The following is a 71,271-nucleotide window of genomic DNA, read 5'->3' as shown; positions in this document are numbered from 1 at the left end:
AGCTACATCAGTGACCTGAAAGTCTCTCAGGAGAGTGGGCCTTGGTTCAGGTAGTGAATTTGCCTCCTCTGTGTGTGCCCTCTCAGCTCAGATCCTTGCAGGTAGAGCTCCATGAAGAAACTTGGGGCCGGGCGTGGTGGCTCATGCCTGTAATCCCAGCACTTTGGGAGGCTGAGGCGGGCGGATCATGAGATCAGGAGATCGAGACCATCCTGGCTAACATGGTGAAACCCCGTCTCTACTAAAAATACAAAATATTAGCTGGGCCTGGTAGTGGGTGCCTGTAGTCCCAGCTACTCTGGAGGCTGAGGCAGGAGAATCGCTTGAACTCAGGAGGTGGAGTTTGCAGTGAGCAGAAATTGTGCCACTGCACTCCAGCCTGGGTGACAGAGCAAGACTCCATCTCAAAAAAAAAAAAAAAAAAAAAAAAAGAAAAAAGAAAAAAAAAAGAAACTCATTATTGTGAACATTTAAAACCTTGATTAGCTTTGAAGATTTTTGCAACTTTTCTTACCCAAGGCAGACACCGGGTTTTCCCCTCTTGCTTAACATGAGACTTCAGAGAGAAAACAAAAAAGCTCGGTTTTGGTAAAGATCCTTTGAAAAGTTCAATGCCAAGTACTTCTGAGAAGTCTGATTTGGTTTGTTCCTCTTTAGTCGTTTGTGGAATTTTTTTTGTTTTGTTTTGTTTTGTTACTATAGGGTCTCGCTCCATTGCCCAGGCTAGAGTGCAGTGGCACGATCTTGGCTCACTGCAACCTCTGCCTCCCACCTCGGCCTCCTGAATAGCTGGGACCACAGGCACACACCACCACGCCAGGCTAATTTCTGTGTTTTTGTCGAGACAGGGTTTCACCATGTCGCCCAGGCTGGTCTTGGAGTTGTAAATTTTTTTTCTTTTTTGAGACAGAGTCTCGCTCTTTGTCGCCCAGGCTGGAGTGCAGTGGGGCCATCTTGGCTCACTGCAACCTCTGCCTCCCGGGTTCAAGCGACTTTCCTGTCTCAGCCTCCCGAGTAGCTGGGATTACAGGTGTGCACCACCACGACCAGCTAATTTTTGTATTTTTTCATTTGGGCAGGGCTGAAGGAGGAAGTAAGGATGGGAATTGGTGCAGGAACTATTAGGATTTCTTTCTTTTTTTTTTTTTTGAGACGGAGTCTCGCTCTGTCGCCCAGGCTGGAGTGCAGTGGTGCCATCTCGGCTCACTGCAAGCTCCGCCTCCCGGGTTCCCGCCATTCTGCCTCAGTCTCCCGAGTAGCTGGGACCACAGGAGCCCGCCACCGCGCCTGGCTAACTTTTTGTATTTTTAGTAGAGACGGGGTTTCACCACGTTAGCCAGGATGGTCTCGATCTCCTGACCTTGTGATCCGCCCGCCTCGGCCTCCCAAAGTGCTGGGATTACAGGCGTGAGCCACCGCGCCCGGCCACGATTAGGATTTCTGTATTTTCTCCCAGTCTCTAACTTCGATCAGTTTCTAGAAATTACCAGGTCTAGATGCATCCCCAAGAAGACAGTGTCCTGTCAGGGGAACTAGGAGGGTACATGCCATTGTGGAGAGAAATACATTAGACTGTCAGAAACAGGGCCATTTAATAACCTCCCCTTACAACTGACAGAAGTTGGGTGTCTGGGAAGCAGACCAAGAGGGAGATTTGTGATCAGGAAGTTTATTAAAGATGCCCTCAGGAGGCCGGGCACCATGGCTCATGCCTGTAATCCCAGCACTTTGGGAGGCCAAGGTGGGTGAATCACCTGAGGTCAGCAGTTCAAGACCAGCCTGACCAACATGGTGAAACCCCATCTCTACTAAAAATACAAAATTAGCCAGGCGTGGTGGCACACGCCTGTAATCCCAGCTACTCGGGAGACCGAGGCAGGAGAATCGCTTGAACCCGGGAGTTGGAAGTTGCAGTGAGAGAAGATTGTGCCCTTGCACTCTAGCCTGGGCAGTAAGAGCAAAACCTCGTGCCCTCCACCGCCCAAAAAGAAAGAAAGAAAGAAAGAAAGAAAATGCCCTCAGGATTAATACCTGTGAGGAGGCAGGGGTGCAGGATTAGGGGACGTTGGCCTGGAGCTCAGGAAACAAAGGCCTCAGCAAATCTCTCAATAGGAGTGACTCTCTGGAGCTGGGATGGCCCTTGTCAGGAATGCAGCTGCCCCTGGGGAGAGCATGACCTTGGGTGACGCAGCTCTCTTTAGCCTCAGGTGATCCCGGAGAGGGACTTCCTTTATCCGGATATGGTGGCTCATGCTCATAATCCCAGCACTTTGGGAGGCCGAGACGGGAGGACTGCTTGAGCCCAGGAATTTAAGACCAGCCTGGGCAACACAGCCAGACTGCATCTCAAACAAACAAACAAACAAACAAGAAACCCATAATTGTTATACCAGCTACCATTTACTGAGCACTGCTATAAGCTGTGTATTGGTTAATTATTTTACATAGATCGTCTTAATCCTCAGAACAACCCCGTGAAGTAGGTGTTGTTTTATGGATAAGAAAATAGGCTCTACGTGGCTGGGTGCGGTGGCTCACGCCTGTGATTCCAGTACTCGGGGAGGCGAGGCGGGTGGATCACGAGGTCAGGAGATCGAGGCCATCCTGGCTAACACGGTGAAACCCCGTCTCTACTAAAAAATACAAAAAAGTAGCCGGGCGTGGTGGCGGGCGCCTGTAGTCCCAGCTACCCGGGAGGCTGAGGCAGGAGAATGGTGTGAACCCAGGAGGTGGAGCTTGCAGTGAGCCAAGATCACGCCACTGCACTCCAGCCTGGGCAACACAGCGAGATTCTGTCTCAAAAAAAAAAAAAAAGTTATTACAAATTGTGTCAAAAATAAGATGACCATTAATCAGGAGACGCCAGTCTTTTCTTTTTTTTTTTTTTTTCTTTTTTTGAGACAGAGTCTTGCTCTGTCGCCCAGGCTGGAGTGCAGTGGCGCGATCTTGGCTCACTGCAAACTCCGCCTCCTGGGTTCACGCCATTCTCCTGCCTCAGCCTCCCGAGTAGCTGGGACTACAAGCGACCGCCACCATGCCCAGCTATTTTTTATTTTTATTTTTATTTTTAGTAGAGACGGGGTTTCATCGTGTTAGCCAGGATGGTCTTGATCTCCTGACCTCATGATCCACCTGCCTCGGCCTCCCAGAGTGCTAGGATTACAGGCGAGAGCCACTGCACCCAGCTGAAGCCAGCCTTTTCTTGTACTGAAACTCTAGGCAAGTTCTCAGGATCACTAGCTTCCAATAATAGCTCCTACAATAAGTGCAATATTGAGTTTCATGTGGGTTTTCGTGATAACATTTCTCAATTAAGGCAGATTGCATGATGCTAAAGAAGAATTTAGGCCAGGCACAGTGGCTCACACTTGTAATCCCAGCACTTTGGGAGGCCAAGGTCGGCGGATCACTTGAGGCCAGGAGTTTGAGACCAGCCTGGCCAACATGGAGAAAACCCATCTCTACTAAAAATACAAAAATTAGGCCGGGCACGGTGGCTCATGCCTGTAATCCCAGCATTTTGGGAGGCCGAGGCAGGCGGATCACGAGGTCAGGAGTTTGAGACCAGCTTGGCCAACATAGTGAAACCCCGTCTCTACTAAAAATACAAAAAATTAGCCGGGCGTGGTGGCGGGTGCCTGTAGTCCCAGCTAGTTGGGAGGCTGAGGCAGGAGAATCGCTTGAAGCTGGGAGGCAGAGGTTGCAGTGAGCCAAGATCGCACAACTGCTCTCCAGCCTGGGTGATGGTGCGAGACTCTGTCTCAAAAAATAAAGAAGAAAAAACTCCCCAAAATTAGCTGGGTGTGGTGACACATGCCTGTAGTCCCTGCTACTTGGGAGGCTGAGGCATGAGAATTGTTTGAGCCTGGGAAGCAAAGGTTGCAGTAAGCCAAGATCACGCCACTGCACTCCAGCCTGGGTGACAGAGCAAGACTGTGTCTCAAAGAAAAAATAAAAAGAAGAATTTCATGAAGCCTTGAGAAGCCAACTGTGTGGTCCCAGGGTAAGGGTCTGTGTTCTTGTTCTCACTATTGCTCAGTTGGCACTCAGCAGTACTGATGAGGGCTCCCGAGTGGGACTGCTGTCGGTTCTCATGGCAGTTCTGTGTCTGGGCTGTCCAGGATCTTGGGCTTAGACACATTGCCACATGGAAGCTGTAGGGGGTGTGTGTGTGTGCACGTGCGTCCACACGCAGGAGCTCATGTGCGTGGTGGGGCAAAGGGTGATTCAGTGTTTGGGAAACCTGGGTTCACCTGTCCTGCCCAAGCCTCAGGCTGCAGCTCCCTCTGCTCCCAGCCTTGGGAGGGGCCTTCTCTTATCTCCAGCATGCAGCTCCAGGGCACTGCTCACAAATGCAAATGCCGTGCCCTCACTCTCCGCTATCTCCCTTCCCCTAGCTCTCCCTCCTGGGAAGAAGGGGGCTTCCTACTGAGGAGGGTAGGAGTCCTAGCCTCATGACTCAGACCTGGTTTGACCCTGGGGGAACCAAGAGCACCGGGGGGCTGTGGCCCAGTGAGGCTGCCAAACAGAGTTGCTGAGGACCTGCCAACTGACTCTCCTGTCCTCAGTCTGAAACCCGAGACTTACCCAACACCTGCCAGCCCTCTAGGCTGCGCCTTTCACCCAGCACAGGTGTGTCGCATTGTGTGTGTTCGGTAGGAGTGAGCTGTCCATGGGAATCTCGTCTCCCTGCGTTCCTTGGCTCATGGCAAATAAGAATTCCTTAAAAAATGTTAAAAAGAGGCCGGGCGCGGTGGCTCACGCCTGTAATCCCAGCACTTTGGGAGGCTGAGGTGGGCGGATCAAGAGGTCGGGAGATCCAGACCATCCTGGCTAACACAGCGAAACCCCATCTCTACTAAAAATACAAAAAATTAGCCGGGCGTGGCGGTGGGCACCTGTAGTCCCAGCTACTCTGGAGGCCGAGGCAGGAGAATGGCGTGAACCTGGGAGGCGGAGCTTGCAGTGAGCCGAGATCGCGCCACTGCACTCCAGCCTGGGCGACAGAGTGAGACTCCGTCTTAAAAAAAAAAAAGTTAGAAAGAACCCAGTATCTGTATCATTCATGTTCAACATAGGAGAAAGATGAGACTCTTATTATAGAAGAGTAGGCCAGATGCGGTGTCTCACACCTGTAATCCTAGCACTTTGGGAGGCCGAAGGAGGAGGATTGCTTGAGCCCAGGAGTTCAAGACCAGCTTGAGGAACACAGGGAGACCACATATCTTTTGTTATTCCGATTTTTAAATATTTTCTTTTTACTTAAAGACCAGTGAGATACTAAGGGAGACTGCGTTAGGAAGAGAGACTGCATCTGTAAACAACAACTAAAAATTGGCTGGGCATGGTAGGACATGCCTGTGATCCCAGCTACTCAGAAGGCTGAGGTGGGAGGATCACTCGAGCGCAAAAGGTTGAGGCTGCAGTAAGCAACCTCATGCCACTGCACTCCAGCAACAGAGGGAGACCCTGTCTCAAAATAAAATAAAATAAAATAGGCTGGCTGGGTGTGGTGGCTCACCCCTGTAATCCCAGCACTTTGGGAGGCAGAGGTGGGTGGATCACGAGGTCAGGAGTTCAAGACCAGCCTGACCAATATGGTGAAACCCCGTCTCTACTAAACATACACACACACACGCGCGTGCACTCACACACACACACACTAGCTGGGCGTGGTGGCGGGCGCCTGTAATCCCAGCTACTCTGGAGGCTGAGGCAGGAGAATTGCTTGAACCCAGGAGGCAGAGGTTGCAGTGAGCCAAGATCTCACCATTGCACTCCAGCCTGGGTGACAGAGCTAGACTCTGACTCAAATAAATAAATAAATAAATATAAAAAAGGCTGAGCGTAGTGGCTCGCACCTGTAATCCCAACACTTTGGGAGACTCAGGTGAGAGGACCACTTGAGCCCAGGAGTTGAAGACCAGCCTGGGCAGTATGGTAAGACCCTGTGTACAAAACTTAAGAAATGAACCAAATGTGGTGGCACGCACCTATAGTCCTAGCTAATCAGGAGGCTGAGTTGGAAGGATCAGTTGAGCCCAGGAGTTCAAGACCAGCCTGGGCAATATGGTAAGACCCTGTCTACAAAAACCAAAAAATTATCCAGGTGTGGTGTCACTCACCTATAGCCCCAGCTGCTCAGGAGGCTGAGGTGGGAGGATCACTTGACCCTGGGGAGGTCGAGGCTGCAGTGAGCTGTGATCATACCACTGCACTCAGCCTGGGTGACAGAGTGAGATCCTGTCTCAAAAATAATAATAATACAATAAAATACAAAATATAGAATAGTAATGGGTAGAATACAGTAGAAAGAGAAAGCCAGGGTTACATTTCAAACAAATAAGCATTTTCTATTCTCATAGTTTAAAGACAAGCATTTTTTATGTTCAAAGTAATACATATTTATTAAAGAATATTTAATGGAAAAACAAAAAGATTTTTTAAACTATTTTTTCTTCTATTCCCTTTTCTGCAACTATGTGTATGTGTGTACATATGATATGTATGTGTATATTTTTCTCAATAAATTTTTGCTTTAGAATATTTTTGATTTACAAAAAATTTGCAAGGATAGTATAGAGATGGCTGGGCCCGGAGGCCCAGGCCTATAATCCCAGCACACTGGGAGGGCAAGTTGGGAAAATCACCTGAGCCCAGGAGTTCAAGACCAACCTGGACAAGATGTTGAAACCCCATCTCGGCCAGGCCCGGTGGCTCACGCCTGTAATCCCAGCACCTTGAGAGGCCGAGGTGGGTGGATCACCTGAGGTCAGGAGTTTGAAACCAGCCTGGCCAACATGGCAAAACTCCATCTCTACTAAAAATATAAAAATTAGCTGAGTGTGGTGGCGGGCGCCTGTAATCCCAGTTACTCAGGAGGCTGAGGCAGAAGAATTGCTCGAACCCGGGAGGCGGAGGCTGCAGTGAGCTGAGATTGCGCCACTGCACTCCAGCCTGGGTGACAGAGTGAGACTCTGTCTCAAAAAAAAAAAAAAAAAAAGAGAGAAAGAAAACAAGGAAACCCCATCTCTCCACAAATTGTAAAAACTGGCAAGGCATGCTTCTGTATTCCCAGCTACTTGGGCAGCTTCGTGAAGATGTTTTGAGCCCGGAATGTTGAGGCTGCAGTGAGTCATGTTCACACCACTGCACTCCAACCTGGGCAACAAAGTGAGACCCTATCTCAATCAATCAATCAATCAAATATAGAGTTTCCACATACCCATACACTGTTTCTCCTATTGTTATCACATTACTATGGTACATTTATCAAAACCTATGAGCCAATATTGATACAGTCTTCTGAAGACCATACATAATTTGGGTTACCTTAGTTCCTACCCAGTGTTCTATTTCTAGCATTTCATCTAGGATGCCATATCACATTCAGTCATTATGTCTCCTTACGCTCTTCTGAAATGTAAGTTTCAGCCAGGCGTGGTGGCTCATGCCTGTAATCCCAAAACCAAATACATAAATAAAATAAAATGTAAGTTTCTCACACAGGGTCTCACTCTGTCCACCCAGGTTGGAACACAGTGGTACGATGTCAGCTCACTGCAACCTCTGCCTCCTGGGCTCAAGCAATCCTCCCGCCTCAACCCCCCAAGTAGCTGAGACTACAGGTTCGAGCCACCACACCCGGCTAATTTTTGTATTTTTAGTAGAGACGGGGTTTCACCATGTTGGCCAGGCTGGTCTCGAACTCCTGACCTCAGGTGATCCGCCCACCTCGGCCTCCTAAAGTGTTGGGATTACAGGCGTGAGCCACCGCGCCCAGCCCTTCTTTTTTTTAAATGAACTTGATGGTCTTAAGGATTACTGGTCATACATGTTGTAGAATGTCCTTCAACTGGGATTTGTCTGATGTTTTTCTCATGATTAGACTGGGGTTTGGGGTTTTGGGGAGGAAAACCACAGAGATAAAGTGCCATTTTCTTTTTAGTTAGTTAGTTTGTTTGTTTGAGACGGAGTCTCGCGCTATTGCCCGGGCTGGAGTGCAATGGTGCAATCTCGGCTCACTGCAACCTCTGCCTCCTGGGTTCAAGCGATTCTCCTGCCTCAGCCTCCTGAGTAGCTGGGATTACAGGCACCTGCCACCATGCCTGGCTAATTTTCTGTATTTTTAGTAGAGATGGGGTTTCACCATGTTGGCCAGGCTTGTCTCGAACTCCTAACCTCGTGATCCGCCCGCCTTGGCCTCCCAAAGTGCTGGGATGATAGGCGTAAGCCACCGTGCCCAGCCTTTCCTCCGCTTTCTGTACTATACTCTTTAGTAGGAAGTCACTCTATGCAACTCCTGCCTCAGCGGTAGGGAGTTATGCCCCACCTCCTCCGTGATAAATGTCAGTATATCATCTAGAGTTCCGCTGTACAAAAGAGTTGCCTATTCGTCCTCATTTATTTGTTTAGTCAATCACTTATTTGTGGCAGTGGGGTCTCATGGATGTTTGTTTTTTATACTTTGGGTTATAATCTGTATTAGGCTCTTCATTCTGTAGTTCAAATTGCTCCAGATTTGGCCATTGGGAGCTTTTGTAGTTGACTTCTGTGTCCATAGACATGTCCCCACCATTTTGTTCTTTGAGCTCTTTCTTATTTTCTGGCACTAGAAGATGCTCCTGGTTCATGTTGGATATTTCCTGACCCGGCCTTAGAATCAGCCATTTCTTCTGGTACAAGTTTATTTACTAAAAAAAAAACAAAAAAACCATCAGGGCCGGGCACCATTGCACACGCCTGTAATCCCAGCACTTTGGGAGGCTGAAGCGGGCAGATCATGAGGTCAAGACATTGAACCAGCCTGGCCAACATGGTTAAACCCCGTCTCTACCAAAAATACAAAAATTAGCTGGGTGTGGTGGCACATGCCTGTAATCCCAGCTACTTGGGAGGCTGAGGCAGAAAAATCGCCGGAACCCAGGAGGCAGAGGTTGCGGTGAGCCGAGATGGCATCACTGCACTGCAGCTTGGCGACGAGCGAGACTCCACCTCAAAAAACAAAAAAAGAAATCAGGCATTTCTCCAAGGAGGCTGCTTCCTTTGCACTGGGGAATGGTATGAGAAACCAGGCTCCTCTGCATTGGGGAATGGTATGAGAAACCAGGCTCCTCTGCATTGGGGAATGGTATGAGAAACCAGGCTCCTCTGCATTGGGGAATGGTATGAGAAACCAGGCTCCTCTGCATTGGGGAATGGTATGAGAAACCAGGCTCCTCTGTATTGGAGAACGGTATGAGAAACCAGGCTCCTCTGTAGTGGGGAATGGTATTAGAAAGCAGGCTCCTCTGTATTGGGGAATGGTATGAGAAACCAGGCTCCTCTGTACTGGGGAATGGTATTAGAAAGCAGGCTCCTCTGTATTGGGGAACGGTATGAGAAACCAGGCTTCTCTGTACTGGGGAATGGTATTAGAAAGCAGGCTCCTCTGTACTGGGGAACGGTATTGGAAACCAGGCTCCTCTGTACTGGGGAATGGTATTAGAAAGCAGGCTCCTCTGTACTGGGGAATGGTATCAGAAAGCAGGCTCCTCTGTATTGGGGAACGGTATTAGAAAGCAGGCTCCTCTGTACTGGGGAATGGTATTAGAAAGCAGGCTCCTCTGTACTGGGGAATGGTATTAGAAAGCAGGCTCCTCTGTACTGGGGAACGGTATTGGAAAGCAGGCTCCTCTGTACTGCGGAATGGTATTAGAAAGCAGGCTCCTCTGTACTGGGGAACGGTATTAGAAAGCAGGCTCCTCTGTACTGCGGAATGGTATTAGAAAGCAGGCTCCTCTGTACTGGGGAATGGTATGAGAAACCAGGCTCCTCTGTACTGGGGAATGGTATTAGAAAGCAGGCTCCTCTGTACTGCGGAATGGTATTAGAAAGCAGGCTCCTCTGTACTGGGGAATGGTATTAGAAAGCAGGCTCCTCTGTACTGGGGAATGGTATTAGAAAGCAGGCTCCTCTGTACTGGGGAATGGTATTAGAAAGCAGGCTCCTCTGTACTGGGGAATGGTATTAGAAAGCAGGCTCCTCTGTATTGGGGAATGGTATTAGAAAGCAGGCTCCTCTGTACTGGGGAACGGTATTGGAAAGCAGGCTCCTCTGTATTGGGGAATGGTATTAGAAAGCAGGCTCCTCTGTACTGGGGAATGGTATTAGAAAGCAGGCTCCTCTGTATTGGGGAATGGTATTAGAAACCAGGCTCCTCTGTACTGGGGAATGGTATTGGAAAGCAGGCTCCTCTGTATTGCGGAATGGTATTGGAAAGCAGGCTCCTCTGTACTGGGGAATGGTATTAGAAAGCAGGCTCCTCTGTACTGGGGAATGGTATTAGAAAGCAGGCTCCTCTGTATTGGGGAATGGTATTAGAAAGCAGGCTCCTCTGTATTGCGGAATGGTATTAGAAAGCAGGCTCCTCTGTACTGGGGAATGGTATTAGAAAGCAGGCTCCTCTGTACTGGGGAATGGTATTAGAAAGCAGGCTCCTCTGTACTGGGGAATGGTATTAGAAAGCAGGCTCCTCTGTACTGGGGAACGGTATTGGAAAGCAGGCTCCTCTGTATTGGGGAATGGTATTAGAAACCAGGCTTCTCTGTACTGGGGAATGGTATTAGAAAGCAGGCTCCTCTGTACTGGGGAATGGTATTGGAAAGCAGGCTCCTCTGTATTGCGGAATGGTATTGGAAAGCAGGCTCCTCTGTACTGGGGAACGGTATTGGAAAGCAGGCTCCTCTGTATTGCGGAATGGTATTAGAAAGCAGGCTCCTCTGTACTGGGGAATGGTATTAGAAAGCAGGCTCCTCTGTATTGGGGAATGGTATTAGAAAGCAGGCTCCTCTGTACTGGGGAATGGTATTAGAAACCAGGCTTCTCTGTACTGCGGAATGGTATTAGAAAGCAGGCTCCTCTGTACTGGGGAATGGTATTAGAAAGCAGGCTCCTCTGTACTGGGGAATGGTATTAGAAAGCAGGCTCCTCTGTATTGGGGAATGGTATTAGAAAGCAGGCTCCTCTGTACTGGGGAACGGTATTGGAAAGCAGGCTCCTCTGTATTGGGGAATGGTATTAGAAAGCAGGCTCCTCTGTACTGGGGAATGGTATTAGAAAGCAGGCTCCTCTGTATTGGGGAATGGTATTAGAAACCAGGCTCCTCTGTACTGGGGAATGGTATTGGAAAGCAGGCTCCTCTGTATTGCGGAATGGTATTGGAAAGCAGGCTCCTCTGTACTGGGGAATGGTATTAGAAAGCAGGCTCCTCTGTACTGGGGAATGGTATTGGAAAGCAGGCTCCTCTGTACTGGGGAACGGTATTGGAAAGCAGGCTCCTCTGTACTGGGGAATGGTATTAGAAAGCAGGCTCCTCTGTACTGGGGAATGGTATTGGAAAGCAGGCTCCTCTGTATTGCGGAATGGTATTGGAAAGCAGGCTCCTCTGTACTGGGGAACGGTATTAGAAAGCAGGCTCCTCTGTACTGGGGAACGGTATTGGAAAGCAGGCTCCTCTGTATTGGGGAATGGTATTAGAAAGCAGGCTCCTCTGTACTGGGGAATGGTATTAGAAAGCAGGCTCCTCTGTATTGGGGAATGGTATTAGAAACCAGGCTTCTCTGTACTGGGGAATGGTATTAGAAAGCAGGCTCCTCTGTATTGGGGAATGGTATGAGAAACCAGGCTCCTCTGTACTGGGGAATGGTATTAGAAAGCAGGTTCCTCTGTACTGGGGAACGGTATGAGAAACCAGGCTCCTCTGTACTGGGGAATGGTATTAGAAAGCAGGCTCCTCTGTACTGGGGAATGGTATTAGAAAGCAGGCTCCTCTGTATTGGGGAATGGTATTAGAAAGCAGGCTCCTCTGTATTGGGGAATGGTATTAGAAAGCAGGCTCCTCTGTACTGGGGAATGGTATTAGAAAGCAGGCTCCTCTGTATTGGGGAATGGTATTAGAAAGCAGGCTCCTCTGTACTGGGGAACGGTATTGGAAAGCAGGCTCCTCTGTATTGGGGAATGGTATTAGAAAGCAGGCTCCTCTGTACTGGGGAATGGTATTAGAAAGCAGGCTCCTCTGTATTGGGGAATGGTATTAGAAACCAGGCTCCTCTGTACTGGGGAATGGTATTGGAAAGCAGGCTCCTCTGTATTGCGGAATGGTATTGGAAAGCAGGCTCCTCTGTACTGGGGAATGGTATTAGAAAGCAGGCTCCTCTGTACTGGGGAATGGTATTAGAAAGCAGGCTCCTCTGTATTGGGGAATGGTATTAGAAAGCAGGCTCCTCTGTATTGCGGAATGGTATTAGAAAGCAGGCTCCTCTGTACTGGGGAATGGTATTAGAAAGCAGGCTCCTCTGTACTGGGGAATGGTATTAGAAAGCAGGCTCCTCTGTACTGGGGAATGGTATTAGAAAGCAGGCTCCTCTGTACTGGGGAACGGTATTGGAAAGCAGGCTCCTCTGTATTGGGGAATGGTATTAGAAACCAGGCTTCTCTGTACTGGGGAATGGTATTAGAAAGCAGGCTCCTCTGTACTGGGGAATGGTATTGGAAAGCAGGCTCCTCTGTACTGGGGAACGGTATTGGAAAGCAGGCTCCTCTGTATTGCGGAATGGTATTAGAAAGCAGGCTCCTCTGTACTGGGGAATGGTATTAGAAAGCAGGCTCCTCTGTACTGGGGAATGGTATTAGAAAGCAGGCTTCTCTGTACTGGGGAATGGTATTAGAAAGCAGGCTCCTCTGTATTGGGGAATGGTATTAGAAAGCAGGCTCCTCTGTACTGGGGAATGGTATTAGAAAGCAGGCTCCTCTGTACTGGGGAATGGTATTAGAAAGCAGGCTCCTCTGTATTGGGGAATGGTATTAGAAAGCAGGCTCCTCTGTATTGGGGAATGGTATTAGAAAGCAGGCTCCTCTGTACTGGGGAACGGTATTGGAAAGCAGGCTCCTCTGTATTGGGGAATGGTATTAGAAAGCAGGCTCCTCTGTACTGGGGAATGGTATTAGAAAGCAGGCTCCTCTGTATTGGGGAATGGTATTAGAAACCAGGCTCCTCTGTACTGGGGAATGGTATTGGAAAGCAGGCTCCTCTGTATTGCGGAATGGTATTGGAAAGCAGGCTCCTCTGTACTGGGGAATGGTATTAGAAAGCAGGCTCCTCTGTACTGGGGAATGGTATTGGAAAGCAGGCTCCTCTGTACTGGGGAACGGTATTAGAAAGCAGGCTCCTCTGTACTGGGGAATGGTATTAGAAAGCAGGCTCCTCTGTACTGGGGAATGGTATTGGAAAGCAGGCTCCTCTGTATTGCGGAATGGTATTGGAAAGCAGGCTCCTCTGTACTGGGGAACGGTATTAGAAAGCAGGCTCCTCTGTACTGGGGAACGGTATTGGAAAGCAGGCTCCTCTGTATTGGGGAATGGTATTAGAAAGCAGGCTCCTCTGTACTGGGGAATGGTATTAGAAAGCAGGCTCCTCTGTATTGGGGAATGGTATTAGAAACCAGGCTTCTCTGTACTGGGGAATGGTATTAGAAAGCAGGCTCCTCTGTATTGGGGAATGGTATGAGAAACCAGGCTCCTCTGTACTGGGGAATGGTATTAGAAAGCAGGTTCCTCTGTACTGGGGAACGGTATGAGAAACCAGGCTCCTCTGTACTGGGGAATGGTATTAGAAAGCAGGCTCCTCTGTACTGGGGAATGGTATTAGAAAGCAGGCTCCTCTGTACTGGGGAACGGTATTGGAAAGCAGGCTCCTCTGTATTGGGGAATGGTATTAGAAACCAGGCTCCTCTGTACTGGGGAATGGTATTAGAAAGCAGGTTCCTCTGTACTGGGGAATGGTATGAGAAACCAGGCTCCTCTGTACTGGGGAATGGTATTAGAAAGCAGGCTCCTCTGTACTGGGGAATGGTATTAGAAAGCAGGCTCCTCTGTACTGGGGAATGGTATGAGAAACCAAGATCTGGGCACTGGGTGTGTTCTCATTGCTACCTGGATATTGTTTCTGTGGCCTCTAAGTGGACAGAGCTGGGAAATATACATGTAAATACTAGTAGCTTTTTGGTGGATTCATTAGGATTCTCTCTATATAAAATCATATCATTTATAAGCAGAGATAGTTTCAATTCTTCCTTTCCAATCTGAATACCTTTTGTTTCTTTTTCTTTTATTTTTTTCTGAGATGGAGTTTCACTCCATCCAGCCTAGGCTGGAGTGCAATGGCACGATCTCGGCTCACTGCAGCCTCTGCCTCCTGGGTTCAAGAGATTCTCCTGCCTTAGCTTCCCTGGTAGCTGGAATTAGAGGCACCCACCACCACGACAAGCTAATTTTTTGTATTTTTAGTAGAGACACGGTATCACTATGTTGGCCAGGCTGGTCTCGAACTCCTGACCTGTTGATCCACCCACCTCAGCCTCCCAAAGTGCCGGGATTACAGGCGTGAGCCATCATGCCCAGCCTGTTTGTTTCTTTTTCTTGTCTAATTGCTTTGGCTAGAACCTCCTTCACAGTGTTGAATAGAACAGGTGAGAGTGGACATCTTTGTTTTGTTAGGGAGAAAGTCTTTCACTACTAAATATGTTAGCTGTAGGTTTTTTTGTATGTGCCCTTTATTGGATTGAGGTAGCTCCTTTTAGTTTGTTGAGTGTTTTTGTTGTTTTAGTGTTAATTTTTGTATTAGAGGCAGTGTCTTGCTATATTGTCTAGGCTGGACTTGAACTCATAGGCTCAAGTGCTCCTCCTGCCTCGGCCTTGAAAAGTGGTGGGATTATAGGTGTGAGCCACTGTCATTATGAATTCAATCTCTTTACTTGCTGTAGGTCTATAGGTCTATTTAGATATTCTACTTCTTCTTCTGTCTGTTTCAGAAATTTGTGTCTTTCAAGGAATGTGCTCATTTTATTTTATCTAAGTTATCTAATTTGTTGGCATATGGTCTTTCATGGTATTCTTTTATAATCTATTTTTATTTATTTATTTTTTGAGACAGGGTCTCACTTTGTCACCTAGGCTGCAGTGCAGGGCACCGTCAGGGTTCACTGCAGCCTCAACCTCCAGGGCTCAAGCCATCCTCTTGCCTCAGCCTCCCTGAGTAGCTGGGACTACAGGCCTGTGCCACCACACCTGCCTAATTTTTGTATTTTTTGTAGAGGTGGGGTTTTGTCATGTTGTCCAGGCTGATCTCAGACTCCTGGGCTCAAGCAATCTGCCTGCCTCAGCCTCCCAAAGTGCTGGGACTACAGGCATGAGCTACTGTACCTGGCCACCTTTTTTTTTTTTTTTTCTGTAAGGTATATAGTGATGTCCTTTCTTTCATTCTTGATTTTCATATATTGAACTTTTTCTCTTTTTTAGAGACAGAGTCTTGCTCTGTTGCTAGGCTGGAGTGCAGTGGCGTGATCTCAGCTCACTGCAACCTCTGCCTCCTGGGTTCAAGTGATTGTCCTGGCTCAGCCTCCTGAGTAGCTGCGACTACAGGTGCCGACCACCACGCCCAGCTAATTTTTTTTCTATTTTTAGTAGAGACGGGTTTTCACCATGTTGGCCAGGATGATCTCGATGTCCTAACCTCGTGATCCGCCTGCCTTGGCCTCCCAAAGTGCTGGGATTACAGGTGTGAGCCACCACTCCTGGCCACTTTTTCTCTTTTTAAAATGGTCAGTTTAGCAAAAGGTTTGTCAGTTTTTTTAAAAATCGAGACAGGTTGTCACTCTGCCACTCAGGCTGGAGTGCAGTGGCTTGATGATTGGTCACTCCTCGGCTCAAGCAATCCTGCTTCAGCCTCCCAGGTAGCTAAGACTGCAGGTTTCCACTATGCCTAATGTTTAAAAATTTTCAGCCGGGCGCAGTGGCTCACACCTGTAATCCCAGCACTTTGGGAGGCAGAGGTGGGCGGATCACGAGGTCAGGAGATCAAGACCATCCTGGCTAACATGGTGAAACTCCATCTCTACTAAAAAACAAACAAAAAATTGGCCGGGCGTGGTGGTGGGTGCCTGTAGTCCCAGCTACTCGGGAGGCTGAGGCAGGAGAATGGCGTGAACCCAGGAGGCGGAGCTTGCAGTGAGCTGGGATCACGCGACTGCACTCCAGCCTGGGCACTCCAGCCTGGGTGACAGAGTAAGACTCTGTCTCAAAAAAAAAAAAAAAAAAAATTCATGTAGAGACTTGGGGGTCAGGAGTCTTGCTCTGTTGCCCAGGCTGGTGTCTAATTCCTGGCCTCAAGTGATCCTCCCACCGGGCCTCCCAAAGTGCTGGGATTACAGGTGTGAGCACCAGGCTGTTTTGTCAATTTTGCTGGTCTTTTCAAAAAGACAACTTCAGTTTTCTTGACTTTCTCTATACTTGTTGTGTTTTCTTTTTAATACTTTTTTTTTTTTTTGAGAGAGGGTCTCACTCTGTCACCCAGGATGGAGTGCAGTGGTGTGATCAGAGCTCACTGCAGCCTTGACCTTCTGGGTTCAGGTGATCCTCCTACCTCAGCCTCCGCGGGAGCTGGGATTACAGGCACCTGCCACCACACCTGGCTAATTTTTGTACTTTTTGTAGACACAGGGTTTTGTCAAGTTGCCCAAGCTGGTCTCGAACTAATAAACTCAAGCAATCCTCCTGCCTTGGTCTCCCAAAGTGCTGGGATTACAGGCATAAACTACCATGTCTGGCCGACTTGCTTTATAGTTTTTATATGTGTGTACTAACTTGTACACACATATAAGTATATATACATTAACCATCATGTATGTAACACACATACATGATTCTTGTATAATACATACACACACATAAACACATACATGATTATTAATGTATATATATTTGTATGTGTGTATATATACACAAACACAGTTGTTAATGTATATATATTTATATACACATTAATATAAGCAAGAGAGGAGTGTGTGTGTGTGTGTGTGTGTGTGTAGACAACGGTGAGCCACCTGGCTCCCTGGCTTGCCATCCATCCAATCCCAGCATAATGTAGAGTGGTTTCACAGTTGTTAACCCATATCCCCATGGGAAACAATTTTGCTGTTAGAGTTCAGTGCTCATGTACCATTCCTTTTATCTTAAGTCTTACAGTCTTCACTCATTTCCAGAGTCACTTTGACCATCACTTCCCTTCCTTCCCCTTCAAACTTCCCATCCTTCCCCTTCAACACCCATCACTTCCCTTCCTTCCCCTTCAACACCCATCACTTCCCATCCTTCCCCTTCAACACCCATCACTTCCCTTCCTTCCCCTTCAACACCCAGCACTTCCCATCCTTCCCCTTCAACACCCATCACTTCCCATCCTTCCCCTCCAACACCCATCACTTCCCATCCTTCCCCTCCAACACCCATCACTTCCCATCCTTCCCCTTCAACACCCATCACTTCCCTTCCTTCCCCTTCAACACCCATCACTTCCCATCCTTCCCCTCCAACACCCAGCACTTCCCATCCTTCCCCTTCAACACCCAGCACTTCCCATCCTTCCCCTCCAACACCCATCACTTCCCATCCTTCCCCTTCAACACCCAGCACTTCCCTTCCTTCCCCTCCAACACCCAGCACTTCCCTTCCTTCCCCTTCAACACCCAGCACTTCCCATCCTTCCCCTTCAACACCCAGCACTTCCCTTCCTTCCCCTTCAACACCCAGCACTTCCCATCCTTCCCCTCCAACACCCAGCACTTCCCATCCTTCCCCTTCAACACCCAGCACTTCCCTTCCTTCCCCTCCAACACCCAGCACTTCCCTTCCTTCCCCTTCAACACCCATCACTTCCCATCCTTCCCCTCCAACACCCAGCACTTCCCATCCTTCCCCTCCAACACCCATCACTTCCCATCCTTCCCCTCCAACACCCATCACTTCCCTTCCTTCCCCTTCAACACCCATCACTTCTCTTCCTTCCCCTTCAACACCCAGCACTTCCCATCCTTCCCCTTCAACACCCAGCACTTCCCATCCTTCCCCTCCAACACCCAGCACTTCCCATCCTTCCCCTCCAACACCCATCACTTCCCTCCCATCCCCTCCAACACCCAGCACTTCCCATCCTTCCCCTTCAACACCCAGCACTTCCCATCCTTCCCCTCCAACACCCATCACTTCCCTCCCATCCCCTCCAACACCCAGCACTTCCCATCCTTCCCTCCAACACCCAGCACTTCCCATCCTTCTCCTCCAACACCCAGCACTTCCCTCCCATCCCCTCCAACACCCATCACTTCCCTCCCATCCCCTCCAACACCCATCACTTCCCATCCTTCCCCTCCAACACCCAGCACTTCCCATCCTTCCCCTCCAACACCCATCACTTCCCTTCCTTCCCCTTCAACACCCAGCACTTCCCTCCCATCCCCTCCAACACCCAGCACTTCCCATCCTTCCCCTTCAACACCCAGCACTTCCCATCCTTCCCCTCCAACACCCAGAACTTCCCATCCTTCCCCTTCAACACCCATCACTTCCCTTCCTTCCCCTTCTACACCCATCACTTCCCATCCTTCCCCTTCAACACCCAGCACTTCCCATCCTTCCCCTCCAACACCCATCACTTCCCATCCTTCCCCTCCAACACCCATCACTTCCCATCCTTCCCCTCCAACACCCAGCACTTCCCATCCTTCCCTCCAACACCCATCACTTCCCTTCCTTCCCCTTCAACACCCAGCACTTCCCATCCTTCCCCTCCAACACCCATCACTTCCCTCCCATCCCCTCCAACACCCAGCACTTCCCATCCTTCCCCTTCAACACCCAGCACTTCCCATCCTTCCCCTCCAACACCCATCACTTCCCTCCCATCCCCTCCAACACCCAGCACTTCCCATCCTTCCCCTCCAACACCCAGCACTTCCCTTCCTTCCCCTTCAACACCCAGCACTTCCCATCCTTCTCCTCCAACACCCATCACTTCCCATCCTTCCCTCCAACACCCAGCACTTCCCATCCTTCCCTCCAACACCCAGCACTTCCCATCCTTCCCTCCAACACCCAGCACTTCCCATCCTTCCCCTCCAACACCCATCACTTCCCATCCTTCCCCTCCAACACCCATCACTTCCCTCCCATCCCCTCCAACACCCAGCACTTCCCTTCCTTCCCCTTCAACACCCATCACTTCCCATCCTTCCCCTCCAACACCCATCACTTCCCTCCCATCCCCTCCAACACCCAGCACTTCCCATCCTTCCCCTCCAACACCCAGCACTTCCCTTCCTTCCCCTTCAACACCCATCACTTCCCATCCTTCTCCTCCAACACCCATCACTTCCCTCCCATCCCCTCCAACACCCAGCACTTCCCATCCTTCCCCTCCAACACCCATCACTTCCCATCCTTCCCCTCCAACACCCATCACTTCCCTCCCATCCCCTCCAACACCCAGCACTTCCCTCCCTTCCCCTTCAACACCCATCACTTCCCTCCCATCCCCTCCAACACCCAGCACTTCCCTTCCTTCCCCTCCAACACCCAGCACTTTCCATCCTTCCCCTCCAACACCCAGCACTTCCCTTCCTTCCCCTTCAACACCCATCACTTCCCATCCTTCCCCTTCAACACCCATCACTTCCCATCCTTCCCCTTCAACACCCATCACTTCCCTTCCTTCCCCTTCAACACCCATCACTTCCCTTCCTTCCCCTTCAACACCCAGCACTTCCCTTCCTTCCCCTTCAACACCCAGCACTTCCCATCCTTCCCCTTCTACACCCAGCACTTCCCATCCTTCCCTCCAACACCCAGCACTTCCCATCCTTCCCTCCAACACCCAGCACTTCCCATCCTTCCCTCCAACACCCAGCACTTCCCATCCTTCCCTCCAACACCCAGCACTTCCCATCCTTCCCTCCAACACCCAGCACTTCCCATCCTTCCCTCCAACACCCAGCACTTCCCATCCTTCCCTCCAACACCCATCACTTCCCATCCTTCCCTTCAACACCCAGCACTTCCCATCCTTCCCCTCCAACACCCAGCACTTCCCTTCCTTCCCCTTCAACACCCATCACTTCCCTCCCATCCCCTCCAACACCCTGCACTTCCCTTCCTTCCCCTTCAACACCCATCACTTCCCTCCCATCCCCTCCAACACCCAGCACTTCCCTTCCTTCCCCTTCAACACCCATCACTTCCCTCCCATCCCCTCCAACACCCTGCACTTCCCTTCCTTCCCCTTCAACACCCATCACTTCCCTCCCATCCCCTCCAACACCCTGCACTTCCCATCCTTCCCCTCCAACACCCATCACTTTCCATCCTTCCCTCCAACACCCAGCACTTCCCATCCATCCCCTTCAACACCCATCACTTCCCTCCCATCCCCTCCAACACCCAGCGCTTCCCTTCCTTCCCCTTGGATGTTAGGTCATGTTTGTAACATGGTGAGATTCTTTATGACAGTCTGCATTCCATCCTGGGAACCCTCCCACTCCCACTTTAACATTTGCATATAATTAAGGTTGAAATTTGTGCTCTATGGGTTTTTTTGTTTGTTTGTTTTGTTTTGTTTTAGAGACAGGGTTTTGCTCTGTCACTTTTTTTTGAGATGGTGTCTCTCCTGTCACCCAGGCTGGAGTGCAGAGGCGCCATCTTGGCTTACTGCAACTTCTGCCTCCTGGGTTCAAGTGATTCTCCTGCCTCAGCCTACTGAGTAGCTGGGATTACAGGCACCCACCACAATGCCCGGCTATTTTTTGTATTTTCAGTAGAGACGGAGTTTCACCATGTTGGCCAGCCTGGTCTCAAAATCCTGACCTCAAGTGATCCGCTCACCTTGGCCTCGCAAAGTGCTGGGATTACAGGCGTGAGCCACCGCACCCGGCCAGTTCTATGGGTTTTGACAAATGCACAGTCTCATGTACCATACAGAAGAGTTTCACTGCCCTAAAATATCATATATGGTTTACCTATTCAGCCTATACTTCATTCTCCAAGCCTCTGGCAACCACTGATGTATTTTAGGTCTCTATAATTTCACCTTCTCCAGAATGTCATATAAATAGAATCATTATGGTATACAGTCTTTTAAGACTGGTTTCTGGCTGGGCATGATGGTTCACACCTGTAACCCCAGCACTTTGGGAGGCCAAGGTGGGTGGATCACTGGAGCCCAGGAGTTTGAGACCAGCCCTAGCAACATAGAAAGATCCTGTCTCGACAAAAATTACAAAACAACTAGCCAGGGGTGGGGACGTGCTCTTGTAGTTCCAGCTGCAAGCTGAGGTAGGAGGATGGCTGGAGCCTGGGATGTAGAGGCTGCAGTGAGCCATGGCCACTCCACTGCACTCCAGGCTGGGTGACAGAGTGAGACCCTATCTCAAAAAAAGAGAAAAGAACAAAAAGACTTATCAGGTAAAATGGCCCAGAATCTAAATTTATGGCCCTCTACTATCTTGCTGTTTCTTGCTCTAATGGATTTATGGCCATGAGAAATTGTAGCAAAGTAAAGGTGTGCCTTCCAGGCCCACATCTCTCCCTTCCAGGGAGAGATGGACTCTGATTAATTTTATCAGTCTCCTGGCAATAGCTAACCTTATACACATAAGCATTAAAACCAAATCCAAGGACATCCTGTTTTGCTAACATTAAAGTGCTGTTGTCACAGAAAAGAAGGAGTCCTTCCTCTCTAAATTTATAATCTCAGTCATTGCTTTGAGAGTTTTCGCTGGCCCTATATATTTTGCACCTGTTCCCAATAATCCAGATGGTACTGTAGGGGCCAAGGTCCTTGGCTCCCTGAAGTTTCACTAAAAAATCAATTCACAGCCTGGCGTGGTGGCTCATCTCTGTAATCCCAGCACTTTGGGAGGCCAAGGCAGGTGGATCACTCGAAGTCAGGAGTTTGAGACCAGCCTGACCAAAATGGTGAAACCCCATCTCTACTAAAATTACAAAAATTAGCTGGGCATGGTAGCGCACGCCTATAATCCCAGCTACTCGGGAGGCTGAGGCAGGAGAATCACTTGAACCCAGGAGGCAGAGGTTGCGGTGAGCCACGATCATGCCACTGCACTCCAGCCTGGGCAACAAGAGCGAAACTCTGTCACAAAAAAAAAGGAAAAAAGAAAACTCCTGTTCTTCTTGAGCCCAGGCCCAGTCTGCAGGAGAGGTTTCAGAGCAGGGTTTGTGTGGACTGGCTGTTGGGCTGGGTCTTCCCAGGGGTTCAGGGAAGGGATCGTGTGGACTAGCTGTTGGGCTGGGTCTTCCCAGGGGTTCAGGGTGGGTTTGTGTGGACTGGCTGTTGGGCTGGGTCTTCCCAGGGGCTCAGGGGAGGGTTCGTGTGCACTGGCTGCGGACTGGCTATTTAGCTGGGTCTTCCCAGGGGTTCAGGGGAGGGTTCGTGTGGACTGGCTGTTGGGCTGGGTCTTCCCAGGGGTTCAGGGGAGGGTTCGTGTGGAGTGGCTGCTGGGCTGGGTCTTCCCAGGGGTTCAGGGGAGGGTTCGTGTGGACTGGCTGCTGGGCTGGGTCTTCCCAGGGGTTCAGGGGAGGGTTCGTGTGGACTGGCTGCTGGGCTGGGTCTTCCCAGGGGTTCAGGGGAGGGTTCGTGTGGACTGGCTGTTGGGCTGGGTCTTCCCAGGGGTTCAGGGGAGGGTTCGTGTGGATTGGCTGTTTGGCTGGGTCTTCCCAGGGGTTCAGGGGAGGGTTCATGTGGACTGGCTGTTGGGCTGGGTCTTCCCAGGGGTTCAGGTGAGTCCACCACAGCTGTAGACTGTTCTTCCGGCTCCCAGTTTCAGAAACTCAGTTTTGTCAGTTCACCAGAGTCATCAGGTAATTCGCTACCCAAGGGCACAAAACCCCGATTCATGAGGCCTATTTATTAATTCGTGTGGGGTAAGAGGACTGCTGTGCAGGCCAAGTCTTCCTGCTGAGGTCTGGTGTCTTCTCAGGAGGGAAAATTGTTTCAAGATTAGGATGAGTGGATTGTTTGGCAGTTGTGCAGTTGCATCAAAGTATCTGACAGTCTTAAGGACTGTCGCTGAAGCTGGGACAGCCCCAGGGATTGCCCTGGTCCACTGAAAAGCTTAGAATGCAAAAAATAGGACGCATTACAGCTACATAAAAATAGCTGCCAAGCAGAAACCACTTTCATGCCAGCTGGCCACACAGTGTAACCTTTCTGTGGAGTGTTGTAGAAACAGCTAATAAAAACTTCTTCCTCTAAAGTCTACTCAATTGTTGGTCTAAGACCAGCAGCAGCCTGGGTATCAGTTAGGAGCTTGTTAGAAACACAGAGTTTTGGACCCCCACCAGATCTTCTGAATCAGAATCTGCATTTTAGCACGCCCCCTCCATGTGACTTATCTGCACATTAAAGTTTCTTTAAAAAAATATTTTTAAGGGCTGGGCATGGTGGCTCACACCTGTAATCCCAGCACTTTGGGAGGTTGAGGTAGATGGATCACTTGAGGTAAGGAGTTAGAGATCAGCCTGGCCAACATGGTGAAACCCCTTCTCTACAAAAAATACAAAAATTAGCCGGGCATGGTGGCGCGTGCCTGTAATCCCAGCTTCTCAGGAGGCTGAGGCAGGAGAATCGCTGGAAACTGGGAGGTGGAGGTTGCAGTAAGGTGAGATTGCACCATTGCACTCCAGCCTGGGCAACAAGAGTGAAACTCTGTCTCTCTCTCTCTCAAAAATAAATAAATAAATAATATATGTATATAAACATATATTTTTAAGAAACAAGGTCTCACTCTGTAGTCAAGGCTTGACTGCAATGGTACAATCATAGCTCAGTGTAGCCTTGGACTCCTGGGCTCAAGCAATCCTCCTGCCTTGGCCTCCAAAGTGCTGGAATTATAGATGTGACACTGCATGGGGCTCACATGAATGTTTAAGAAGCACTAGTCTAGGCTGGGCGCGGTGGCTCACGCCTGTAATCCTAGCACTTTGGGAGGCTGAGGTGGGTGGATCACGAGGTCAGAAGTTCGAGACCAGCCTGACCAACATGGTGAAACACCGTCTCTACTAAAAATGCAAAAATTAGCCAGGCGTGGAGGCGTGCGCCCCAGCTATTCGGGAGGCTGGGGCAGGAGAATTGCGTGAACCTGGGAGGCGGAGGTTGCAGTGAGCTGAGATTGCAGTGAGCTGAGATCACGCCACTGCACTCCAGCCTGGGCGACAGGGCAAGACTCCGTCTCAAAAAAAAAAAAAATTCTAGCCTCTATCTGGATCCCAAAACCAACCTAACCTTTATTCGTCTTACTACCTGCAGGAAAACCTGTCCATACCTTAAAAAAGTCAAGGCTAGAGCCAGGCGTGGTGGCTCTCACCTGTAATCCCAGCACTTTGGGAGGCCGAAGAGGCTGGAAGATCCTTTGAGTTTAGGAGTTCAAGAATAGCCTGGGCAATATATTGAGACTTTGTCTCTACAAAAAAAAATTAAAAATTAGCCCAGCACGGTGGCTCACGCTTGTAATCCCAGCCCTTTGGGAGGCCGAGGCTGGAGGATCCCTTGATCTCAGGGGTTCAAAAATAGCTGGGGCAACACAGTGAGACTCCGTCTCTACAAAAAAAAATTAAAATTTGACAGGTGTGATGGCACATTCCTGTAGTTCCAGCTACTTGGGAGGCTGAGGCAGGAGGATCGCTTGAGGTTACAGTGAGCTATGGTCATGTCACTGCATTCTGGCCTGTACAGCAGAGCTGTCTCAAAAAATACATAAATAAAATAAAGTCAAGGCTGGATTTCAGACCTTGACACAGAAGTGGTCTGCCTGGAATAGGGGGTTGGAGGGGACCTGGCTAGCAGGATTGGCTCACGTGCCCAGAACTGTCTCTCCCTTTGGAATTGTCTGCTGTCATTGCCCGCTTGGGCTCGAGCTTATCAGAGAAGCCTGCTCCCCTTCCTAGCATGTTGCTCAGGCTGGCCTCTGACTGCTGGGCTCAAATGATCCTCCTGCCTCAGCACCTCCAAGTAGCCGAGAGTATAAACACTTGCCAGGGTGTCCAGCTATGTTACTTCTGGGAGGCATTCTGGAAGATAGTTGTACCAGGCACACTGTACCTTATAACCTTGTCTTTATATATGGGAATCTTTTGTTTTGTGCTCCTGGCATCAAATTCAGCTATAAAGTTGACTCAAACCTTCCAAGGATGGGTATTGTTGTAAGGTCCTGGTCGGATCCTGGCAGTACGTCAGTCTACCCTGAGTGCAGAGCTTCAACTACCCACCTGCTACAACAGTATTTTCATATTTCCATACCTGAGATATAGTAAAAAGTGGTTTTAATACAGAAACCTGGCCAGGCGTGGTGGCTCACACCTGTAATCCCAGTACTTTGGGAGGCTAAGGAGGGAGGATTGCTTGAGCCCAGGAGTTTGAGACCAGCCTGGACAACATGGTGAGATCCCCATCGCTATATCTCTTAATATTTATTTTAAAAAAAAAACAGAAATCACAGAGATCTGAAGTTAGGGTCTTGCTATTTAAAAGCTGTGCCACTTTCAGCCAATCCTTTTGTATTCTTCACACTTCTACTTATTCATCTATAAAATAGGTATGATACCTATTTCACAGAATTGTTGGGGGCCAAAGTAAGATGATACAAACATAAGTTCCCAGCTCAGTACGTGGACACCATAGGCGCTCAGCGAAGGTTACCGCACTCTGACACCTGGGCACCCCAGCCCTGGGATATGGGTCTTCCTACCACTTAGAGGATTGTGTGAGATGAACCAGCGGAAGCCAGTCCAGCTCTCACAAATGTAACCACTGTACAGCTGCCTCCTTGACCACATTTCCATGTATAAGAAATACAAGTTTTGGCAGGAACATTTTCCAAACCAAAGGAAAATTTGTCTACTGTGTATATTAAGCTGAAGAAACCAAAAAGTTTCTGCTGATTTGGTATTTTTCCTGAATACTAGATTTGCTGACTTGGGATTTAGATGTAGACGTCTGTTTGCAAATGTTTTCTTCACACATTTGTTCATTTTTCCTATTTACATCATCAGTCATCCCCACCTCACAATGTTCTTTTCAAAGGCCTCTTTCTTAGTCATTTTTTTTAGGCAATGTTTGGCCATCTGGCGCACAGTTTATCAGAAGTATTATTGCTTAAGGTCCCAGCCATAGAGGAAAGGAAACTCAGACATAAGTGAGAGTTGCAAGCTCAGATGTCAAAAGAAGATACAAATAAGAGGCGGGGGTACAGCGGCTGATGTCTGCAGTCCCAGCATTTTGGGAGGCCAAGGTGGGGGGATAGCCTGAGGCCAGGAGTTCAAGACCAGCCTGGTTGACGTAGCAAGGTCCTGTCTGTATAAAAAAAGAAAGAAAGATAAAGATGCAAATAAGAAAAACCAAACTGACTATATTTTGGAAACAAAGTTTTTTTTTTTTTTGAAGTATTTATTTATTTATTTTTGAGACAGGCTCTCACTCTGTTGCCCAGTGTTGTGTAGTGTCATGGTTACGGTTCACTGCAGCCTCAAACTCTTGGGCTCAAGGGATCCTCCCACCTCGGCCTCCCAAGTAGCTGGGACTTCAGGAGTGTACCACCATGCCTGGCATTTTTTTTTTTTTTGTATTTTTTTGTAGAGACAGGGTTTTGCCATGTGGCCCAGAAACAATGTTTAACATATATACATTCATCCGATAATTTTATCAATTCAATGACTCTCCTTATCGAAGGTAGGTGTGCATTCTGGAAACTTCAGCAAATGAGCTAGCTTGCAGGGGCAATGTGAATGCACTGCATTTCTGTCAAATGGTACCCAGATTTCTGGAGCATCAGTTGTACCACAGACTCTTATTTTTAGAAATATCTGGAATTCTAGCTGGGCGCAGTGTCTCACGCCTATAATCCCAGCACTTTGGGAGGCCGAGGCGGGTGGATCAGGTCAGGAGTTCAAGACCAGCCTGACCAACATGGCGAAACCTCGTCTTTACTAAAAATACAAAAATTAGCCGGGTGTGTTCGCACGTGCCTGTAATCTCAGCTACTCGGGAGGCTGAGGCAGGAGAATCGCTTGAATCCGGGTGTCAGAGGTTGCAGTGAGCCGACATCACACCACTGCACTCCAGCCTCAGTGACACAGCGAGACTCCGTCTCAAAAAAAAAAAAAAAAAAAATTAGATGGGCGTGGTGGCGCATGGCTGTAGTCCCAGCTACTTGGGAGGCTGAGGCAGGAGAATTGCTTGAACTCAGGAGGTGGAGGTTGCAGTGAGCTGAGATGGCGCTATTGTACCATCCAGGGCAAGAAGAGCGAAACTCTGTCTCAAAAAAAAAAAAAAAAAGAAAAGAAAGAAATATCTGGGATTCCCCACATAGGAATATGAATCCAAATTTTGAAATTAACTTAAATCTGAAGTGAAAAAAAACAGATCCCTCAGATACTAGATCTTCTCAAATGGTTCCACCTAGATGGTCCCTGTACCTCTTGAATAGAAATTCTTCCGTGGGGAGGTGTCTGCAGAGCCGTGTGGATGGTGCAGTCAGTCTGCGTCATGCTTGGGTTTGTAAGGAGGCAGTGTAGTGGAATTGTTTAGGGCCAGGTTAGAAGCTAGATCACCTAGGCTTGAATTCTGGTTGTCACCATTTATTAGCCATGTGACATGGGGCAAGTTACTTTACTTCTGTATAAAGCTAGTTTCCACACCTGAAAATGGGATTACCTTTTTATTTTTAAGAGTTTTTAATTTTTTAAAAGAATTTATTTTTAAGAATTGTTCTGAGGATTGCATGAGCTCATATGTTTAAAGGCGCTAGAATGGAGCACCTGGTAGATGTACAATAAACCTTGGCTATTTTTATTCAGCTCCAAGGCAAGGATGTTCCTAGCCAAATAGATAAGACTCTTTTCCACCTCTAGCTGAATTAGACTGGTGATAAGCGGGGACAGATCCTCTACATACACTATAGTAGACTGTAACAGTACCTGGATATCACATTCTCCATGATAAAAGGAGAATAGGGGGTACTAGTACACGGCAAAACTAGATTTGGGGTCCAGGTCTTTCTGCTCCAAAGATTGATCTATTCCCTTGAACCCTGCTGAAAACTCAACAGAAGTTAACAATAGACAGTGGCTATTAAGGTAGTGAATATGGTGGCAGACAGATGGCCACCAAAAGCTGCAGCATCTACAACAGGGGAATGATGTTCCTGCCCCCTCTGGAATGGCCAAACTATACTTCCAAAAATGACCAGTGGGGCCTGGCGCGGTGGCTCATGCCTGTAATCCTAGCACTTTGGGAGGCCAAGGCGGGCAGATCGCCTGAGGTCAAGAGTTCGAGACCAGCAAACTTCCGTCTGTACTAACTAACACAAAAATTAGCCCGGCATGGTGGCAGGCACCTGTAATCCCAGCTACTCGGGAGGCTGAGGCAGGAGAATCGCTTGAACCTGGGAGGCGGAGGTTGCAGTGAGCTGAGATCATGCCACTGCACTCCAGCCTGGGCGACAAAAGCGAAACTCCGTCTCAAAACAAAAAAATAAAAAAACAAAACAAAAAAACCACAAAGTGACCAGTGGGTGGGGAGACATGGAATCACGCCCTGTAGTAACCATTAGAAGAGATTTGGATATTTAGCTGGAGAAGACAGCTGTGGACAGGAGAGCAGTCTTCAAACAATAATTAATTTATAGGATGGGCGTGTTTGCTCACACCTGTAATCCCAACGCTTTGGGAGGCTGAGGTGGGAGGACTGCTTGATCCCAGGAGTTTGAGACCAGCCTGAGCAACATAGCAAGACCCCGTATCTATTAAAATACATATATATATATAAAATAATTAATGTATAGAAGAGGGAGAGAGAATTTAGTTTAGTAGATCAAACTTTTGTTTTACTTTTGAGACAGAGTCTCATGCTGTCGCCCAGGCTAGAGTGCAGTGGTGCGATCTCAGCTCACTGCAACATCCGCCTCCCGGGTTCAAGCAATTCTCCTGTCTCAGCCTCCTGAGTAGCTGGGATTACAGGCGTGCACCACCATGACCGGCTAATGTTTGTAGTCTTAGTAAGGATGGGGTTTCACCCTGTTGGCCAGGCTGGTCTTGAACTCCCGACCTCAGGTTATCTACCCACCTTGGCCTCCCACAGTGCTGATATTATAGATGTGAGCTACTGCACCTGGCCCAGATAAAAACTTTCTGACAGTTCGAACTGCCCAGGTCTTTCTGCTTTGGGAAATTATAGATTTGCTCCCATTGGAGAGGTAAAGGAGACAGTAGATAACCACCTGATGAGGTGAAGTAGAGGAATTTTGTTTAATTAATTCAACATACATTTTTTGAGCACCTATTATAGGTCAGAGAAAGTACATTAGTTATAGTTCCTTCTGAACTTGAAACTCTATTATGCAGTGAGTTCTATTTTGCCTCCAAATGGGACTAAATAGAACTTCATATCCTACTCAAAACTTCAACTTAGACCACTGTACTGGTTGGCATAAATGTCCTTGTAATCAATTTAAAAATTAATTGTCTTTGGCTAGGTACGGTGGCTCATGCCTGTAATCCCAACACTTTGGAAGGCCAAGGTGGGTGGATCACTTGAGGTCAGGAGTTCGAGACCAGGCTGGCCAACATGGTGAAACCCCATCTCTACTAAAAACACAAAAATTAGCTGGGTATGGTGGTGGGCACCTGTAATCTCAGCTACTCAGGAAGCTGAGGCAGGAGAATCGCTTGAACCCGGAAGGTGGAGATTGCAGTGAGCTGAGATCGTGCCACTGCACTCCAGCCTAGGTGACAGAGCACGACCCCATCTCAAAAGAAAAAAAACAAAAAACAAAAAACAAAATTAGTTATCTTTCACTGTCCTAAGTAACCTTTCCATTTGCTATAAAATGGGAGCAAACTCCTCCATATTAATCTGAATCTTGCCCCTATTCCGTGTTCTCGTGGGTGACCTTCCTTTTGGCAATGGAGAAAGAAAAAATAATTCAGTCAGCAGGATAAGAACGGGAAACTGAGGGTGGAGAAAAAGAAATGCAAAATAAAATGGAAAATAGTATCAACCTCAAATCTATGAGTTGACAGTCCTCTCGCCTTTTTTCTAGGTTGCATCCTGTTCCAAAGTGGCAGAGCTCCACATTTTGATTTTATGACGCAGTCCTACAGTGATTGCCCGAGGCTTAGGATTCCAAGGAAAATAAAATGGATCCAGCATGTTAAATAGGAGCTGTGGTCAGAGCTGAAGGTAGGTTAGAGTGATTTCTGTAGAAGCTGCTGTGAAGACCAGCCGTGTGACAGGCAGGGTGCTGCCCTCACTGACCAGAGTGTGTGCAGCTATTTGAAAGCATTTGAAAAGACTTCAGGCTGGGCATGGTGGCTCATGCCTGTAATCCTAGCACCTTGGGAGGCCAAGGCAGAAGGATCCCTTGAGCCCAGGAGTTTGAGACCAGCCTGGGCAACATAGGGAGACCCTTGTTCTTCATATTTTATTTTAAGAAATTTAAAAAAGCAAAAATAATGAAAACACTGGGTGTGGTGTCTCACGCCTGCAATCCCAGCACTTTGGGAGGCCGAGGCGGGTGGATCACCAGGGTCAGGAGTTCGAGACCAGCCCGGCCAACATGGTGAAACCCCATCTCTAATAAAAATACAAAAATTATCCAGGCGTGGTGGTGCGCCTGTAGTCCCAGCTACTCGGGAGGCTGAGGCAGGAGAATCACTTGAACCCAGGTGGCAGAGGTTGTGGTGAGCCGAGATCACATCACTGCACTCCAGCCTGGGTGACAGAGTGAGACTCCATCTCAAAAAAAATATATTGAAAAGACTTTCTCTCTGCTTTCTAACTCAGCCTCCCAACTCATTAAAAACAAACAAACAAACAAACAAAAAAACTGTAACCAATATTTGCTGAAATGTAGGGTGGTAGAAAGTTGAAACAGCGACAAGCAAAAAGAACAGGGAGACACCTTGGGAATTGAAATTTGACTTTGAGCAAAAGTCATTTATCCTGTTCACTAAAAAGTCTTGTGCTCTGAGAAAGGAAATGGCTTAGGACTATGGTTTTCAAAAATAGGTTATGGCCCGTTGGGAAATCAATTGAATGGGTTAAAAATTAGCATTTTTACTATTAAATAGAATACAAAATTCTGGAGGGCTTTCCACACCTCAAGGGTATTATTTCATGAAACTTTTACTTTGGGTTTCAAGGAAATATACACATATATACACACACCTACACATGGGTGTAATGAAGAAAATATACACGTATATACACACACATACACATGGGTGTACTGAAGGAAATATACACATATATACACATGCATACACGTGGGTGTACTGAAGGAAATATACACGTGTATACACACACACACACGTGGGTGTACCGAAGGAAAGATACACGTGTATACACACGCATACACGTGGGTGTACTGAAGGAAACATACACGTGTATACACACGCATACACGTGGGTGTACTGAAGGAAACATACACGTGTATACACACGCATACACGTGGGTGTACTGAAGGAAACATACACGTGTATACACACACATACACATGGGTGTACTGAGTTGTGAAGTAAGATGGACATTTGTCCATGAAATGCAGTAAAAAACGTTTGAGAAATGTTGACCTAAGAGACTTCATCTGCTGTTTGGGCCACAGGTAGGACCCCAGAAAGGGCAAGTGGCTTTAGGTCCACTATTACAAAGTTGGCAAATTAATGGTATTTTTGTGGGATTTTTTTTTTTGAGACAGAGTTTCACTCTGTTGCCCACGCTGGGTGCAGTGATGCAATCCCAGCTCACTACAGCCTCAGCCTCAGCCTCCCAAGCTCAAGCCATTCTCTCACCTCAGCCTCCAGATGCCCAGCTAATTTTTTGTACTTTTGGTAGAGATGGGGTTTCGCCATGTTGTCCAGGCTGGTCTCGAACTCCTGCACTCAGGCCATCCATCTGCCTCAGCCTCCCAAAGTACTGGGATTACAGACATGAGCCACGGTGACTGGCATGATATATTTATTATTATTATTATTGTTATTATTATTATTTGAGACAGGGTCTTGCTCTGTTGCCCAGGCTGGGTGCGGTGGTGCAATCTTGGCTCACTACAGCCTCAGCGTCCTAGGCTCAAGCCATTCTCTCACCTCAGCCTCCGGATGCCCAGCTAATTTTTTGTATTTTTGGTAGAGATGGGGTTTTGCCATGTTGTCCAGGCTGGTCTCGAACTCCTGCCCTCAGGTGATCCATCTGCCTCGGCCTCTCAAAGTACTGGGATTACAGACATGAGCCACGGTGACTGGCATTATATATTTATTATTATTATTATTATTTGAGACAGGGTCTTGCTCTGTTGCCCAGGCTGGGTGCAGTGATGTAATCTTGGCTCACTACAGCCACAGTGACTGTCATTATATATTTTTCATTATTATTATTATTATTATTTGAGACAGGGTCTTGCTCTGTTGCCCAGGCTGGGTGCAGTGGTGCAATCACAGTTCATTGCAACCCTGAACTCCTGGGCTCCAGCCATCCTCCCACTTCAGCCCCCAGAGTAGCTGGGACTATAGGCAGCACCACCACACCTGGCAATTTTTAAGTTTTTTTTTGTAGAGATAGGGGGTCTCACTGTGTTGCACAGGCTGGTCTTGAAGTCCCAGCCTCAAGCAATCGATCCTCCTGCCTTGGCCTCTTGAGTGCTGGGATCAGAGGCATGAGCCACCGCACTAGGCCTGACCTTTAAATATAAATTCTTATAAATATACTTTATGCTTCCCCAGATACATTGTTTGCCTTTTCAGGGGTACAGACTTGCTTCTTACCTCTTTACATGTCCTTTCCCAGCACATAACAGTACTCAATAAATAATGATGGCATTACCTTTTTGTATCCGCTATTATCAATGACCAAGTCACTTTTTCTGGAATAGGTGCATTCGAAAGCCGTTGAAGGGCTGGGCGCAGTGGCTCACACCTGTAATCCCAGCACTTTGGGAGGCCGAAGTGGGCAGATCACGAGGTCAGGAGATCGAGACCACCCTGGCCAATATAGTGAAACCCCATCTCTACTAAGAACACAAAAATTAGCAGCTGGGCGCAGTGGCTCACGCCTGTAATCCCAGCACTTTGGGAGGCCGAGGCAGGCAGATCACGAGGTCAGGAGATCGAGACCACCCTGGCTAACACAGTGAAACCCCATCTCTGCTAAAAATACAAAAGTTAGCTGGGTGTGGTGGCGGGCACCTGTAATCCCAGCTACTCGGGAGGCTGAGGCAGGAGAATCCCTTGAACCTGGGAGGTGGCTCCAGCCTGGGCGACGGAGTGAGAAAAAAATTTTTCCTTTTCTTTTTCTTTTTAAAGCTTCGACCCGTCACCACCACATTTATTCACTTAGACTGGGCTCTGCACTAGTAACACCTTAAATTTGTATAAACATGTAGTTTAAGGAGTTTTCTTACTTTTTATTTCACTGGTAAATGAATGAAGGCAATAAAGGGATATTATTTCCACGTGGCAGACAGGGAAAATGAAGTACAGAGCCGTGACTGATGCCCACGGTTCTGCAGCACGGTGGGTGACAGGCCCACTGGGACCAGTTGCTAATTTCTAGGCTGGGGCTTTTTATTTTATTTTTGAGGCAGACTCACTTTGTCACCCAGACTGGAGCGCAGTGGCCCAGCCTCAGCTTACTGCAACCTCCGCCTCCCAGGTTCAAATGATTCTCCTGCCTCAGCCTCCTAAGTAGCTGGGATTATGGGCACATACAACCATGCCTGGCTAATTTTTGTATTTTTAGTAGAGACAGTGTCTTTTCATGTTGGCCAGGCTGGTCTCGAACACCTGACCTCAAGTGATCCTCCCGCCCTCAAGTGATCCTCCCGCCTCTGCCTCCCTAAGTGCTGGGATTACAGGCGTGAGCCTCCGTGCCCTGCCAGCTGGGGCTCTTTCACTAGGTAAGTGGCTTATCTGGTTTGCTTTTCCTGCCAGTTCTCTCTCACCAAAAAGCAAGACTCCTGCTTTCATCTCCTGGTGAAGAAAAAAGAGAGGGAGGCAGAATTTTGCCGTTAATCGTCCTGCACTGTTGTTTCCAGCAGTAATTCCCCTGAATTAGCTGTCAGATACCTCCTTAGGAATTTTAACACACACCACAGGCTCCTTCTCACTACAGAGCCTTCAGGTGGCCAGTTCTCCTCTGCTGAAATGCCTTCATCCTTCCTCTTCATGAGCCCACATCCATCCCAGTCTGCAGACATCTTCCACGTCACGTTCCTCCCTGACCCCACTCCGCCCCACGAGGACTCTGATTCAACCATGCTGACCAAGAGTCTATGATAGGGCCAGTCATTGCTTTTAGGGTCTTCTAGACCCTAAAAAAGGTAATTTTTTTTAAAGTATTTATTGATCATTCTTGGGTGTTTCTCGGAGAGGGGGATGTGGCAGGGTCGTAGGATAATAGTGGAGAGAAGGTTAGGAGATAAACACATGAACAAAGGTCTCTGGTTTTCCTAGGCAGAGGTCCCTGCGGCCTTCAGCAGTGTTTGTGCCCCTGGGTACTTGAGATTAGGGAGTGGTGATGACTCTTAACGAACATGCTGCCTTTAAGCATCTGTTTAACAAAGCACATCTTGCACCGCCCTTAATCCATTTAACCCTGAGTTGACACAGCACATGTCTCAGAGAGCACGGGGCTGGGGGAAAGGCCGTAGATCAACAGCATCCCAAGGCAGAATAATTTCTCCTAGTACAGAACAAAATGGAGTCTCCAATGCCTACTTCTTTCTACACAGACACAGTAACAATCTGATCTCCCTTTCTTTTCCCCACATTTCCCCCTTTTCTTTTCAACAAAACCGCCATCGTCATCATGGCCCGTTCTCGATGGTCGCTGTCTCTTCGGAGCTGTTGGGTAAACCTCCCAGATGGGGCGGCCGGGCAGAGGCGCTCCTCACTTCCCAGACGGGGCCGCCGGGCAGAGACGCTCCTCACCTCCCAGACGGGGCGGCCGGGCAGAGGCGCTCCTCACCTCCCAGACGGGGCGGCCGGGCAGAGGCGCTCCTCACTTCCCAGACGATGGGTGACCGGGCAGAGGCGCTCCTCACTTTCCAGACGGGGCGGCCAGGCAGAGACGCTCCTCACCTCCCGGACGGGGTGGCCGGGCAGAGGCGCTCTCTTCCTAGACGGGGCGGCCGGGCAGAGGCGCTCCTCACCTCCCAGACGAAGGGCGAAGGGTGGCCAGGCAGAGGCGCTCCTCACTTCCCAGATGGGGCAGCCGGGCAGAGGCACTCCTCACTTCCCAGACGGGGCAGCCGGGCAGAGGCACTCCTCACTTCCTCCCAGACGGGGTGGCGGCCGGGCAGAGGTGCTCCTCACCTCCCAGACGGGGTGGCTGGGCCTAGGCGCTAAAAAAGGTATTTTTGGAATGAGGTATTTTTATTCCCATTTTATTTTTTGAGAAGGAGTCTTGCTGTGTCACTCAGGCTGGAGTACAGTGGCACGATCTCAGCTCACTGCAACCTCCGCCTCCCAGGTTCAAGCGATTCTCCTGCCTCAGCCTACTGAGTAGCTGGGATTACAGGTGCCTGCCACCACACCCGGCTAATTTTCATATTTCTAGTAGAGACGGGGTTTCACCACGTTGGTCAGGCTGGTTTCGAACTCTCGACCTCAAATGATATGCCTGCCTCAGCCTCCCAAAGTGCTGAGATTAGAAGTGTGAGCCACCGCACCCAGCCTTTATTCCCATTTTAGAGCTGGTACAACCCAGGCTCAGGAAAGTTGAGAACTCCAGCTTCTTGGCCCTCCAGGCTTTGTGCTCTTCTCTTTTCCCCATAGCTCATGGTATCGTTTTCCTCGCCAACTTCCTTCCCTTTATGAAAATTCTAGTATTTCTGTGTACGATTCAGAAGAACTGCAAGAGTTTTAGTTCCAGGGTTAGGTAAGCCTCATGGAATAGTTTGTGGAGGGTTGGAAATTAAATAATTTCCAATAATAATTTCAAATAATTAGGTCAGGCGCGGGGGCTCACGCCTGTAATCCCAGCACTTTGGGAGGCCGAGGCAGGCGAATCATGAGGGCAGGAGTTCAAGACCAGCCTGGCCAACATGGAGAAACCCCGTCTCTATTAAAAATACAAAAAATTAGCCGGGTGTGGTGGTGCGTGCCTGTAATTCCAGCTACTCGGGAGGCTGAGGCAGGAGAATCGCTTGAACTCAGGAGGTGGAGGTTGCATTGAGCCAAGATGGCGCCACTGCACTCCAGCCTGGGTGACAGAGTAAGACCGTTTAAAAATAAATAAATAAATAGTAAAAGTGTTAATAAGTGGACTTTAATTTCAGTGTCTATTAATACTAATAACAGCATAAAAATAAAAATATAATTGATAGCCTCTTTAGTGTCACGTTTATGGTTTTATTTTAGCGAATATAAATTTTTGAGATTTGAATTTTCATGTCCAAATGGTCCTGGTCTCTAAATGTCTCCTAAACATATTTTTCTTTCTTTTTTTTTTTGAGACAGAGTCTTGCTCTGTTGCCCAGGCTGGAAGGCAGTGGTGCGATCTCAGCTCACTGCAACCACCCCCTCCCAGGTTCAAACGATTCTCCTGCCTCAGCCTCTGGAGTAGCTGGGACTACAGGTGTGCGCCACCACGCCAGGCTAAGTTTTGTATTTTTAGTTGTGATGGGGTTTTATCATGTTGGCCAGGCTGGTTTTGAACTCCTGACCTCAGAAGATCCACCTGCCTCAGTCTCCCAAAGTGTTGGGATTACAGGGATTAGCCAACGCATCTGGCCGCCTAAACCTATGTCCTCCGTGAGGGTATAAGATTTTCACCGCAAATACCAGCATTGTTTGTTTCTTTTTAAAAGATACTTCAGTCAAGGAAAGGCAGAAAGCCAGGCATGGTAGCTCATGCCTGTAATCTCAGCACTTTGGGAGGCTGGAGGCAGGAGGATTGCTTGAGCCCAGGAGTTCAAGACCAGTCTGGGCTACATAGCAAACCCTGCGTCAAATTAAAAATAAAAAATAAATAGGCTGGGCATGGTGGCTTATGCCTGTTATCCCAACACCTTGGGAGGCCAAGGTGGGCAGATCACCTGAGGTCAGGAATTTGAGACAAGCCTGGCCAACATGATAAAATCCCATCACTCCTCAAAATACAAAAATTAGCCTGGTGTGGTGGCACACACCTGTAGTCCCAGCTACTTGGGAGGCTGAGGCAGGAGAATCGCTTGAATCTGGAGGCAGAGGTTGCAGTGAGCCCGAGATCGTGCCACTGTACTCCAGCCTGGGTGACGGAGCAAGACACTATCTTAAAAATAATAATAATAAAAATTAATAAAATTAATAATTAAAAAAATAAAGAAGGAACACCACAGGGGAGCAGGCCTGGTGTCTGAATGTTAAGGTAGGCCCTCTGTGGATGTGCATCCTTAACCTTTTCCTGATTAAATCATTTAAGATGCAGCAATGCTCCTGCTCATATGACTTTTTTTTTTTTTTTTGAGACGGAATCTTGCTCTGTCGCCCAGTTTGGAGTGCAATGGCGTGATCTTGGCTCACTGCAACCTCTGCCTCTTGGGTTCAAGCGATTCTTCTGCCTCAGCCTCCTGAGTAGCTGGGATTACAGGTGCGCGCCACTACGCCTGGCTAATTTTTTTTGAATTTTTTTTAGTAGAGATGGGGTTTCACCATATTGGTCAGGCTGGTCTCGAACTCCAGACCTCGTGATCCGCTCGCCTCGGCCTCCCAAAGTGCTAGGATTGCAGGCGTGAGTCACCGCGCCTGGCAATTCATATGACTTTTAAACACTTCTCTTTGGGGAGAGAGATTTTAGAGAATGGGAGTAAAAAGAAAGGCGGTGAGAATCCCAAGTACTTTCTCTATCTTAGAGCAGAAAAAATAAAGGGAAGAGTAAAAGCCCAAGGTCCAGAAACGGATTTGTTTCTTAAAGGGTTGTTCTGTGTCCCTAAGGGCCTGAAGGTCAGTTTATGTGCAATGCTTTTTAATGTATGGGTTGTTTTCTTGCATTGTAGCCGCTACCTCCCTGGCCTGCTGGTTACTGACCAGACGGAGGGAGAGGGTGTGATTGTTTGGAAAGAGTTTAAACAGTGACAAGAATTGAATTTTATTTATTTGTTATTCATTGCACAATCCAATAACAGCGATGGCAATGAAAACGAAAGTTAATCTACAATCCTATCACCCTATTAAGTCGCTTGTTTCTATTTTCCCTTTTATTCCCTCATGCATTAAACATTATGCAAAGCACTCCGCTAGTCTTGGTTAAAGTGCAGCTTGTATACATTCTGAATAAAAATTTGCATTTTGCTTTTCTTTTCCTTTTTGTGTTTCTGAGGCTGCAAAATACATCTTCACGAGAGTGGCTTTAATAGTTACCTAACATTCCATCCTGCACGTACATTTTAAGGCACTGCTGCAGTGCAAGTATCCAACATTTAAGCGTCAACGCCAACAGATTTGACCTAGCACTGCAGGGACTGGAGGTTGGTCAAGGTCAGGCGGAGGCTGCCAGGCTACCAGGGCGGAGGAAGGCGCCGAGGCAGAGGCCAGTACGCCCATCGCGCGGCTCCTCGGGGCACCTGCTGCCTTGGCGCCTTTTCACTTCGCCTTGGCCTCGCCCGCAGCGCCCTCCGCAGAGGGCCCCGCCCGGTGCGCGCGCATCCCCGTCCCCGGGCGATCAGTCAGAGCACCTCGCCGAGCGTACGTGCCTCAGGAAGTGACGCACAGCCCCCCGGGGGGCCGGGGGCGGGGCCAGGCTATAAGCCGCCGGTTCGGGGCCGCCATCCCCTCAGAGCGTCGGGATATCGGGTGGCGGCTCGGGACGGAGGACGCGCTAGTGTGAGTGACTGCGGGCTTCTAGAACTACACCGACCCTCGTGTCCTCCCTTCATCCTGCGGGGCTGGCTGGAGCGGCCGCTCCGGTGCTGTCCAGCAGCCATAGGGGGCCGCACGGGGAGCGGGAAAGCGGTCGCGGCCCCAGGCGGGGCGGCCGGGATGGAGCGGGGCCGCGAGCCTGTGGGGAAGGGGCTGTGGCGGCGCCTCGAGTGGCTGCAGGTACACGGGGTCGGGCGGCTGTGCGCAGAGGCGTCCCTGCGCCTCTCGTCCCTTCGCCTCTCGTCCCTTCCCTTCTCTCTGCCTTCTTGCCCGCCTCCTCGGTCACAGAGCGACGAATGACTTCTCTTTTTGCTCCGAGGACGAGACCAGGTGTCCCCCACTGTCGCTCTGAGCCCCGCGGACTTCGGGTCCTCGCTCTTGAAGGCTGCAGGCCCTAGTGCGCCGGCTCCGGGCTGCGGGTCCGGGAGCGCGGGCGCAGCCAAGGTGCAGCTGCGCGGCGTGCGGCGCCGGGGGAACACGTGGCTGCTCCAGGAAGTCGCCCCAGGGAACGGCAGGGATTCGTGGGTGACCTTGGGCTCCTAAACCTTCGGTTCCCCGGGCTCCGGGCGGGCCCCGCTCTCACTGCGGAAAGGGACAAAGCTGTCCCCGACTCGGTTACTAGCGTGTTACAGGCATTAATTAGATACGGGTTTCTGTAAACTTACCCTTCGGCTCTGGTACAACCTGATCTTGCCATGCTCTGCCTGTTCGCCTTGTGTGTGGATTCTGTTTTCTCAAGGCAGAATCCGACGAACGCCGCAGGTGTTCACATTAAGAATATTGCTAGCAGTTCTCACTACAAGACGGGAGCCATAGGAGTGACTTATTTGTGAAAGATAGTTGGAGATTAGCGGTGTGGTCAGAGGGCTGTGCTGGACTGATGGCCGCCGGAGAGGCCCATTGTGTCACATTCTGCTGGACAGTTCTTTAAGGTTGGGAGGGTGGGTGAGAAAATATATTCTGATAACGCTTTCCCTCTGCTCACTGCTTGTAGAGACCTCACTTATCCGGGGGACTGGATTCTGCAGCTTTTTCCATTTTCTTCCCCGTTGATAAGAGGATTAAAGTAGGAAATTGTATTTGGCTACCCCATACTTATATGCTAAGCTTACTGTGAAAATTAAGGTTAGGCTCTCTAGAGTACTTGTGGACCCTGCTGGTTCCCCCCGCCCCCTGGCCCTGAATTTTGGGTTACAATATGCTTCTCAAGAAAATTCAGTGTTAAGATAATTTTTGTCATCGATATTGCAAGGTTATATATAGCATAGCATCCTTCAATTTCCTTTGGATGTTCTTATCAAGTAATGGTGGCTGTAAACCTAGCCTGTGTTGGAGATTGTTGGATAGACAGCAGTTTGGCTAACTCCGCCCTAAGGCGAGGCAGTTACTTGCCTCTGGTAATGTATTTAAGTATCATGGAGCAAGGTTCCCAGCTAAACCTGAATCGGATCACGATGCTGGTTAAAAATGACCCTTGGCTGGGCGCATTGGCTCCCGCCTGTAGTCCCAGCACTTTGGGAGGCCGAGGCAGGCGGATCACCTAAGGTCAGGAGTTCGAGACCAGTCTGACTAACATGGTGAAACCCTGTCTCTGCTAAAAACACAAAAATTAGCCGGGCATGGTGGCTAACGTCTGTAATCCCAGCACTTTGGGAGGCCGAGGCAGGTGGATCACTTGAGGTGAGGAGTTCGAGACCAGCCTGGCCAACATGGTGAAACCCTGTCTCTACGAAAAGTACAAAAATTAGCTGGGCATGGTGGTGCACACGTGTAATCCCAGCCACTCAGGAGGCTGAGGCTCGAGAATCACTTTAACCTGGGAGGCAGAGGTTGTAGTGAGCTGAGATCGTGCTACTGCACTCCAGCCTGAGCGACAGAGCGAGATGCCATCTCAAAAACAACAACAAAAAAAACTCCCTACTAAACCAGAAGAGTGATGGGGACCGGAAAAGATTCCTGGTCCAATGTTTTCATTATATTTTTCATATCATTTGGAATCTCATACATCAGGCATGCCCCAGTACTGTTAAATACAATATTTTTACTCATTATCAGGTAGTTCAATACCAGTTATTACCGGATAGGGAAGTCAGTCAGAGAAGGTTTCATAGAGATGAAGCCTTGAGCTCAGCCTGGAAGAGATGAGGAGGACCTCAAGGAACAGAGAAGAATGTTGGTGGGTAAAAACATGGGCTGGATTCTGTCTGATTTTGGAGAAAATAGAGGGTAGTGAAGTTGTTAGGCAGTGAATGTGTTCGATTTCATGGTTCAAAACGTGGGGCTATGTTTTGCCTACCTGAACTCCATTATTAATGTGAGAAATTGAATTGTTTTCAGTCACCATTGAGAACACCAAAGATACACAAGTAGCTTAGATTATTATTTATTTATTTATTTTTGACAGAGTTTCACGCTTGTTGCCCAGGCTGGAGTGCAATGGCTCGATCTCGGCTCTCTGCAACCTCCACCTCCCCCAGGTTCAAGTGATTCTCCTGCCTCAGCCTCCCCAGTAGCTGGGATTACAGGCATGCGCCACCATGCCCGGCTTATTTTGTATTTTTTTAGTAGAGATGGGGTTTCTCCATGTTGGTCAGGCTAGTCTCAAACTCTCAACCTCAGGTGATCTGCTCGCCTCGGCCTCCCAAAGTGTTGCTGGGATTACAGGCGTGAGCCACCGCGCCCGGCCATCGCTTTGTGTTCTTAAAATTAATTTAAAACTAGAAAACTTGAGGAATGATGGTTCAGATGAGTGTTAAAACTTGCAAGATGTTTTTTCCTAGAAAAGGATGATTAAAATTGGTTCAGGGTGGGGCCTTCCAGTTCTGGCTCTAATGATTGGGTCCTTACTGTTCTGGTGCAGTGGTAGTGATAAGCTTTTTGTAACAGAAGGGGCAAAAGATTGTGCTTCTGGCTGGGCGCAGTGGCTCACGCCTTCAATTTCCTTGGGATGTTCTTATCAAGTAACTGATCTTAGCACTTTGGGAGGCCAGGTGGGTGGATCACCTTAGGTCAGAAGTTCCAGACCAGCCTGGCCAACATGGTGAAATCCCATCTCTACTAAAAGTACAAAAATTAGCTGGGCATGGTGGCGGGTACCTGTAATCCCAGCTACTCGGAGTCTGAGGTGGGAAAATCGCTTGAACCCGGGAGGTGGAGGTTGCAGTGAGCCGAGATCCTGCCATTGCACTCCAGCCTAGGCAACAAGACCGAAACTGTCTCAAAAAAAAAAAAAAAGATTATGCTTCTAAGAATATGGTCTATTGCATATGGACACTGGTTTTTAAAGCTTGAATTTAAAAAGAATTTTTTGTAATAGGTTTTAGAGCTTTTTCTTTTTATTTTTTATTATTTTTTCGTGATGGAGTCTCACTCTGTCGCCCAGGCTGGAGTGCAGTGGTGCCATCCCGGCTCACTGCAACCTCCACCTCCCGGGTTCAAGCGATTCTCCTGCCTCAACTTCCTCAGTAGCTGAGATTACAGGTGCCCACCACCACGCCCATCTAATTTTTGTATTTTTAACAGAGACGGGGTTTCACCACCTTGGCCAGGCTAGTCTCAAACTCCTGACCTCGTGATCCGCCTGCCTCGGCCTCCCAAAGTGTTGGGATTACAGGCATGAGCCACCATGCCTGGCCAGAAAGCTTTTTCTTAATGCCAGTTATAATACCCTTTGCTTTACAATTTGCGTGTACCTCACAGCTTGCTTTGTGCCGTGTGCGTGTTTAATATGCTCTAAGTGTACTCGTATACAGGAAAAGCTTTAAAATGGTATCCAATAAATGTCCATTTTGCAAATCTCAGGATAATGTCACTTTCAAGTATCTAGATGCTCAAACCAAATTAACTAGAAAATTCAGATTTCAGTTAAGCCCTTTAACTTAACTTAGGACTTTAATTACAGAGATGTATTTTGCTTTGATAAAAGTTAGGGTTAATGTCTTACATTTCCAGAGATGATAACACAATTTCTATAACCCAGTAACCCATTTAACTTGGCTTAGATTATCAATTTTCAGCCTTGAACAGGCCACTTAGTTTCTCTGATAACTGGCCTCTTCATCTGTAAAACAGCATAATCTGTGTTTCGTGTTTCTTTTTGTGTCAAAGATCGAATCACTTGTAGGAACTATTCATTCAGGATCAGGATTTCTTCCCCTTTCCATTGGAGATGGTTTATGGTATTTGTTGCATAACTGGTCTTGTCTGCTTTAGTCTTAATTTTGTCTTTCTGTGTGTGTCACTTTCTTTTTTTTGAGACAGAGTTTTGCTCTTGTTGTCCAGGCTGGAGTGCAGCGGCGCGATCTTGGCTCACTGCAAGCTCCGCCTCCTGGGTTCATGCCATTCTCCTGCCTCAGCCTCCCGAGTGGCTGGGATTACAGGCGTCCACCACCACGTCCAGCTAATTTTTGTATTTTTAGTAGAGACAGGGTTTCTCCATGTTGGCCAGGCTGGTCTTGAACTCCTGACCTCAGGTGATCCACCCGTCTTAGCCTCCCACAGTGCTGGGATTACAGGCGTGAGCCACCCCGCCCGGCGGTATGTGTCACTTTTGTCTACTCAGAACACAGTGGTTAGTACCTGTAATTGCAGCACTTTGGGAGGCCAAGGTGGGAGGATTGTTTGAGGCCAGGAGTTCAAGACCAGCCTGGGCAACATAGGGTGACCTTGTCTCTGCAAAAAGAAAAAAAAAGAATTACATATATAACAAACTTTAAAAAGGATCCCACTTAATTTAGTTGTCATGTAAACTATGGTTAAATAACTTTTCTAGAAAAGTGATGATGTATTTTAAAAATTTGATGTATCATTTAGCCTGGTAATAGAAAGCTCACCAATCTGATACAGTAGTATCTTTCTCAATAATTCTCTATTCTGATACCTAGGTTCTTCTGTGTGGCAGTTCAGAATGATGGATCAAGCTAGATCAGCATTCTCTAACTTGGTAAGATATTTTCAGTTGTATTTCTGTGTCTGCAAGAATGTGAAATATACAAGCATGACTTTAACTGAGTAAGCATGAAATAATAACCCAAATCTATTATCAGGTATTCATTTACATTTGAATTGGTGGTCTTGAGGCATAACTGATCTCACAAAGAGTTCAGCCTTCAGTAGGGTTAATTATGGAAAGTCTTGGAAGAATTCTCAGAGTGGTTCTGGGTGTGGTAGAGGGGGACAGCTTAGTAGATAAGATGAATTAAAGAAAGCCCTGATCAAAATGTTTTAGTAGGAGAGGTAAAAAGCAAAGGCTTGCGGGGCGCTGTGGCTCACGCCTATAATCCCAGCACTTTGGGAGGCTGAGGTGGGTGGATCACCTGTGGTCAGGAGTTCAAGCCGAGCCTGACCAACATGGTGAAACTCCGTCTCTACTAAAAATACAAAAAAAAAAAAAAAAATTAGCTGAGTGTCATGGCGCATGCCTGTAGTCCCAGCTACTCGGGAGGCTGAGGCAGGAGAATTGCTTGAACCCGGGAGGCAGAGGTTGCAATGAGCTGAGATCACGCCATTGCACTCCAGCCTGGGCAACAGAGCGAGACTCCATCTCAAAAAAAAAAAAAAAAAAGCAAAGGCTGAATGAGGCCAAGTGTGGTGGCTCACTCCCGTAATCCCAGCAGTTTGGGAGATGAGGCAGGAGGATCACTTGAGGAGTTTGAGACTTGCCTGGGCAACATAGCAAGCCCATCTCTATTAAAAAAAAAAAAATTTTTTAAGAAACATTGAGTAGACAGTATGCGTGAAAGCTGAAAGAACATACAGAAAAGACAGCCATCCAGGCCATGATGAGAAGGAGCCTAACTCTTAACACACTGTCTAGACCTCGATTCTCTCTTATTTGTATGTATTTATTTATTTATTTTTATTTTATTTTTTGAGATGGAGTCTCAGCCTGGGCTCTGTTGCCCAGGTTGGAATGCAGTGTGCAATCTTAGCTCACTGCAACCTCCGCCTCCTGAGTTCAAGCGATTCTCCTGCCTCAGCCTCCTGGGTGGCTGAGATTACAGGTGTGCAACACCATGCCCAGCTAGTGGTTTTTTTTTTTTTTTTTTTTTGGATTTTTAATGAGACCATATTGGTCAGGCTTGTCTCAAACTCCTGACCTTAAATGATCTGTCTGCCTCGGCCCCCCAGAGTGCTGGGATTACAGGTGTGAGCCACCGTGTCTGGCCTATTCTCTCTTTTCTGTCTTCTATCTTAGGCTTAGTTAGAATTTCTGCTTATTTATAACTTTGTTTTATTCTTGCTCCCTTGCTCCCACCAGCATCACGGTCTGGGTTACTGCATAGTATCCTGAACTGATTTGTGCCCCTAATCCCAGCTACTCAGGAGGCTGAGGTGGGAGAATCAGTAGAGCCCAGGATTTTGAGGCTGCAGTGAGCTATGATCACACCACTGTACTCCATCCTGGGAGAGAGAGGGAGACCATGTCTCAAAAAAAAAAAAAAAATTTACATAAAAGGAGAGACTGACTGAGAAGACCAGTGTGAACTAGCCCTTCCTTGAATGGGCCCAGGGAAGAATGTTGATTTGAAAGGAGAACACCCTGAGGAATATATAGCAAGTCATAGTAATGGCCCAATAACACGCATATACCTAAACGAGCTTTTCCTAAACATTTCTGTGCCTGTTCTTCATCATGCCTTTTTCCCCAAAACAGTTTGGTGGGGAACCATTGTCATATACCCGGTTCAGCCTGGCTCGGCAAGTAGATGGCGATAACAGTCATGTGGAGATGAAACTTGCCGTAGATGAAGAGGAAAATGCTGACAATAACACAAAGGCCAATGTCACAAAACCAAAAAGGTGTGGTGGAAGTATCTGCTATGGGACTATTGCTGTGATCATCTTTTTCTTGATTGGTAAGAATGACCATTCCAAACTTCAATGTTTTCCATAACCAACTCTGGGTAGTCTGTTATTTCAGCTCAGCATATAGTTATTTTGTGCCTTTTTTTTGAGACAGAGTCTTACTCTATTGCCTGGGCTAGAGTGCAGTGGCACCATCTTGGCTCACTGCAACCTCTGCCTCCCAGGTTTAAGCAGTTCTCTGCCTCAGCCTCCTGAGTAGCTGGGACTATAGGCGCCCACGACCACACCTGGCTAATTTTTTTTTTTTTTTTTTTTGAGATGGAGTTTCACTCTGTGGACCAGGCTGGAGTGCAGTGGTGCGATATCGGCTCACTGCAACCTCCGCCTCCCGGGTTCAAGCGATTCTTCTGCCTCAGCCTCCTGAGGAGCTGGGACTACAGGTGTGCACCACCACACCTGGCTAATTTTTGTATTTTTACTAGAGACGGGGTTTTACCATGTTGGTCAGGCTGGTCTCTAACTCCTGACCTTGTGATCTGCCCGCCTCAGCCTCTCAAAGTGCTGGGATTACGGGCATGAGCCACTTGCCCGTCCACTTTATGCCTTTTTAAGTGCTACTAGGAAGACAATCATGAGTAGATTCTATACCTGTCATTGAATTTAATCTGGTTGGAAAGAGAGACCCATGAATTATTTCAATACGATGTGCAAGTGTTTTCTTTTTATTTATGTATTTTTTTGTTTGCTCCCACTCCACCAGGAAGCAAATGTTACGCTAAAAAATATACACAGGATACTGGTGGTGTAGAAGCTCAGTCTAACGTTTCAAGGAGGTCTTTTGGAAAAAACTACCTATGTTTTGAATAGGTAACTATTTGAAATAAAGCTAGTATATAATTTATTAAGTGACTTAAAGTATACAAAACTGAGATGCATTATATACTTTAAAACTACTTAGAATTTGATGAAAACCAGTATTTTCAAGGCTTACCTGAAAATATTAACAGATTAACAGAGATAGATTACAAATGAAATTCTGAGTTCAGCTCTGGAACTTTCTCTTTAGGATTTATGATTGGCTACTTGGGCTATTGTAAAGGGGTAGAACCAAAAACTGAGTGTGAGAGACTGGCAGGAACCGAGTCTCCAGTGAGGGAGGAGCCAGAAGAGGACTTCCCTGCAGCACCTCGCTTATATTGGGATGACCTGAAGAAAAAGTTGTCAGAGAAACTGGACACCACCGACTTCACCAGCACCATCAAGTGAGCATGAGCTACTTTGCAAGTATCTAGACAAGTAATTCAGGAATTGTGACAGGCCACAGGGAAACAATAATGGTGACACTGTGGGGAATGGCTTTTTAGAGAAGACAAGACTTGTCATGTTAAGCTAAAGAGGGGAAGGGGCCTGTAAAAAACTGAAACTATACTGGTAGGGAAAAAGGTAGAACTTCTCTGGGGAGTCTCCTTTTTCTTAAAAAATTCATAGGCCCTTGATGTTTTCCCCATCTTTGTAGCTTATTGCTTGCTGTCATTCTCTGGCTCTGATTTTTCTTCTTAATCTCTTGTAACGTTGTACTAAGCTCTGCTTTGCTGACAAGGACATCAGTAGCTTTTCTCTTTTTTAGGAAGCAACACATGCCAGAAGTAGCCTTTTTCATCTCCTAGATCATGGGTAATTTAACTGCCTGACTTAAGTCTCCAGTGCTTCTTAATTTCTGTGATACTCACCCATTAACCCCTAGGCCAGTCAGTATCCAGAGACAGTGTCTCCCTCTGGTGGAGGCTGCAATACGGTGGCACGGTCTCATCTCACCGCAGCTTCATCCCCCCACCATAGCCTCCTGAGTAGCTGGGACTATAAGCACACAGCACCACACCCAGCTAATTTTTTTTTTTTTTTTTTTAGGAGACGGAGTCTCACCATGTCTCCCAGGCCGGTCTTTCTTAGATTTTTATTTATTTACTTATTTATTTTGAGATGGAGTCTTACTGTGTTGCCCAGGCTGGAGTGCAGTGGCACGATTTCAGCTCAGTGCAGCCTCTGTCTGCTAGGTTCAAGCAATTCTCCTACCTCAGTCTCCTGAGTAGCTGAGATCACAGGCTTGTGCCACCACGCTCTGCTAATTTTTGTGGGTTTTTTGGTTTTTTTTGTTTGTTTGCTTGTTTGTTTTTTTTTGTAGAAACGGGATTTCACCATGTTGGCCAGGCTGGTGTCGAACTCCTGACCTCAGATGATCCTCCTGTCTTGGCTCCCAAAGTGCTGGAATTACAGGCGTGAGCCACTGCACTTGGCCAAATTTTTATTTTATGTTTATTTATTTATTTTATTTTTAATGGGCTTTCTGGCAAAAACTAGAAAGCGTGCTAGACAAATTCTAAAAGAGCTGTAACACTTGTCCATCGAGTTTTACTATCTTTGCGCATACATGCCTCTGTGCAAAGAATATATTTATCTTTTCCTTTTTGCAAGCTTCCTACAGTTACAGTGGTTCCATAATTCTTTAGTCTTAAGTTATGGCATTTTCTGCTTCATCTAGTTGATGCTTTTGTGTTTATTTACTATACACCAGACCTTATGGATGAAGTGAGAGTATAGTCCACTCCACAAAAATGTGAGAACTAATATGCTGAGTAAATAGAAATAACTATGGGAGATCGGACCAAGGAGCAGTTCTGCTTCAGGGTATTCAGAAATGCTTCACAAGTAGGTGAGAATTGAAACTATGCACTCTGTTCAGCACAGTATTACTATCTTAGATTTTATAGTAGATCTCCTGGAAGCTACTCATTTCCCCTAAAACTACCCTAAGCAGATACATTGTGTTATGATGAGGCTCTTGAAGGAGTGCTTTATAGTGGGTAAAGAAGCTTTGAAGTTATAAGATTTGGGGCACAGTTTTTTTTCTTTCGTGTTATTCTGGTCAGTCTAGAAGTTTTGGGTCACAGTTCATTTATCTGAACTATGAGGGATAATATTTTGCTTTCAAAACAATTTGTTTAATCCTTGAGTTAAATGTTTATTTTAAATTAAACTTAAGTTCATTAACAGACATTTTCTCCTCCAGGCTGCTGAATGAAAATTCATATGTCCCTCGTGAGGCTGGATCTCAAAAAGATGAAAATCTTGCGTTGTATGTTGAAAATCAATTTCGTGAATTTAAACTCAGCAAAGTCTGGCGTGATCAACATTTTGTTAAGATTCAGGTCAAAGACAGGTATGTTGAAAGATGGTAAACTTATTTTTATACAAGTAGCTATTTTCAGGTGTGCTAAATATAGCAAAGACTTTTTGTTATTGTTGTTTTTTTTTTTTTTGAAATGGAGTCTCGCTCTGTTACCCAGGCTGGAGTGCAGTGTCACAATCTCTGCTCACCGCAGCCTCTGCCTTCTGGGTTCAAGTGATTCTCCTGCCTTAGCCTCCAGAGCAGCTGGGATTACAGGCGCACGCCACCATGTCCAGCTAATTTTTGTATTTTTAGTAGAGGTGGGGTGGTCCTGAACTTTTGACCTCAGGTGATCGGCCCGCCTCGGCCTCCCAAAGTGCTGGGATTACAGGCGTGAGCCACCACATGCGGCCCAAAGGCTTTTACAGTAAAAATCAAGCTTAAGATTTAGAGGTAAATTTCCTCAAGCCAAATAATGCAAGACATAATAAATGTAAGCTATTGTGTTTTTTGGAAGGATGACCTTAGGCTTATTTTAACTTAATCTTTTTAACAGCGCTCAAAACTCGGTGATCATAGTTGATAAGAACGGTAGACTTGTTTACCTGGTGGAGAATCCTGGGGGTTATGTGGCGTATAGTAAGGCTGCAACTGTTACTGTAAGTAAGGCAAAACAGTGCATGAGACTCTTCCCTATTGAATCATTCAAAACTCATCTTTTCTGTTCTTAGTTATAAATTTACTTGTAAAATGTAAATGATCATGAGATATTTTGGTTTTCAACCCTCTAATGACACAGTCAACATGCATTGTCTTTTGTCTCTAATCACTTTCCCCATGTCCTGTTTTATTTTTTCTTTATAGTACTGTTAGCAGCTGACATTATCTATGCCTTTGTTTCCATTAGAATGTGAGCCAGATGAAGAATCATGGGTTAGTTCTATTTACTGCCATGTCGCAGAGCTTTGGAGAATGGCTGACATACATAGTAATATTTGCTAAACAAATGCATATCCTCCCTGTGGGGACAGATGTAAATATCCATCTTGGCTGGGGGCCTAGTCTTAGCTTGATTCATTAATGCTTGATCTTTTTCTGTTTTTGTTTTGAGACAGGGTGTCACTCTGTTGCCCTAGCTGGAGTGCAGTGGCGTGAGCTTGGCTCACTGCAACCTCCACCACCACCCAGGCTCAAGTGAGCCTCCCGAGTAGCTGAGACGTCCAGCTAATTTTTATTTTTTATTTTTTATTGTTATTATTATTATTTTTTTGGTAGAGACAGGGTTTTGCCATGTTGGCCAGGCTGGTCTTGAATTGAAACTCCTGGGCTCAAGCGATTCACCACCCTCAGCCTCCCAAAGTGCTGGGATTACGGGAGTAAACTGCTGCGCCCAGCCCTTGATCTTTTTAAATTTAGGCAAATACAGTCAAATTAACACAGAAATAGAGAACAGATAGATGGAATAATTTTCAGCTTAAAAATCACATTTGTGGCTAGGCGTGGTGGCTCACACCCATAATCCCAGCACTTTGGGAGTCCAAGGTGGGCAGATCACCTGAGGTCAGAGACCAGCCTGGCCAACATGGTGAACTCTACTAAAAATACAAAAATTAGCCAGGTGTGGTGGTGGGTGCCTGTAATCCCAGCTACTTGGGAGGCTGGGGCAGGAGAATCCCTTGAAGCCAGGAGGTGGAGGTTGCAGTGAGCGGAGATTGCGCCATTGCACTCCAGCCTGAGCAACAAGAGCGAAATTCCATCTCCCCCCCCCAAAAAAAAAAAAAAAAATCACATTTGTAAGTCAGGTGTATCTCTCTAGTGGATACCTTTGTTAAGTCAGGGGCATCTCTAGTGGATACCTTTCGGGGCTGGTGCAGTTCTATGTCGATTCCTTGCCTTTCTGGATACTTGTGCTTTATCCCTTTGCCTGGCTGCCTATAAGCCAGGAGTTTAGTGAGGAGTAGGTTGTTCTGTTAAAGAATGTTGAAGATTTTTGTTCAACTTCAAGCTCTCTGTATTGAGGTGCTTGGTTGTTAGCGTCAGTTTATAGCTGTTCATCTGGACTCTTACTAGCTTAGGAACATGATGACACATCTAAAGTTGGTGTATGCAAGTCACTTTGGTTGTAATAGATGGTGTTTTAATTTTGGGACAGATTTATTATCAGACCTTTCAGTTAAAACCTATTTCTGTGATGTCCTCAAGGCTAAGATTGTTCCAGGCCTCCAGTCCCATGACCAGTTTACATGGGCCTCTTTAATCTAAATGCCCTTCAGATGAAAGGCAGCATGGGATAAAAGCATGAAAGACATAGGAGGCCAAAAATCTTTATTTTATTCCAATAGCTCTGACCTAAAAGTTGCAAAGTTTTTTAGAACTCATGTCTTTTTTAGGCCTTGGCCTCCTTTTATCTCTTACTTGGGTTGCCTGTCTTAGGTTTGATCTATAACACTCTTCTGTCTAAAGATTTTAGAGCTGTTCCGATACCATATTGCTCATTAAATCTAATGTCTTTGTTCTAGGGTAAACTGGTCCATGCTAATTTTGGTACTAAAAAAGATTTTGAGGATTTAGACACTCCTGTGAATGGATCTATAGTGATTGTCAGAGCAGGGAAAATCACCTTTGCAGAAAAGGTGAGTATGAGTTATTATAATATTAAATACAGTACTTTGGTATCTTACTCTTCAGGTAAGTGATATTTCTTGTTAATATTCTCACGTTCTGAAAACCAGCAATCTTAAACTCTCATACCAGATAATATAATTTATTAAAATGCTCAACAAATGAAGTAAGTTCCACTTACCTAATCAGAAGTGCTTAAGTGAAAGCTATTTCTCTGTATGTTTTACGCATACACAGAATTCAGCTAAAAGTATGTTTTATAAAAAGGAAAATTAATAGCCAAACATACACAAGGAACTAGAGTGGAACATATCAAAAGACAGTGGTGATTTCTGCATTTTTAAAAAAGTGGCAGGGCTCACACCTGTAATCCCAACACTTTGGGAGGCTGAGGTGGGAGGACTGCTTGAGCCCTGGAGCTTGTGAGATGTGACTTATGCCACTACGGCCTGAGTGACAGAGTGAGGAGACTCAAAAAAGTGGTTGTCTTAGATGGGTTTTTGTTATTTTTCTTTTCTTTTTTTTTTTGAGACGGAATCTCTTGTCACCCTGGCTGGAGTGCAGTGGCGTGATCTTAGCTCACTGCAACCTCTGCCTCCCAGGTTCAAGTGATGCTCCTGCCTCAGCCTTCCGAGTAGCTGGGATTACAGGTGCCCACCACCATGCCTGGCTAATTTTTGCATTTTTAGTAGAGACAGGGTTTCACCATGTTGGCCTGGCTGGTCTTGAACTCCTGACCTCAGGTGATCCACCTGCCTCGGCCTCCCAAATTGCTGGGATTACAGGCGTGAGCCACCGCTCCCGGCCTGTTATTCTTCTTATTTTGCAAACAAGTGAGTTAATTTTTCAGGAAACAATTAACAAATTACCAGATAAACAATTTGAAATATTTGGAAGTATTATAAGTTTAGTCCTCTGTAACCATTTGGCTTTTAGCATAATGTCCAGGATGTATTCTCATTTCGTATGATCAGATCTTCATTTTCTGAGCTTTATATGTTTTCTTTTAGGTTGCAAATGCTGAAAGCTTAAATGCAATTGGTGTCTTGATATACATGGACCAGACTAAATTTCCCATTGTTAACGCAGAACTTTCATTCTTTGGACATGTGAGTTATTTTTTGAGTTCTTTGAGTTGTTCTTGGATTCCTGTATTAGAAATAGCACTGTGTCTTCCTTAAATGCTCTTTTTTCTGGGAGGGCGTTAGCAGTAAGCAAGAAGATAGATTACATTGACTTTGAAGCTTTATTATTTGTTGCTAAAAGTACTTAATCAATAGTGCCTTGAATTGAGAATTTCCATGTGCCATGAAAACAGGAGTCACATTGTAGAGCCACTCAGATTTTTGAGGCTTCAAGTTGGTAAACTAAGGTTGTGCTGTAGCCTTATACCAAATCTGAATCTTACAGAGAACTTTTGAGGAAGTATGTGATGGAGTGGATTGCTCTTTTGTTTTCCTAGGCTCATCTGGGGACAGGTGACCCTTACACACCTGGATTCCCTTCCTTCAATCACACTCAGTTTCCACCATCTCGGTCATCAGGATTGCCTAATATACCCGTCCAGACAATCTCCAGAGCTGCCGCAGAAAAGCTGTTTGGGTAAGTTTTTATTTGAAAGTGGTCCTTGCATAGTGAGGTTTTATGATTAGGGAAGAGCAGTAATATGTTGATTAAAATGTTAAACATGATTATAATTTTCCACATTTGGGAATTTGGAGGATGGTTAGCTGTTACCTTGGTACAGATAAAAATGAATTTTTCTCTATAAAGAGATGTTAATAATGGACTTTGGACTTATAAACAATGCAGGAGAATAAGGAGACTTATAAACCCGGTGAATTCCTTGTGCAGGATTCCTGGCATAGCTTCTGCTCAAGTACTTCTGTGTTGAAGCACGATGCCTATGGCAACCCATTCAGTTAGTGGAGAGAATCTGTTAGAATTCATATTGGGATAAAATCCTATTCCTTGAAACATCCATTTGTCTGGATTTTTCTTCTAAGCAATACAGTATGATTCCAGTTACCTTGTCTATAGATTGAGAAGCCTTGCTTCTCATGATGGTTTCCAGAGAAACCATTTATGGTAGTGGCTTGCTCCTCTGGATATCCTCCCTGTAGCATTAGTGTCTCTCTTTAAAAACACAGCCCAGTTCCATTAGAGTACGTAGCATTAATTTTGATTTGGATGTGGACATATTTATCCTTTCCTGTTATTATAGGATGGAGATCTAATTTCAGACCTTTATGAAAGCATTTATCTCCTGTATGACATAGGCTCTCTGATCCTGTTTCTTTAACATAATTGGATAGTGAAAATATATTCTACTTGATAGTCTCAAATGAAGAACATCTGTATATAAGGAGTATATGAAATACCATGACTGTTGATCATGCTGAGAGGCATTTAGCATAGGGGAGTGCGTAACATACCATGACTATTGATAATGCTAAGAGGCATTTAGCATAGGGGAGTGTGTAACATACCATGATTATTGATAACGCTAAGAGGCATTTAGCATGGGAAGGAGTGTGTAACATACCATGACTATTGATAATGCTAAGAGGCATTTAGCATGGGAAGGAGTGTGTAACATATGACGACTATTGATAACGCTGAGAGGCATTTAGCATGGGAAGGAGTGCGTAACATACCATGACTACTGATAACGCTGAGAGGCATTTAGCATAGAGGAGTGTGTAACGTACCATGACTATTGATAATGCTAAGAGGCATTTAGCATGGGAAGGAGTGTGTAACATATGATGACTATTGATAACACTAAGAGGCATTTAGCATGGGAAGGAGTGCGTAACATACCATGACTATTGATAACGCTAAGAGGCATTTAGCATAGGGGAGTGTGTAACATACCATGACTATTGATAATGCTAAGAGGCATTTAGCATGAGGAGGAGTGTGTAACATATGACGACTATTGATAATGCTAAGAGGCATTTAGCATGGGAAGGAGTGTATGACATACCATGACTATTGATAATGCTAAGAGGCATTTAGCATGGGTGATTTTTATTGACTCATTCTACCTACCACCTACAAGTTGTAACCAACCTGTGAAGCCAGCATCCCATCTTATCCTTATGTAGTAGGGGAGTAATAATATTTCAACCTGTATTTATGTAAGTAAGCCCCCTTAGAAGCAGCTATTATTTGGGTAACACAGAGGAATTAGGGGAAGCACAGGATTTTTGTTTGTTTGACAGTCTCACTCTGTTGCCCAGGCTGGAGTGCAGTGGCGTGATCCTGGCTCACTGCAACCTCCACCTCCTGGGTTCAAGGAATTCTGCCTCAGCCTTCCAAAGTGCTGGGATTAGAGGCGTGAGCCACCGCACCCAGCTGAGGAATATTTTTTATAACTGAGCTAAGAATGTGTACTATCCTTGTTAGTGGTGACAGTTGGGAAACATAAAAATGTATTAATATTCTTTTATATATTAGAAGAACTTCATTTTGAGTCCATCTTGGTATGTATTCCAAATATAAACTACGTAACTATGTCTGGCAGAAAGGCATAGTTAGAGAAGTGTTTTAAAATATTGCTTAATTAATGGTTTTCAATTGGCCGTCTACAGATCAAAGTAAGATGCAAATGGTTCACCACTAGAGAGTAAGGTTTTTTTTGTTTTCATTTTGTTTTGTTTTGTTTTGTTCTGTTTTGTTTGAGACAGGAATTGTGCTCTGTTGCCCAGGCTGGAGTGCAGTGGCGTGATCTCGGCTCACTGCAGCCTCCGCCTCCCAGGTTCAAGTGATTCTCCTCCTCATCCTCCTTAGTAGCTGGGATTACAGGCGCACGCCACCATGCCCAGTTGATTTTTGTATTTTTAGTAGAGTCGGGGTTTCACCATGTTGGTCAGGCTGGTCTTGAACTCCTGACCTTGTGATCCACCTGCCTCGGCCTCCCAAAGTGCTGGGATTACAGGGGTGAGCCACTGCGCCGGGCCAAGAGTAAGTTTTGTTTATATGTCCTCTTAATCTATAGCTTCACTGGACAGAAGTAAACCTTGGGCAAGGAACAATAACTCAGAACTTACGCCTGCTTTCTGATTCTAGGAATATGGAAGGAGACTGTCCCTCTGACTGGAAAACAGATTCTACATGTAGGATGGTAACCTCAGAAAGCAAGAATGTGAAGCTCACTGTGAGCAATGTGCTGAAAGAGATAAAAATTCTTAACATCTTTGGAGTTATTAAAGGCTTTGTAGAACCAGGTAAAGACCCACCCCCCCACTTTTTTTTTGTTTTCTTTGCTGTTCTTAAGGATGTGGCTAGAGAAGGAGGGAGTGTAGGAATGCTGGCTTGGCTTGGTTTTATGAAGTGCTCAATCTTGTCTGTCCTAAAGTGAATTGTTTATGTGTCAGTTTCTTTTTTTTTTTTTTTTTTTTTTTGAGAAGGAGTTTCACTCTTGCTCCCCAGGCTGGAGTGCAGTGGCGTGATCTCGGCTGACTGCAACTTCTACCTCCCAGGTTCAAGCCATTCTCCTGCCTCAGCCTCCCCAGTAGCTGGGATTACAGGCATGCACCACCACACCTGGCTAATTTTGTATTTTTAGTAGAGACACGGTTTCTCCATGTTGGTCGGGCTCCATGAGGTCAGAGCTCCTGACCTCAGGTGATCTGCCTGCCTCAGCCTCCCAAAGTGCTGGGATTACAGGCGTGAGCCACCGCGCCCAGCCTATGTGTCAGTTTTATTGGGAGGTAATAAGGCCCTAGGAAATTCTTGTTAAAAATTGACCATTATGACTAGAAAATCTATTCTAAGTTATTGACTAGACCAGTGATAAGCAAATTTCTTAAGGGGGCAGATAATAAACCTTTTGCAGGCTATACAGTCTCTCTTTTAGCTGTTCAACTCTGTGGGAGCAAGAAAACAGGCACAGACTGCACGTAGTGAGTGGGCGTGCGGGCTGTAGTTTGCCAGTCCCTGGAGTTAACTTTAAATGCAATCAAATAGCCAACACTTACTAAGAAATAAGTCCTTGGACTTAAGTAGTCAGTAAATTTAATTAGTAGTGTAGGAAAAAAGTAGCTCTACTAGTAAGGTAAAATTAATATTCTCATGTGAATTTTTAACTGCCAGAGTTTTTAGTCAGATTTGAAGTAAGGCTCTTTTATCCTTAATACATATACTGCACTTTTACCTTTCTACTGATGTGCTAATTCTAGAAAAGTTTAGAAGCTGATTATGTAAGTTCTTTCTTCCTCTTTTTTCTTTTTTTAAAGATCACTATGTTGTAGTTGGGGCCCAGAGAGATGCATGGGGCCCTGGAGCTGCAAAATCCGGTGTAGGCACAGCTCTCCTATTGAAACTTGCCGAGATGTTCTCAGATATGGTCTTAAAAGGTAGAGTACATATTTTGATTCCTTAGACTATTGGTGCACTACATACAGTTCTAGATGTTAATATACTGTGCTTTGCTCACTTTGCCTGCATTCCTATGGTTCTCTCATGCTAGACTCTAGTTCTTAAATACAAGGCAGATTGTCTTTTGTTGTAGCTGCCTTTTCCTTTGAAACAGCTTTCCATAAAGTGTTTTAGCTGTGCTAAAAATCACCAGTTTCTTTGAGACAGTGGAGTTATTGAGCCCTAGTGCTTAGTTTGGTGGATCCAGAGTGATAAGGCGGATCATAGTCCCTAAGCAATCTATTTGAAAGCAGTAGCATACCTCTACTCATGTACTGAGGCCTAACAGCTATTGAAATTTTGTTCTGTTTATTCATTTATTTATTTTTTGAGACAGAGTTTCACTCTGTTGCCCAGGCTGGAGTGCAGTGGTGTGATCTCAGCTCACTGCAACTGCTGCCTCCAGACTTCAAGCAATTCTCCTGAGTAGCTGGGATTACAGGCACCCACCACCACGCCCGGCTAATTTTTGTATTTTTACTAGAGACGGGGTTTCACCATGTTGGCCAGGCTGGTCTCCTGACCTCATGTGATTCACCCGCCTCAGCCTCCCAAAATGCTGCTAGTGAGCCACCGTGCCCCGCCTCTTTTGTTCATTTTTGAGCCTTTCTGTCCTACTTGCCACTCTTTCACACTCCTACCCACCCACACATTCAAAATCACATCACACTCTTGAATCTTTGGGTCATAGGGCAAACTGCAATGCTTAACTTTAATACAGAAAAAGATACACTGAGGGAAGTGGGCGGGATGGAGGGCAGTGTGATACACGTAAAAGGCGCTGTCACAAATGTAGTTTCTCTGCAAACTCCTCTTGTAACTTAAATTTGTGAGTTTTTATTTTATTTTAGAATTATTTTTTAAAAATCCAGTGTTTGGATTTACCTCTGAAAATTTTTCTCAAGATGTGCATCATCATGCTTACACTGTTTTCAATGATCTCTGGGTCCAGAAGTTAAGGAACTCCAAGAATGAAACTCCAAGAATGAAATTGTAAAAGGGTGACTACTGGCCCCTGCTATGTACTCGAAATCTTATTTGCAGATCTCCTATCTTGCTCTTTGTAGGTTACTTAAAAAAAAATTATTCCTATTCTTTTATTCTTTTACCTGGGGTCTCAAAAAAATATTTTGTTAGTATTTTTTTTTCTTTTTTGGCTCAGAAAAAAAAAGATTTTGGAATCTGCTATCTTGGAATTAGACCTTCTGATTCATCTTAAGTGGGATACCTTCCATCCTTGTCTGTGTATAACCTTTCCTAAGGTAAAGCTAACTTTCTTCTCTTTCAGATGGGTTTCAGCCCAGCAGAAGCATTATCTTTGCCAGTTGGAGTGCTGGAGACTTTGGATCGGTTGGTGCCACTGAATGGCTAGAGGTATTCTTTATCATCCATTTCCATATTGGACACCTGAGCTTGTGGGCTTAAGCTGTCCTCCAGAAATGATGTTTTTATAGGTTTGATTTTACCATTTTTGCCTTTGCGTTTAGTCTCAATAGAGTCCAGAATTGAAAATGAATCCCTAATGCTACTGTATGTGATACATAAACAGATTTATACTTATTAGTGTTCTCCCTTCTCTTCTAGGGATACCTTTCGTCCCTGCATTTAAAGGCTTTCACTTATATTAATCTGGATAAAGCGGTTCTTGGTAAGTATCCCTTTCATTAGCTGTTTATGAATTCAGGTAAACTTTTTTTTTTTTTTTTTGAGATGGAGTTTTGCTCTTGTCGCCCAGGCTGGAGTGCAATGGCACGATCTTGGCTCAGTGCAATCTCTGTCTCCCAGATTCAAGCGATTCTCCTGCCTTAGCCTCCTGAGTAGCTGGGATTACAGGTGCTCACTACCACACCCAGCTAATTTTTTGTATTTTTAGTAGAGACGGGGCTTCACTATGTTGGCCAGGATGGTCTCGAACTCCTGACCTCAGGCGACCTGCCTGCCTTGGCCTGGGATTACAGACGTGGGCCACCGTGCCTGGCCAGGTAAACTACTTTGAAGTGGAAGAAAGCTTTTTTTTTTTTTTTTTTTTGAGACAGGGTCTCCTCTATTGCCCAGGCTAGAGTGCAGTGGCACAATCTTGGCTCACTGCAGCCTTGACCTCCTGGGCTCAGGTGATCCTCCCACTTCAGCCACCTGGCTAATTTTTTTTGTAGAGATGGGGTTTTGCCATGTTGCCCAGGCTGGTCTCAAACTCCTGAGTTCAGGCATTCTACTTCAGCTGCCCAAAATGCTGTGGTTACAGGCATGAGCCATTGCCCTCAGCCTGTATCTTAACCTTCCTTTAAATAGTCGGTCAAGTTACACAGTGAGCACAGACTGCCTTGTCTAGAGCAGTGGGTAGTGCTCAATGTGGTCCCCAGATTAGTAGCATCAGGAACTGCTACAAATGTAAACTTTCAGGTCCACCCCAGACCTTTGAGTCAGAAATGGGAGTGTTGATCTAAAAACTGGGCTTTTTGGGCTGGGTGCGGTGGTGCACGCCTGTAATCCCAGCACTTGGGAGGCCAAGGCAGGCGGATCACCTGAGGTCAGGAGTTCGAGACCAGCCTGGCCAACATGGTGAAACCCTGTCTCTATTAAAAATACAAAAATTAGCCGGGCGTGGTGGCGAGCACCTGTAATCCCAGCTACTCAGGAGGCTGAGGCAGGAGAATCACTTGAACCCGGGAGGCAGGGGTTGCAGTGAGCCAAGATGGTGCCATTGCACTCCAGCCTGGGCGACAGAGCGAGACTCCATCTCAAAAAAACAAACAAAACAACTGGGCTTTTTTTTTTGGCAACCCTTGGGGAATAAAAACCTATTATTTTCTTAAGGACAAAGTATCCTGAAGCAAAAAAACCCAAACAAATAAACAAAAAACTTTAACAAGCATTCCAGGTAATTCTGATGAACTAAAGTTTTAGGACCATAAGTCTGGTTATTGAGGTGAGAAGACACTAAACTATCCGTATAGAATGGTACTTAGAGAGTAATTCATATCCTGTTACGTTGTGGCATCACTGATAGAAATATTGGATAATGAAACTTCTAGAAGAGTGAATGTTCACTGGCAGCAGAAAATTGACAAAAAGTTTGAATGTTATTTAAAGTGCAGCTGTACATTCAACAGGAATGGGGTAAAAAAGAAAGTGCAGATGTAGCTGATGAACTGAGAATAGTGAAATATCTACATGGGGGAAAAAAGGAAAGAGTTATAATTAAACCTCTCTAGGTTAGTTATTTCCCTGTTGTATGTTTGCCGCAGAATGTGCTGAGTATAGCAAGCATACTATATATAGCTCTAACCAGAAAGTTAAACATGAAATTGCTAATGGGGGAGGCCGCACATGTGTGGGGGCAGTGGATTTATGGGACCTAGGTACCTTTCTCTTAATTTTGCTGCTGAACCTAAAACTGCTCTGATTTCTGATTTTTTTTTTTTTTTTTTTTTTTTTTTTTTTGAGACGGAGTCTCGCTTTGTCACCCAGGCTGGAGTGCAGTGGCGCCATCCCAGCTCACTGCAAGCTCTGCCTCCCGGGTTCACGCCATTCTCCTGCCTCAGCCTTCTGAGTAGCTGGGACTACAGGTGCCCGCCACCATGCCTGGCTAATTTTTTGTATTTTTAGTAGAGACGGGGTTTCACCATGCCAGCCAAGATGGTCTTGATCTCCTGACCTCGTAATCTGCCCTCCTGGGCCTCCCAAAGTGCTGGGATTATAGGCGTGAGCCACCATGCCCGGCCTAACTGCTCTGATATTTTTAAAAAAGATCACTTGGATTAAAGTATGTAAACTCAAGGAGTAGTATGAGCCTCACTTGAGTCAAGTTAGCATAGTTGCTAAAGAGCTTGATACCAAAATTACTTTTGTCTACTTGATGAATGGGATAGTTGTTGCATAGGACCACTGATCTAGATTACTGTCTTATTTGTCAAGTACTTATAGTTGTAGAAGTAGCAGTGTGAAAATTACTGGAATGGAGAAGGGGCAATGATAAAATAATTTATTTTCAGGTACCAGCAACTTCAAGGTTTCTGCCAGCCCACTGTTGTATACACTTATTGAGAAAACAATGCAAAATGTGAGTATATACCTCATTACAAAAATGTATGACTTAATTTTTTGTTGAATCGACCTGAGATAAAAAACACTGATATGTAAACCGTAGTCAGTAACAAAAAATAGAAATTGAGAATAAATTTTATAGCAGCATTATTTAAGGGATACTTGCCTATTGAACCATATGAGATGAGGGCTCCAATCTTAAAGAATATGTTGTCTATTTAGGAATATATAACAAAATGCCATGAGGCCTGAGCTGTAGTGCAGGTGCCCGCAGGGGATTGTCTATAGAGTCACAATGCTAAGGAAGGCTTAAATCAACTTGAACTAAACTTTGAGAAGGCCGGACGAAATATTCACTGAATAAAGAATTACCATAGTTTTGAATGAGGGAGAGCATATGAAAGAAAATATTTGCCTAATGGGATTAGAGGCTGTATATTGGAGTGAGTAAAGTTAGAAACAGGTCAGATAGCAGACATTGATTGGCCTTGATCCCAAGAGATACTAGGGATTATAGGATCTCAAGCAAGGTGATAATGAATTTGCCAGTTAGGTTGGTGGCATAAGATGTACTAGAAGGAAGAAACAGAAACAAGATAGGCATAGTATGAAGCCCAGAGAGGGCTTTTACAATTATGGGTAAGCCACCGTGGTTTTGTTTGTTTGTTTGTTTGTTGCACTCTGTCGCCAGGCTGGAGTGCAATGGTGTGATCTTGGCTCACTGCAGCCTCCAACTCCTGGGTTCAAGTGATTCTCCTGCCTCAGCCTCCCGAGGAGCTGGGACTACAGGTGCACACCACCACACCTGGCTAATTTTTGTATTTTTAGTAGAGATGGGGTTTCGCCATGTTGGCCAGGATGGTCTCAATCCCTTGACGTCATGATCTCTTGACCTCGGCCCCCCAAAGTGCTGGGATTACAGGTGTGAGCCACCGCGCCCGGCTTTTTTTTGTTTGTTTTTTTTTTCCTTTTTTTGTTTTTTGTTTGTTTGTTTGTTTGTTTGTTTTTTAAAGAGACAAAGTCTTGCTGTGTTGCCCAGGCTAGTCTCAAACTTCTGGGCTCAAGTGATCCTCACACCTCGGCCTCCCAAAGTGTTGGGATTGCAGGTGTGAACTACCCCGCCCGGCCTAGGCCCACTTTTAAAATGTTAATTAAGAAGAAAACATTTTTTCCTCACCATAACTAAAGGAACTGACAACATGAGCCTAGTTAGTAATAACTTAAAGTTGAGATTGTTTTAACTATCATAAATAATTTCTTTTCAAGAAGATATAATACAAGTTTTCTATTTATAAATTTTTATAGAGTAACATGTTAGTGACTAGCCTGAATAAATAAGTTCCAAAAGGTTAGTTTTAATGATAATTTCTTATCTTACAGGTGAAACATCCGGTTACTGGGCAATCTCTATATCAGGACAGCAACTGGGCCAGCAAAGTGTAAGTTGAGAAAAGTGAATGAACAAACTAATAGAAAAGCAGAGAGTCTACCTACTACGTTAGGTAGAATCTAAATCTGTCCTTTCATTGAACTTACTTACACCTAAAGATATTCAACTAAATAATTTATTTTGGATGGGGGGACTAGCATGATAGAACAGTCTATTCTTTAGAACACTTTCTAAAGACACATTCTTTCTCTTTGCAGTGAGAAACTCACTTTAGACAATGCTGCTTTCCCTTTCCTTGCATATTCTGGAATCCCAGCAGTTTCTTTCTGTTTTTGTGAGGTAAGTCTGTTCATTTAAATGACAAATGGAGAGAGGCTCTCTAAAAGGAAGTGATCTTTATTTGGGAATAGGGCATTGCAGTGGGAATGCCTGTGCTATAGTCAACTATGTACATATTCAGAGAGGTAAAGGAAAACAAGTTTTTAAAGGACAAATGACGAGGATTACAAAATTATTTTGAGGTAATTATTCTTGGCTACCAAGATCAATAACAAGGATGACACCAGTCCAAGGTTGACAGGCAGTTGCTAGGCAGATTTTCTCACAAGAGAATTTTTTTGGTGCAAGGTTGCAGTGGCCTTTGTGTAAGGTTGTAGTTTTTGTAAAAAGGGGAAAAAAAAAACAACCCTTAGTCCTTGTCATCAGACATACAAGGATGAGACCCTTCTCTTCAGGGTTGCATTTTTGTTAACACTAGTGACTCCATTTTGATTTTGACAACTTGCACATATCTTAGTTGTTGGGGTTTTGTTTTTTTTTTTTGACAATGGTGACTTGCTCTGTCACCCAGGCTGGGGTGCAGTGGCCCGATCATGGCTCACTGCAGCCTCAAGCAGTCCTCCCTCTTCAGCCTCCAAACTGTTTGGATTATAGGCAAGAGCTACTTAATGCACCTGGCCATGGATCTTCTTGTGTCAACTTTGAGACCAAGTTTACTGCAGTGCTTAAAATGTTTTGAGAAGTTATACACATGTGCTGGATGTGGTAGCTCACGCCTGTAATCCTGTAGCAGGACAAGCCGCAGACAAATCCCCTCAGACACCGAGTTAAAGAAGGAGGGGCTTTATTTGGCCAGGAGCTTTGGCAAAACTTGCGTCTCCAAAAACTGAGCTCCCCGAGTGAGCAATTCCTGACTCTTTTAAGGGCTTACAACTACGGGGGTCTGCGTGAGAGGGTCGTGATCAATTGAGCAAGCAGGGGGTACGTGACTGGGGGTTGCATGCACCGGTAATTAGAACAGAACAGAACAGGACAGGGATTTTCACAGTGCTTTTCCATACAATGTCTGGAATCTATAGATAACATAGCCGGTTAGGTCAGGGCTTGATCTTTAACCAGGCCCAGGGTGCGGTGGCGCTGGGCTGTCTGCCTCTGCCTTTTAGTTTTTACTTCTTCTTTCTTTGGAGGCAGAAATTGCGCGTAAGACAGTATGAGGGGTGGTCTCCTCACTTAATCCCAGCACTTTGGGAGGCCTAGGAAGGCGGATTACGAAGTCAGGAGTTTGAGACTAGCCTGACCAAAATGGTGAAACCCCGTCTCTGCTAAAAATACAAAAATTAGTCGGACATGGTGGTGCGTGCCTGTAACCCCAGCTACTCAGGAGGCTGAGGCAGGAGAATTGCTTGAACCTGGGAGGCAGAGGTTGCAGTGAGCTGAGATGGAGCCACTGCACTCCAGCTTGGGTGACAGAGCAAGACCCTGTCTCAAAAAAAAAAGAAGTTATACACGTGTAATTATTGCGTGTTCCTTCATTATCAGTTTTAACACAGACTTGTTAATCTCAATTAGCTTAATTAGCATTTGAGTTTATTGCTAAAACTTCTTTATGAGTTTTAATAATGAGGCTTGGCGGAGTGTGGTGGGTCATACCTGTAATCCCAGCATTTCGGAGGCCAAGGCGGGTGGATCACTTGAGGTCAGGAGTTCAAGACCAGCCTGGCCAACATGGTTAAACCCCATCTCTACTAAAAATACAAAAAAATTAGCTGGGTATGGTGGCACATGCCTATAATCCCAGCTGCTCAGGAGGCTGAGGTGGAAGAATCGCTTGAACCCAGGGGGCAGAGGTTGTAGTGAGCCGAGATCGCGCCATTGCACTCTAGCCTGGGCAACAGAGCAAGATTGTCTAACAACAACAACAAAAAAACCGAGGCTGAATTTCTTGAGTGATTGAGCAGTGGCTATCTATTGGACAGTCCAGCTGAACAGTATTTTCATCAGGCTGGGTGCAGTAACTCAGAACTATAATTCCGGCACATTGGATGGCTGAGGTGGGCGGATCACTTGAGGCCAGGAGTGAGACCAGCCTGGGTAACGTGCCTAGACTATATCTCTACAAAAAATTTTTTTAATTAAGCTGGCCCAGTGGCATGCATCTGTAGTCCCAGCTCCTTGGGAGGCTGAGGCAGGGGGGGTCACTTGAGCCAGGAGCTTAAGGCTGCTGGGAGCCATGATTGCATCACCACACTTCAGCCTGGGTGACAGAGTGACCTCGTCTCAAGGCTGTGGGGAGCCGTGATTGCATCACTGCACTCTAGCCTGGGTGACAGACAGACCTCGTCTCAAGGTATGTTTCATCTGTGTTCTCTTTTTTCATTGATAAAGGCCCAAACTTCCCAGAGAGAAAAACATACAGCCTTAAGGAATTTGGCTAGAAGTCTATTCAGGGCATATGATATGATAGAACAGGGATTCTGTAGAACCTGGAAGAAAGTAGTCACTCTAGGAGTAGGTTAGATTCGGAGAAGTAGCAAGAATGTACTTAAAGCAGCAGATAATGAGATAAAATTGGGGTAAATTGGGGTAGGAATATGTTAGAAGCAAGGGGGGAACTGTAGTTATTGTTACCTCGATGGCGAAGCCAGAATGTGAGGCTCTTGCTCTTAGAACTCATGTGAGTACCATAGCCTCGCATTTTCTTGCAGGACACAGATTATCCTTATTTGGGTACCACCATGGACACCTATAAGGAGCTGATTGAGAGGATTCCTGAGTTGAACAAAGTGGCACGAGCAGCTGCAGAGGTCGCTGGTCAGTTCATGATTAAACTAACCCATGACGTTGAATTGAACCTGGACTATGAGAGGTACAACAGCCAACTGCTTTCATTTGTGAGGGATCTGAACCAATACAGAGCAGACATAAAGGTGAGCACTGATTCCAATTATGTTTTTATTGCTGAATGTCAAGTATTTTGAAGTGTGATGTGTTCCTTTGTGTTCCTGTTGGAAGGGTGATTGTAGCCATAGTACATTTTAAAGTGAACTGAGGTATAATTGTATGTAGAATTGGTAACTTGTTTGAGAGAAGTCGGGAGGCTGTGGATTAGAGACCTAGGACAGAGCTCAGCAAGTGTTTCAGAATCCAGAGCAGTGTCAGGTTTTCTGTCACTCATGTCTCCCAGGCAGCCCGTCAGTAGGACACGGAATATGAAGATCTCAGCAAGGAGTTGGGCTGTGTGCCTCTCGGGTGTGACACAGATGGAAAGACAGCACAGCTAGCAGTATTCTATCTCGTATTGATCTGCGCATCTAAAATTCAAATATTCCATTAAATGAAACTGATAAGCAGGATGAGGTGGTGCATACCCATAGCCCCAACTACTTCTGCTGAGGCAGGAGGATTGCTGGAGCCCAGCCCAGGCAACATAGCAAAATCCCATCTCTAAATAAATTAATAAAACTAATATTAAAGTAGCTTCCAGATGGTTTTATGGTACTAGGAGTTGATTTTTAACAGATCTCTTAATTGAAGTAAATCACTGACAACTGAATCTTTTTATATCTTTTTTATTTTTATTTTTTTTGAGAGACGAAGTCTCGCTCTTGTCCCCCAGGCTGGAGTGCGATGACATGATCTCGGCTCACTGCAACCTCCACCTCCCAGGTTCAAGTGATTCTCCTACCTCAGCTCCCCGAGTAGCTGGGATTACAGGCGTGTGCCACCGTGCCCAGATAGTTTTCGTGTTTTTAGTAGAGCCAGGGTTTTACCATGTTGGCCAGGCTGGTCTTGAACTCCTGACCTCAGGTGATCCACCCACCTCGGCCTCCCAAAGTGCTGAGATCACAGGCGTGAGCAACCGCGTCCAGCATCTTATGTCTTTCTTGAAACTAATTGTAACTGTTGAAAATGGAACTTACCAGATGGAAATAACTAGATCCTGAAGTACATTGAACCAAAATGTTTTCCCCTATAGGGACGTTTTCCCCCAAAAGGAGAATTGAACTGGAAACAATATAGTACATAGGATTATATAATTATGTTCAATTTCTTAATGAGAATGGTTTTCTTACATGCTGGGCTCAAATATGAGTGTATATCACAGTCCATAGAGCTTGGAACCCCTGTGCAAGGTGCTTTCGGAGTCTTGAGCTTATCTGCGAGTTCCTTTTATCAGAATCTTACTTAACACACGTTAAATTAGAAAGGCATACAAAACAATGTCCTTAGAAATAAAACTTCTCATAGCGAATAATGTCTGTTTCAGGAAATGGGCCTGAGTTTACAGTGGCTGTATTCTGCTCGTGGAGACTTTTTCCGTGCTACTTCCAGACTAACAACAGATTTCGGGAATGCTGAGAAAACAGACAGATTTGTCATGAAGAAACTCAATGATCGTGTCATGAGAGTAAGTGAACTTTTGGGAAAGGAGGAACTAAAGTATGTGTAAAATAATTGATAAATCTTAGACTTCTGCAAAGTGGACAAACTCTAGGAGTCTAGAATTCCTTTAAGAAGGGAGCATTAATGGTTTAGCTGTCATTTTCTGTTTCTGCTGTCTAATTCAGACCTCAGTCAAACCTAGTCTTTTTGGAAGAGACTTGCTGTAAACCTTCCATGTATGCTCCAGTGGGGAAAAGAAACTGAACACATTTAAAGTTTTCTTTTGTAAAATGAATCAGTTTCCTTTAAAAAAAATTTTTTTTTTTTTGAGACAGAGTTTCACTGTTGTTGCCCAAGCCGCAGTGCAATGGCACGATCTCGGCTCACTGCACCCTCCGCCTCCCGGGTTCAAGTGATTCTCCTGCCTCAGCCTCCCGAGTAGCTGTGATTACAGGTGCCCAACACCACGCCCGGTTCATTTTTTGTATTTTTAGTAGAAACAGAGTTTCACCATGTTAGCCAGGCTGGTCTCGAACTCCCAACCTCAGGTGATCCACCTGCCTTGGCCTCCCAAAGTGCTGGTATTACAGGCGTGAGCTGCTGTGCCCAGCCTCCTTTAGAATTTTAACCTTAGAAGATTAGCATTAGCCTGGTTCTCAGCATTCTTTTTTCCTTACCCTGCTATACAAAGTCTGATCAGCTGGCTGGGTAAAGTGGCTCATGCCTGTAATTCCAGCACTTTGGGAGGCCGAGGCGGGTGGATCACCTGAGGTCGGGAGTTCAAGACCGGCCTGACCAACATGGAGAAACCCCATCTCTACTGAAAATACAAAAATTAGCCGGGCGTGGTGGTGCATGCCTGTAATTCCAGCTGCTCAGGAGGCTGAGGCAGAAGAATTACTTGAACCCAGGAGGTGGAGGTTGCAGTGAGCTGAGATCACGCCATTGTACTCCACCCTGGGCAACAAGAGCGAAACTCTGTCTCAACAACAACAAAAAGCCGGGCACGGTGGGTCACGCCTGTAATCCCAGCATGAATCGCTTGAACTCGGGAGGTGGAGGGTACCGGTGAGCTGAGATCACGCCGTTGCACTCCAGTCTGGGCAACAAGAGTGAAACTCCGTCTCAAAAAAAAAAAAAAAAGTCTGATCAGCATTCTTAAATTTGATACATTTTACATTTGAAGTGAACAGTTGTTTTACTACAAAAGTCACAGGGCTGTGTAAATTGCCTCGTGTGTTGTTTTCGTAGGTGGAGTATCACTTCCTCTCTCCCTACGTATCTCCGAAAGAGTCTCCTTTCCGACATGTCTTCTGGGGCTCCGGCTCTCACACGCTGTCAGCTTTACTGGAGAACTTGAAACTGCGTAAACAAAATAACAGTGCTTTTAATGAAACGCTGTTCAGAAACCAGTTGGCTCTAGCTACTTGGACTATTCAGGGAGCTGCAAATGCCCTCTCTGGTGACGTTTGGGACATTGACAATGAGTTTTAAATGTGATACCCATAGCTTCCATCAGAACAGCAGGGTAGTCTGGTTTCTAGACTTGTGCTGATTGTGCTAAATTTTCAGTAGGGCTACAAAACCTAATGTTAAAATTCCATCCCATCATCTTGGTACTACTAGATGTCTTTAGGCAGCAGCTTTTAATACAGGGTAGATAACCTGTACTTCAAGTTAAAGTGAATAACCACTTAAAAAATGTCCATGATGGAATATCCCCTATCTCTAGAATTTTAAGTGCTTTGTAATGGGAACTGCCTCTTTCCTGTTGTTAATGAAAATGTCAGAAACCAGTTATGTGAATGATCTCTCTGAATCCTAAGGGCTGGTCTCTGCTGAAGGTTGTAAGTGGTCGCTTACTTCGAGTGATCCTCCAACTTCATTTGATGCTAAATAGGAGATACCAGGTTGAAAGACCTTCTCCAAATGAGATCTAAGCTTTTCCATAAGGAATGTAGCTGGTTTCCTCATTCCTGAAAGAAACAGTTAACTTTCAGAAAAGATGGGCTTGTTTTCTTGCCAATGAGGTCTGAAATGGAGGTCCTTCTGCTGGATAAAATGAGGTTCAACTGTTGATTGCAGGAATAAGGCCTTAATATGTTAACCTCGATGTCATTTATGAAAAGAGGGGACCAGAAGCCAAAGACTTAGTATATTTTCTTTTCCTCTGTCCCTTCCCCCATAAGCCTCCATTTAGTTATTTGTTATTTTTGTTTCTTCCAAAGCACATTGAAAGAGAACCAGTTTCAGGTGTTTAATTGCAGACTCAGTTTGTCAGACTATAAAGAATAATATGCTGCCAAATTTTGGCCAAAGTGTTAATCTTAGGGGAGAGCTTTCTGTCCTTTTGGCACTGAGATATTTATTGTTTATTTATCAGTGACAGAGTTCACTATAAATGGTGTTTTTTTTATAGAATATAATTATCGGAAGCAGTGCCTTCCATAATTATGACAGTTATACTGTCGGTTTTTTTTAAATAAAAGCAGCATCTGCTAATAAAACCCAACAGATACTGGAAGTTTTGCATTTATGGTCAACACTTAAGGGTTTTAGAAAACAGCCGCCAGCCAAATGTAATTGAATAAAGTTGAAGCTAAGATTTAGAGATGAATTAAATTTAATTAGGGGTTGCTAAGAAGCGAGGGCTGACCAGATAAGAATGCTAGTTTTCCTAAATGCAATGAATTGTGACCAAGTTATAAATAAATGTCACTTAAAGGCTGTGGTAGTACTCCTGCAAAATTTTATAGCTCAGTTTATCCAAGGTATAACTCTAATTCCCATTTTGCAAAATTTCCAGTACCTTTGTCACAATCCTAACACATTATCGGGAGCAGTGTCTTCCATAATGTATAAAGAACAAGGTAGTTTTTACCTACCACAGTGTCTGTATCGGAGACAGTGATCTCCATATGTTACACTAAGGGTGTAAGTAATTATCGGGAACAGTGTTTCCCATAATTTTCTTCATGCAATGACATCTTCAAAGCTTGAAGATCGTTAGTATCTAACATATATCCCAACTCTTATAATTCCCTATCTTTTAGTTTTAGTTGCAGAAACATTTTGTGGTCATTAAGCATTTGGTGGGTAAATTCAACCACTGTAAAAATGAAATTACTACAAAATTTGAAATTTAGCGTGGGTTTTTGTTCTTTATGGTTTCTCCAGGTCCTCTACTTAATGAGATAGTAGCACACATTTATAATGTTTGCTATTGACAAGTCATTTTAACTTTATCACCTTATTTGCATGTTACCTCCTATAAACTTAGTGCGGACAAGTTTTAATTCAGAATTGACCTTTTGACTTAAAGCAGGGGGACTTTGTATAGAAGGTTTGGGGGGTGTGGGGAGGGAGAGTCCCCCGAAGGTCTTTCACACGTCTGCCTACCCATTCGTGGTGATAAATTAAATGTAGGTATGAATAAGTTCGAAGCTCCGTGAGTGAACCATCATTATAAACGTGGTGATCAGCTGTTTGTCACAGGGCAGTTTGAAACTGCCTCCTAGGAAAAAGTTCATAGGGCCTCTTCAGGTTCTTAGTGTCGCTTACCTAGATTTACAGCCTCACTTGAATGTTTCACTACTCACAGGCTCTTTAATCTTCAGTTTTATCTTTAATCTCCTTTTTTATCTTGGACTGACATTTAGTGTAGCTAAGTGAAAAGGTCATAGCTGAGATTCCTGGTTTGGGTATTCTGCATACATACTTAAATGAAAGCATGTGACATATTCATAGTATAACACAATATGAATACAGGGCATACATTTTGCAGCAGTAAGTCTCTTCAGAAAACCCTTTTCTATAGTTAGAGTTGAGTTACTTCCTATCAAGCCAGTACGTGGTAACAGGCTCAATATTCCTGAATGAAATATCAGACTAGTGACAAGCTCCTGGTCTTGAGATGTCTTCTCGTTAAGGAGATGGGCCTTTTGGAGGTAAAGGATAAAATGAATGAGTTCTGTCATGATTCACTATTCTAGAACTTGCATGACCTTTACTGTGTTAGCTCTTTGAATGTTCTTGAAATTTTAGGCTTTCTTTGTAAACAAATGATATGTCCTTATCATTGTATAAAAGCTGTTATGTGCAACAATGTGGAGATTCCTTATCTGATTTAATAAAATGCTTAAACACTGAGTTGTCATTTTTTTAGATAAATTTTTTTAAAAAGAGCAGTTTTAGGCTCATAGCAAAATTAAACAGAATTCCCACACACCCACTGTTTCTGCCACTTACACATGCTCCATGACCGTCAACACCTTGCGCCAGAGCGGTGCATTTGTTACGATGGGCAGCCTACATGGGCGCACCATTAGTGCCGTCAGCATCGTTAGTCTACTGTTGACATTAGGGTTTGTTCTACGGTTTTTGACAA

General features: G+C 45.8%; 1 protein-coding gene and 1 non-coding gene across 3 annotated transcripts; one reads left to right on the top strand and one right to left on the bottom strand.

Moving 5' to 3' along the window:
• Nucleotides 1–38,646: 38,646 nt before the first annotated feature.
• Nucleotides 38,647–71,033, top strand: TFRC (transferrin receptor). 2 transcript variants are annotated; one of them, NM_001131591.1, is given in 19 exon segments: nucleotides 38,647–38,733; nucleotides 43,653–43,711; nucleotides 45,425–45,626; nucleotides 46,643–46,838; nucleotides 48,644–48,793; nucleotides 49,299–49,401; nucleotides 51,262–51,375; nucleotides 52,375–52,473; nucleotides 52,827–52,966; nucleotides 55,439–55,596; nucleotides 56,608–56,727; nucleotides 58,077–58,162; nucleotides 58,373–58,436; nucleotides 60,781–60,848; nucleotides 62,213–62,271; nucleotides 62,480–62,561; nucleotides 65,207–65,428; nucleotides 66,769–66,909; nucleotides 68,136–71,030. In NM_001131591.1, coding segments are annotated over 18 exon segments (2,283 nt in total). In that variant the 5' UTR covers nucleotides 38,647–38,733; nucleotides 43,653–43,675; the 3' UTR covers nucleotides 68,379–71,030.
• On the bottom strand, nucleotides 47,912–47,973 carry LOC112131278 (U7 small nuclear RNA). The gene has a single exon (XR_002913381.1). It is a non-coding gene; the product is annotated as a U7 small nuclear RNA (small nuclear RNA).
• Nucleotides 71,034–71,271: the final 238 nt, after the last annotated feature.

The sequence above is a fragment of the Pongo abelii genome, chromosome 2 (assembly GCF_028885655.2).
Source record: "Pongo abelii isolate AG06213 chromosome 2, NHGRI_mPonAbe1-v2.0_pri, whole genome shotgun sequence".
Taxonomy (NCBI): Eukaryota; Metazoa; Chordata; class Mammalia; order Primates; family Hominidae; genus Pongo; species Pongo abelii.
The sequence above is the reverse complement of the archived record's forward strand: the minus strand, read 5'-3'. Positions and strand labels throughout refer to the sequence as shown.

Excerpts from the sequence above, each read along its gene's own strand:
- TFRC (XM_024241180.3), top strand. The coding sequence starts at position 43,676 with ATGATGGATCAAGCTAGATCAGCATTCTCTAACTTG. Across the intron at positions 58,163-58,372 it reads GTGCCACTGAATGGCTAGAG|GGATACCTTTCGTCCCTGCA; the intron begins GTATTCTTTATC and ends CTTCTCTTCTAG. Across the intron at positions 62,272-62,479 it reads AGCAACTGGGCCAGCAAAGT|TGAGAAACTCACTTTAGACA; the intron begins GTAAGTTGAGAA and ends TTCTCTTTGCAG.